General features: G+C 41.7%; 1 long non-coding RNA gene across 1 annotated transcript; it reads right to left on the bottom strand.

The window, feature by feature from the left end:
* Positions 1-23,906: 23,906 nt before the first annotated feature.
* LOC120322945 lies at positions 23,907-56,733 on the bottom strand. Its single transcript, XR_005562936.1, has 3 exons — positions 56,530-56,733; positions 26,659-26,736; positions 23,907-23,989 (listed from the first exon to the last, which is right to left on the bottom strand). It is a non-coding gene; the product is annotated as an uncharacterized LOC120322945 (long non-coding RNA).
* Between the last annotated feature and the right edge of the window lie 15,356 nt (positions 56,734-72,089).

Here is a 72,089-nt window from a genome sequence, read left to right as displayed (position 1 = left end):
GGATCTTGCCTCCAAATACAAGGTAGAGCACCACTGCAAGCACAGTATAAACCAATCTTTTTCTTAGGTTGAAACATAACTACTATATAAATATATATAGTATAGATTATTTATTTTTTTTAAAAGAAAATTTTGTCTTAGCGTTTTCCAAATTATTAGGTGGTATTTCCCACAGGGCAAGATGCTGTGGTGTTATCTCTAAGCAGCTGCTGTTTCTTTCTTGTATGAAGCTTTGGAGAAGCACACTAAATAGGAGTTCTTAAGAGAAACACTGTGTCATAAGTGGGCACGGGCAAGCCTTGCCCACCACAGTGGCACAGAAGGAGTGCCTTTTGGAGGGCAGAGAGCAGACAGTGTACAGTGCAATCTGCCTCCGAGCTCTGAATAAAAATGCAGTACATTTATTTTAGTCATCTTTTTTGGAGGGACAGTTAGCTCCCTGACTTTAATAAAGTTTAGAGGATGAAGGCCTTCTCTCATGCTTGACCCTGTTCTTGTCACCAAATAACTATGGTGCATTTCAGGACCTCTGCACAGCCTGGCAAAACAGAGTTTTTCAGCTGACCAAAAGAAGAGACATTTCTATGAATGCCACATAGACATGAGGTGGTGTCACCTCCCTGCATCCCTGCATTTTTAGGATTTCACTTTTTTTTTTTTTTTTACTGTGGATTCCCCACAGGGTTTCTAGGATAGGAGAAATTCTTAGAAGTAAACTGCTAATGAAGCTTTCCTTGACTAGGCACACAAGTACAAGGGGGTTTGGTATTCATGGTAGTGGGGTGCTCCTATCCCCCCCTCTCATACATGATAGCTCTGGGGTCAACGTTTCCCCCTGGAATTACAGGCTGCAGAGGGTCCTGCACCTCTCCCACCTCCCACCACCCCAGTGCTGGGCCATTGGCCCAAGCCCAGCAGTCCTACATAGGTCGTGTCTCAGCAACACAGTCCCCTCTGAGGATTTCTGATCTGTTTCTCCCTCTCCTCAGCAGTCTAGAGAAGAGTATTAAGTCAAAGCTGAGGCATTCAAAGGCATGGAGTCACTGCTGGGTTGCAGGTGGCTTCAGGAGGGGCTTGGGAATGCACATACAGAATGGCAGGTGTCAGTACTACAGAAATGAAGAGTTTTCTTGGCATCTCACAGAAAAGAGAACTTTCTTCAGAGGCAGACTGCACCAAATTCCTCCAGAGCCCAGGGCATGTTTCCATTAGGGATGAAATGCACCTGTGTTAACTAAAGCACCAGCTCCTACCAGGCAGCTGTAGACGAAGAGCAGGACACCCAGCCCTGGTAACACTGGCTTGTGCTGCCTGGGGTGGGGCTGTGCTGTTGAGGGCTCTGTCCTGGTCTGCACAGTAGAATGGCAGAATCCACCAAAATCAGTGGAAATACTCTCACTGCAACATGCAAAGTGCATCCCTTGTTCTTTCAGGTATGAGAATCCATGGTTATTCCATTGCTTTCTTGATGTCAACCTTATTTTACATCAATTATTTAAAATGCATCATTCCTCCAGCAGTAATACACAAAGTCCTTTCTCTTCTGCGTGCCATTTCTCATAGTTTCAGATCAAAAAAGCTTCTGCAACAAGCATTTATTTGTTACACGTATGTTACACGCTGATGTGAAGCCTGATTTCCCCGCAGCGCAGAGAAGAGGTGGAATAGTTAATATCCCCTCGCTCCAAGAAAGGCTGCAGAATAATAACACGGGGAAGCTGAAATAATCACTCTGCCATCAGTTGTTCTCCCCAGGGCCTGCCCACAAGAAATCATATGGAGAACTGTTAGAGGCAGGCATTGCCAAAGATTGCCTGCTAATTTTACTCCCTGTAACATAATCTGTTTATTCAGGAGATGTGCTCTATCTTCTGTGCTGTGATTCAGAAGAATCTTAATCTGATGTGATTGCTTTCGTTCTCTCCCCTCAGTAATTAATATTGCTGCACGAAATCGGAGGCTCACTCTTTATTGCGAGCAATATATTATGAACTGATGCTTTGTGCTCAAGAAAACAATCTATATTATTAACTCTCTAAATCTGCTTTTTTATATAAAATAGCATTGTCTTGGGAGCTGGTTGTTAAATGTTTAGATTTTTGCTTTTATCGCAAAAGAAAACTTAGTTAAAATGGAGGCAGGAATAGTCAAGAAAAGTATAGTTTATATTTAAACACAGCCTGTATTTGAACACAGCCTTTGTTTGAGTTTCAAACAGCTTCCCAAAGGTGTCTGTTGATAATCCTATTTATGAAATACCCAAGGGACAGTGGTTCTAGCTGACTTTGCAGAATGGCCAATTTTCCTTTTCTTATTTTTCTATTTTGTTTTTTCATGTTCCATTTGAGTTTGGCCTGAGTTTCTGAAACCCGAGTGCCTGAAGCTGTGAGCCAGAACAAATCTGAGTCCCAGTGCCTCAGTTTGAATTAAGCAGTGCCCGGAGCTCCCTGTGCTCACAGGGTTCAGAAGCAGCTGCCCAGCGATCAGTGTTTATCAACCTATTTACAGGACACACTCTCAAACCAGTAACCAGAGGTTTTCTTCTCACTGTCCTGCTTTTCTCTTTTCTGCTTTCCCCCAGGCTCCTGGATCAAATCAGATAATTCTCCCTCCTCCAGCAGTGTTTCTCATTCCCAAACATCCCACATCCACAGCAGCAGTAAATGCAATATGAAAACGTGCCCCAAATGCCAGTTTAGTTATGCGACAGGGGACGCTCTCAAGCAGGCAAAACGGAAAGCAATTGCCTGATTACACATTAAAATCAGTTGATGATAAATCTTTCTTTCCTGTGGTCCCTTTCTTTCTATTAATGTCTCCTTCCCTCATTATTTTACGCTCAATATTCTCTCCAAATATGTGACTGTTAATGGACAGTTGAACGAATAGGACACTCACCTGGGACGTGCTTTGCTTTTGCTTGTAACTCTGCTGCAGCTATGATTTTCAACAACTAATCTTTGCCATGCTTCAGTTCCCTGTCTGTGAGGCAGAGAAGGCATTTCTCCAGAACACAGGAGCACTGTAAAACAGAACCACTTAAAGTCATCAGGTGGCTCAGGTATGGTTGTGGGGAGGCCCTTAAATAGCCTGAATAGATTAATGGAGTGGTGTGCCCCTGTCTGCTAGTGAAAGAGCTCTGAGGAGACTTCCACTCACATCATCTGTACTTACATTACCTGTAACACCAGGGAAAAGGGGCTAAGGAGGTGAGTGTGTGTGTGTGTGTGCGCGTGTGTGTGTGTGTGTGCGTGTATATAAAAAATTGCTTTTGACCAAAAAAAAATAACTGTGAGTTCCCCAAACTTGGCTTATGGATGGTGGAGAGGTTTTTGCAGAGGAAATAGTGTTCCCTAGCAACAACTGAACAACACTTTGCAAGACCCCTTAATGCTCTCTCGAAGCCATGTCTCAATTCAAGACACTTTTTCTAGGATGGGCATTTCTCACCCAAAGGTGTGTTAGGAGGCCAAGAGGGCCTGGATCTATAAAGGCTTGCCTACCCTGCCCATGCACAGTAGAATGAAAAATGTGAATATCGGTGTTGGAAGAAATAACTGAGATTCCCCAGTGAAAAGCTGAGTTGAGCTCATAGCCTAAGGAAGCACATCACCAGCAAGGCTGATTCATGGGTCAGCTCCCTGGGCCAGGTGAGTCCCTGTCACAGTGAGTTGTCCCCTGCTTCACTCAAGATCGATACACTCGTGTGCCTCCTCATAAAACCCTTCTCCCCTTCTCAGCACTTCTGACACTTGTAACTGCACACACAAGCAGTTGTTCCTCTGCATTTGCAGTATGTTCTGCGTAAGCATCACAGTGGCAACACCAGGGACTTAATATTTCAGCCAATCCAGGAATAAATTACTGTTCAGGACTATAAAAAGGGCAAAGATAGGTGGTTTAAACAAAAGATGGTACAGCTCTGTGAGCCTTTCAGGAGAATCACTTGGAGGGTAACCAGAGATATCCTTGTTTTGCTTGACCTTAAGAGTCCTGCTTGTGCTAATTTTTTCCTCCTTTCTTTAGTTCTGCAGCATTATTTTTTTTTTCTCTAGTTTTCTTTCAGAACCACAGCATTCTGCAAAACTGATGGGCAGAGCAAATAATAATAAAACTGTATTTTGTGGCACATATGCCCTTGTGATTGGGGATTGCTCTGTAATTGTGTATTAACACTGTAAAATGGTTTGTCACATGGCTGTGTTGGCTTAAATCACCAAAGAGTCTGAGGACACAGGCAGAAAGGGGGCAAAAAGGCCTTTAGATTCTTGTTCAGCCTCAAGAACATGCAGGAACTCATTTCTTCATGGTCCAGAGAACAGAAGCTGGAAGACTATGAGGACTCTGACAGATGCTAAAAATTCATCTTCCCTCAAGGAAGGTGATCAGTTAAGGTCTGGACCAGATTGGTGCCTCACCTGGTGATGAGCTTCTAAGTGTAAGAGACTGATTCATGCGGTTGATTTGTTCTCAAGCCCTTTCTCCATATATCAAAACGGGTTGATCCTGCTTTTCAAAACAGTTCGTTGAGTTATACATCACACTGGGATTATTGTAGGGATTATTGTAGGGACGACCTGAACTCATGCAGATCTGTTGGATCAGCACAGTGGATGCACCCCACGCTCATGTCAAGAGCCACAAGTGTGAGGATGTTCCAGGAGCAGATCTCAGCAGCTTGGTGGAAAGGAGGGGTCAGAGTGAGGTGATGCTGGGGAGGTGGTGTTACACCCACAGGCACGGCACGTGGGTCACTTGGCTATGCAGCTTGGCCTAACTCCTGTGGGAGCTCATTTCCAAGAAGAGTGTTCTCGACAAGAAATCTGAAATCCGTGAAAGGTGGGCAGAACTGGTGTAACCATCTGAAGTCTTAGAAAATATGAATGAATATTCATGCAAAAATGTTTTCATTGTTCGGCTCAGCCAAAAACCTCACTCTGACTCTGTTGTTCTCCTTGTTGAGTAAAATGGGTTGCAGTAAGCACAGCTTTTCAGACCACAGTTTCCTATATTTGTGTCATTCTTTGGACTTGTAATTAAATATTGAAGAGACAAAGGAGACTTGGCAGGCAGTCATACAGCAGTCTAATGTCATACGGTTTCTCTGAAAGAAAAATGTTCTGAAACAGATGAGACAATGTACTTAAATCTGAAAAAAAAGCCACTAAGCACTCACTGGGCAAATACTCTCATAACATTTTATCATCAGTACAAGAAAATCAATGTTTCTAAAACATCTGACTGTGACAATGGCAGCTGAAGGTCCATGTTAATGTTAAACCAGATTTTTGCACTGCAATCTTGAGTTTTCAAGGACCACTATTTTTCTGCTTCTCTCCAAGCAAATTAGGCTCCAAGAGGTGGGAGGCCAGCTTGCAGACATCTCTTGAACAGTGTATTCCTTTTTATGCAGTGATGAGTAAGAGGTTTTTTTCAGGTTCTCCTAGCTTTTGGTGAAAGGCCATCTTTTCTTCTCCTTCCTATTGAGATTTTCAAAAGAATCTCCAATAAAACTGTACAAACACAACTGCAATAATTATATTTGGCCTGGTGAAAATAAAGGGTTGTTGTCTGCCTTTCCCAGAAGAAGGGCTAAACTTGATGCTTTCCTGGAAGCATGTGAACATGACGCACCCATGTATCCCTGACCTCCTGTTGCCCTCAACTAAAGATTGCTGAGACTGAAAGAATAAACAAATACAAATTTTTTACAAGTTTACAGCTACCTGACATGCTCCTGCCACAAGCAGCCCCCAGAAAAAAGACTGCAATAGGAAAGTTCTGTCTTACAGTCTATTCCATTTAATTGGCATAATTCTTCACACAGTTTAAGCACGGAGCGAATAACTCCAGAAGCTTAATTCTAAGTAAAACATGGCTTATATTTGCATAATACTTTCTTCTGTAGGATTCCACAAGCTTGTGTTCCTGCTAGTTTTATACCTTTTCTTCAAAAGAAGAAAAATGGGCTTTCTTGTCCCTGACAGCAGGATCCAGAGCCTGACCTGCGCAGCTCAGCTGACATCCCTACAGCTAAATCCCTTCTCAGCACAGGCCTGCCCTGTCCTTTCCATGCTAAAGGCTCTCTTCCCCATAAAACTAGGGAAGAAGCCAATGTCTTCCTCCTCTTTTAGATCCTCACTAACCTAAACATCACTTAATGGCTTAGTCGTGTGTTTATGCTGTGTGAAAGTTAAACCACTAAAAACTCAGCTGAATAGGAAATTGCTTGCACTAAAGCTGCTTTTGCAACTTTGTAATGACTATAAGTTGAATTTCTTGTTTTGGCAATATTGATTAATACCACTGCTTACCGTGTTCCTCCTGGGTTTTTTTCTGATTATGAGTCCTAAAGGTCTTTTATTTTTCTTTATATGACAGAAATTTCATGTCTGGACTCCCTGAAATTTAATCAAGCTGAACCCCGCACTATAATTTGTCAGTCCTTTTGTGAAGAGAAGGTTGCTTCTTTGGGGAAACAGGGACACCCAGACTCTTGACATCTCTACAGAAAGGCAGGCAGACAACAAGATCCTGGTTCATACTAAGCTGGAGACAAAAGCCAGGTCTCAGGTTTATCTCTGTGGATGCAGAGGATGGGACCTGGTTAGAACAACTCAGCAACTCGACTCTGACAGCCTTCAGTCTCTCTCTGTACAATGCCAACCAGGTAGAGCTGGTGTACTATGTGAATTATTTTCCCATAAACCAGATCTAAATTTGAGCTTATTACACCCTATCACTTAAACTGTCGTCTGAACAGAAGACAGTTGTTTGTGTGACTTCTGTTCTGTGCCATAAATTAAAACAAGACAAAACTCAGATTCTTGTAGCCAAAATGACACACAGGATTTGTAGTATGCAGCACTAAAGAAAACTCTATTTCCTCATTTTCTCCCGTCTTCTCTGATTCAGTAAATTCCATTTCAGAAGCTAATCATATTAAGTAGCTTAACTTATTATAGGCCTGATGGTGGGCAAGCACACGAAAGTCTAATACCCAAATTATTCTTAGGGAGACAATCCATTCTGTCAGCTAATGATCAAAGCTTCCATTTATATTCACAGTGCTATATACAAAATGATTTAATTTCAGCATCTAATTTTTTAATTATTTTTTTTTATCCAGAAATGATTATGTGATAAACAAATCATTTGGAACATAAAAGAGTGAGATCATTGTAAATAGCTCTCTGTATCTCAACTTACTTAATAAGGGATGTTGAAAATCTAGAAAGCTATGACCCAAAATGGTTCCTTTGGCTGCTCAAGAATGAGAGAGGATACGGGATATCTTTACAAGAGATTTTCTTACTACATTTCTGAAGGCACATGTAAAGAGGGAACATTATTAGAAGTGATCCTGCTGTTCTCTGTCCTCCCTGAAGTTGTACTCCAAACACAGGTATTTTTATGTTTTTGCTTTATACTGTAAGCCTTGTTTTAAATAAGGAACAGAGAGCTCTTTTGGCCAGCCTTTCCTTTGTATTGTCCATTAAAATAAATAACTGGTCCTCTTTTCTGAATAAGATATCACATTTATAGCAGAAGGCGACATCCTCTTCATGGAACACTGCAGAATTGATTGATCTCTTGGAAGTAAAGACAAAGTTTCTGTGAATTCTGGGATAAAGTATTCTAAAATAACACCAGCTCTTTCTTAGCTGTTTCATGATTAAATAAAACATCATCTCCACTAAACACTTACAGCACTTCTTTAGTCCAATAGTCAGCATTTGCCCCCACATCACTGTCTCAGTGGGAAAAAGATCAGTCAGTACAGCTGCCAGTCATGAAAATCTTTTGTGGGCTTTGGTTTGTATTCCCATGTTTACATGTAGATAGAGTTGAACATCCTTGGGATTATTAACCTTAAACAGGAGAAGCAGCTATAGAAAGAATCATGGAAAGTCTTAAAAACAACCCAAAGTGCTCTTGAGATATGAGCACTTCTAGAAAATATTGAAGAGAAACACATGGGTCTTTTTTCAACCCAGTCACAGATGTCATTCAAAAATTCATTTTCTTTTCATCATCTCTGAGCACAGGCAGTATCTGTGATGGTTTTTTGCTGGCTCCCCTTTAGTTGTGTCCAATGCTGAATGTCCGACTACTGATGCAGATTTTGGGTGGCAGCAGTCTGAGTCTCAGGGTGTGAGGAACCTCCTGTTTCCTCAGCTCTCTACCATTTGCACAACTGGATCCTCATCTTCCTCAGGAAAAAAATGTCACTGTTCTATTTCCAGAAGCTCCTGCTGCAGGTGCCGCGCTGTCGTGGGGCACAGCCCTGCCAGCACCAGGGCTCAGCGCCGAGGTTTGGGTCCTCTTCACCTCCGCAGCCTGTCCGTCAGTGTGGTGGCCAGAGGGGCTCCGAGCCTCACACCAGCCCAGTGAACAGTTCCTGGGTGTGACTGTGTGAGTCAGTGTGGACCAAGAAGCCCATGGACAACCAGGATACACAGGGGAGCCGGGGCTCAGGGTGCTCCGTGGGCTCAGGCTGCTTGGTGGCTACTGCTCCCAAGCCCAGGGGACAGTCATAAACAGGTTTGATTTACTAGTACACATCCAGCCTATGCATATTGGCTTTGCTTTTGAAAATTACCATAGATTTCGGGTCTGTGGCAAGTCCTTTCTCTGCTATGTGTATGTATAAGTATATATATATGTGTACTGAGCAAATAGAGATTTTCTGTTTCATTTCTTTGTTTGAAATTCTCCGCAAAATTTGAGGTTTATGTACCCAGGGATGCATGATAACAAAAATATAATCTGATATTTGGTAGCAGAATAATTATTTCCTGCCTTTTGTTCAGGCCACTGTCAATTTGCCAACTTGGCAAACAAACTTTCAGTTTGTTTTTTTTTAAGGCCTGAAATGGCCTTCATGCAGGCAGAAAGTCACCCTGATGCCATGAAAAGAAAACAAGAAAACAAATAAAAGCTACATCTGTCATGTTGCTTAAACTATATTGACAAGAAGGGAAACCAGGCCATAGAAGTGATTATGTGTATCAGATGTCTGACAGCCTATGCTGTCAGTGTGCTATGACTTAAATACTTAGCTAGAAAGAGAACAATAGTGCCTATAAAAAAAGATTATCTGAAGAGGAAGTATGCCCTGATTTTCTAGAGTTTGGGATGTTTTTTTACTTAGGCTTTTTTATTCTGCTTTTTTTAATTGTTTTTTTTTCCCCAGTTACCTTTAAGGTAGGTGAATGTGAAATTTACTGAGCTTCATAGCAATAGAAGGTATTGGCACATCTCTTTTAAAATGTGCTTTTTTTAGGCTATCTGAGACTCAGCTCTTGAAGAAAGAAAAAAACCCCACCCATTACAGCCTAGCTTTTAGATAGCTGATAAGTCAGATGAATCACCTGCTGAAGGCATCTTGTTCTCTTCATTGCCTGCAGATGGATCCTAGATAAAATGTGTACTCTGAACACCTGGGGTGGGTTTCAGTTGCTTAAATATCAGTCCTCATACTACCCTAGCTTTCAGCTCCTTGGAAGGGTAGGGTGGGGCTGGTGGAGATGACCTGGGACTGGTGGAGCCACACATCTTCTGAAGTAGCAGGTAGGTTAGGGAGAGGGTGCCCGAATGACAGTGGATGTTTGTGGGTTTGTTATGGATTTGTGCCTGTAACGCTGCAGTGAGCAGAGGGGAGTATTCCTGTGGTCTCTCCCTCTCTGTTACTGCGGAATGTGCCTTGTTAAGAGATCTGCAGCTCTTGAAATTTGAAGTGAGACAAGAAAAGCAACATAAATCTCTTGGCTGTTTCAGTGTGAAGAAAAAGCTTTCATTAAGTATGTGATAAAAAATAAGCTTTAGGCCACAAGGAATTACTGCAACCGCAGGAATTGTTCTTAGCATTCCCTGTAGCTCTGGGTAACACCCACTGTGATCTGCTGTTGTGACAGCGATGAAATCAGTTGTAGGTGTGTGGGTGTTCATGTGTGTATCTATAAATTGTGGTGGGTCTCTGACACCTCTGTAACTACAAGAACTCCAGACCGGTGAATCTGTTGAGTTTCCAGTTCCTTTTTTGAGGCAGCAAGAAATGTTTTTCAACTGTGACCCTTTGCTGGGGCAGTGACATTAGTAGTGCCCAGTGCTTCTGCTTCTGGGGCTCCTCAGCCACGCACACTTTGGCTGTGGTACCTACTAAGGCTCTTATTTACACATTGGCATGGTGAGTTGTTCATTGAACTTTAGTCCCATAACTGTTTGCTGGGTTTTGTGTTCTGATACAGAAGGTAAACTTTTTGCTTTAGTGCCACAGGGACAAGGCCAGTTCTGTGTATAAACGTGTTTTTACACATATATATGTGCCTTTGGGTAAGATTGTATAAAAATCCTGGAGGAGGGAGGGGAAGGCACAGAAGTAAATCGTTCCCTATCACAGCAACACAATAATTCAAATGGACAGGAAAATCCCTCTGGCTGGGAGGTGATTTGCTCGCCAGGACACTACAGTCTGTAAGACCCAGAAGGTAGTGTGAATTCTGGTTCTTCCCCAGCAGGCATGGGGAAGAAGAAGTTCAATGATTAGAAAAATTAAAATTTTTCTGTTGTTTTTTTTTTACTTCTTTTTTATGCTACTGCATTTCTGATGTAAACAGTGCTAGTGACAAAAATGAGAAAAAAACCACCAAAATCAGAGGGAAGGGAGGGATAACTCTGGAACAAAGCCGGTGGTATCTCATAAAATGCTTGGCGGGAAAATTTCTTAATTCTTCAAGTACTTAGCATTGCCCTTGAATATCCTTAAAACACTCACACCTCACTTTTTGTAAGTAAGTATCTACCAGGTGGCAGAACTCTGCCGAGCTCTGCAGGGCCTCAGGGCTCTGCCCCCTTGCAGAAGCTTCCTGGGCTGTGGCAGGGAGCTGTGCACCTCGGTAGAGGTGAGTGAGTCCTCAGCCCCTGCAGCTTTTGCCTTCTGAGTCTCTGAAGAGCTGTGTAGTTCAGCTCCCTGTCTGGTAATCCCAGTTAGTTGGATATAGCCTCTTAATTATGCCATGAATTTGAGAGGAAACTGCTCATATCTTTACGGTGAGGAGATTAAAATTAAAACTGTTGGTTTCCTCTGCTGTTGTCAGTTCAACAAACTAACACGGAACAGAGAACTATCCATGGAGATGTCACAAATGCAGTCATAGCAGCAGCTGGAAAGGCTGCTATTGACTTTATTGCTGAAGGAAATGTTTGCTTAGACTGCGTCTGCAGGTAACAATGAATCTATTAAAATAAACCCTGCATTCATTTCCTGGCACTTCACATTTCCTGAATGCCTAATCTCTGCATAGAAAATAGCATTGTTGCTGTTTGGGGTTTCAAGGATGAAACATAACAGGTCTCCAAAGATATATATGTTTAAATATTATGTTTATTAACAGTAGCAGGGAGGGACCTCTTGCCTCTTCTATTTATTATTCTTGTGATGAGCCAGGAGCTGCGGTGTAAAGATTTCAAATTTCATGTTTTTCAGGAAGCCAGTTGTTGTGTGAGGAGTTCCCTTCTTCTGTTTCTGGTGTGTACCAGATCAAAAGAAACAACCATTTCTTGGGTTTAATCCATCAGCCTTATCATTCTGGAGGCAATAGCATATTAATTAAAGTAGAAATTGAGTGCATAATCATTTTATTCACCTGCTTTGTGGAGGGAAAAACTGCTGTTCCACAGTGAGATTTACCCATGAATGTGAAAGAAAGGGGCAGCACAAGAACCATAAGTGTATTTGGGGGCATCACCTGGAAGGCAAATAGGACATACCCTCATGTCAACTGGCATTCAGCAGAATTTACTTCTTTTATGCTTAATAGTTAGTGTTTTGAATTTTATTTCATGTAAGAATGAGATCTAATTAGAATAAATACTAAATATTGCATTACAGATGCCAGATGTTCTCAGTATAAATTACCTTATGAGTAGCAAAAGCTCTTGCTGCTATAATACCTCAGAAGTACCAGACAGTGCTTGCTGCAGAGTACTCTAAAACTGTATCTTTCCTCTCATTCTTGACAAGCAGCTCTTTGTCCAAAGAGAAGCTCTGAATGACTACAGGAATATGTAAGTTTGGGATGCAGCTTGTATTAATAGAAGGCAAATCTTTCAGAGCTGTGAAATCCCCCTATATTTACCATTTCACTGTTTCACTGGATTAGTCCAATTGTATTTCTTCCTAATCAGAAATCATCTTGAAGTGGTGGTGTGGTTTAATCCCTGCTGGCAACTAAGTACCACATGGCTGCTTGCTCATTTCCCCACCCAGGGTGGGATGGGGAGGACTGGAGAGGGTAAACCTCATGGGTTGAGATATGAACAGTTTAATAATTGAAACAAAATACAACAATAATATGCTATTAATAATAATAATTGTAATGAAAAAGAGAGAGAGTAACAGAACCCAAGTGATGCACCCCACAGTTTCTCACCACCCACTGACCAATGCCTTGCCTGTCCCCCAGCAATACTTGGCCCCTCCCAGCTAACTACCCCAGTTTATATACTGGGCATGATGGTGTACAGTGTGGAATATCCCTTTGGCCAGCTCAGGTCAGGTGTCCCAGCTGTTTGTGCACCTGCTCACTGGCTGAGCATGGGACTCTGAAAAGTCCTTGACTTGGGGCAAACACTAGCATGTTATCAGCATTATTGTCACACTAAATCCAAAACACGGCTCTGTACCAGCTACTAGGAAGAAAATGAACTCTATCCCAGCCAAAACCAGGACAAATGGGATCTGGGATACAGACTTTGTCAAATGAGACCCAGTCCAGCCCCTTACTGGCTGTGGGATGTCCCTTCTACATGTTGTGGTTTAGCCCCAGCGGGCAGCTAAGAGCAATGGAGCTGCTTGCTCCCCCTTCCCCAGAGGGATGGAGAAGAGAATGAGAAGAATAAAACTCAGGGGTTGAAGTAAAGACAGTTTAATAGGGAATGCAAAACAAGGAATTAATTCATTGCTTCCCATGGGCAGGCAGGAGTTCAGCCATCCCTGTGAGAGCAGGGCCTCATCACATGTAATACAGACACCAGCACTTTTAATGTCCCCCTCCTTTCCCCAGCTCTACATGCTGAGCATGATGCCATGGGGTGTGGGATATCCCCTTGGTCTTTAGGGTCAGCTATCATGGTGGTGCCCCCTCACAACTTTTTGCCCACCCTCAGCCTACTCACTTTTGGGGTGAGGGGCAGAAAAGGCATTGACTCTGTGCAAGCACTGTTCAGCAATAATGAAAACATCCCTGTGTTATCGACCTTGTTTTCAGCACAAGTCCAAAACACAGCCCCAAACAGCTGCTATGAAGAAAATTACCTGTACCCCAGCCAAAACCAGCACAGTGCATAAGGTTAAAATGCATAAGTACAGAGATTTCACTTTTAATAATTATGCATCAAAATATTATGTGACTTCATGGAAGAGACAAAGAAATTACTGTAATGCAAATAACCATTAGATCGCTCTAATAAATGGGAATAAACTCTTTAAATAGTGCCTATACATGATGCTGATAATCATGGCTAGTTTTGAAAAGACGTGTATTGTAAGTCTCAGTTCTATCCTAGAATAAAAACTAAGGATTCTTCTATATAGCTGGAGGAAAAAATCTGTTCTCTAAAAATAAATTTCCAACTCTACATCTTTGTGCTGAGTAAGTGTATAGCATCACGAGTTTGTGGTTCGGTTTTGTGAGTGGCTTTTTTTCCAGCCACTGGTGAAGGAATTGTTGCATGGCTTTAGTTCTCATGGCGATGCAAAGGGTGGTTTCAAGAAGACTTTCTAATGCAAAGCTGGTACTTTGATGGAATGTACTTTCTGATGTGCTGTCTGGCAGTGGAAGAAAAGCAGCCAGTAATGCTGAGGGATTGAGGTATATAACTAGGAAATGGTCTGAGCCTTTCTCTTTATGGAGAGAAACAGACCTTAATGAGACTTAAGCATTTACTCAAAGTATATGCTGGGATGTTGACCTGGCACTGTGGACGATTTCCCGAATTTTTTTTCTTTTCCAACCATCAAGACATTGAATCTGAGCTTCAAGTTCACCTGCCAGTGCAAGTGCATCTTTGGAAAAAAGGGGAAATATTGGATTAAGCTGAAAGCATTGTTCTATATTGAAGAAAACTTGGAATTGCCAGTGCCTAGAAGAAAGACCAACCCTTTAGTGGAATAGCTGTTAAAGAAAATGACGCATTATATTCAAGATAAGAAATTACTCAAAATAATCTTAGAGGCTGAATCTTCTAGAAGCAGATTAAAAGCAGGAGTTTAATTTAGATGCAGTCAGTCGATCTTGCAGGACAGATGTATTTCTAGAGATAAAAGTTTGCCTTTGAATAATCCCAAAATCAGGCTTTGGCAACATTGTGATCGTATCCCTTAACCTTGGTATGACTCTTCAACTCAGGAATGAACGCTACTGTTTTGTTTGCTGCCAAGCTTTCAGTTGCTGGAAAGGAGATGGTGAGGTTTGCTATGGTAACATCTGCATTCTGAGGCGAAGTATTCAGCAAACAGGGCAGAAGCTGAGTGTGGTTTATGTGATGTTTAGTTTGATAAACTATTGAGCTGTTACCCCAGGCTTTGACTGATTGTAGATGCTGTCTGCAGGAATGATGGAATATGGCTAGTTAATGGCTGATTTGCCTTATCTTTCATTATGTGTAGCACAGTGCTACATTAAATGTACTTATAGTTCATCTTAAACCAGTTGGCATATCCTTATTGTCTGCAAAAATCTGCTTCTGCCTCTCCAGAATTATGACCTTTTCTTGTTTTATTTTGATCAACATTTTTGTGGGAGGTGACAGTAGGAGGAGATTCTGTGACTCTGCATTAATATATTTTTAACTAGAGGCAAGTTAGAACTATGTCAATACATGGTACAGTGGTTCTGTGCTCTGCAATTTTACTCAAGCAAAATAGGGGGCTGGGGGCAGGGAGCACAGAGGAGTTGTTCTTTTTGCCTTCATGAACACACTAGACTGTTCTCAGGGATCCACACTGAAGTCTAATTCACACGAGGAACACGGGATGCAAGTGGGGTGTGCATCCAACCCTAGAACTCAGCAGGTGCTACATATCCCTCCAATTACCTGGAGTTCCAGTTGGTAGCACCTGTAGATTGATGGGTTCAGGGTATGCAGGTAAGTGTATTTAACACTGTTTTGAGACATGCTTCTCTTTAGATGCAGAATTATCTCCTCCTCTCCGTTGGGTTGGTGTTACGTGGTGTCCTACATGGTTTGTGTGAGTGACATTAAAAGCCGCAAAATACAGAAAACACACTTGGTGTTGTGTGAAAATCAAACGCCAAATAGCCAAATGTGGCCTGGAAAGGGACTGAATGATAATTTCAAGTGAGAATACTTCTTCATAATCATCAGTTTGACTTTATAAAGTGGCTTGGCCAGTCTTTGCTTCTTACCATGGGTATTTTTTGGCTTCTCTACAAGCTCAGTGGAATCATTGCATCTGTTTGTACTATACCATTTTAAGTTTACTTTGTGCCACGTACACAAGAAATATAGCCTAAAAGCCTGCTTATATCATAGAGCGTATTCCTTTGGTAAGAGGCAAAATGGATTTTGTGGTAAATTTTATAAGCATTTGAATTCTTATGACAAAATAAACTGAGTATAGTGTCACCCCAAACTGGCAACAGTGTCTTGTTGGAGAATGAAAAGGATATGACAGGTAAAACTCAGTTATATCTTCTTTGTTTATGGTTTTGTTTTATAAGCAGGGGAAGGGACAGAGCTGCTGGTTTTAATTCATCCCTTAAAGTGTAGTAAATGTAAAATGGGAGTGGCTAAACAACAGTAAGGAGAATAATTTGTAAGTGTTGAAATACAGTAAGTATTTGGGGAATACAGACTGAATCTTAGGGATAAATTATTTTCATGTTCTTCCTGGGAATCCTAAGCCAGTCCGGCTCTCAGTAATTTTTGCCCCACATTCAAATGAATTCCTCTCTGGGTGTCCAAGTCCCGCCAAGTGGAAATGCAGGATTGCTGGTAACAGCCTGTAAAGCGCCCCATTGCCTCCCTTTCATGGGCCACTGGAAATGCTGTGCTACATGTTTGCTGCTGTCCCTTTGGCTCATCCTGTGAGGAGCAGCTCTAGTGAAATAAACAACTACAAATTGACTTTCAAGTGGCCGTCAGACACACAGAAACCCACAGCGTCTGTTTAATGGCAGCACAGGGCCAGCACTGTGAAATCCTAAAGTCAGCCAGAGTTACAAATGTGGACTGTATCCCATTGAGATACAAAACCACCGCATTCGGAGCCAGGCTTGCCATCAAACTCACAGCAGAGCTCAGTGTTTGAGTTATAATTCAGAGGATTTAATCCTTCTAAAGCAATATTTGTAGGAGCACAGAGAAAGGAACCTCTTGCCTTCATTATAAGATGTTATAAATAACTCCGCAGAAAAACAAACCCTTGCTACATCCCTGAAATCTAATAAATGTAATATTTTAGTCTTCCACACAGCATGGCTTCAGCCACTGATTAGATCTGTCTCTGCATATGCATGCACAAAACACAGCTGTAGCAATGGATATGCCTTCTCAGTTGAAACTGTAGCAAGTTTTCTGAACTCTGAATTCTTTGTTTTAAGCATATGGTGAAATAAGCCTTTATTTGGTTTATCCTAATCGATAAACCAAACAGATACAAAATGTGTGCCAATATCTTGCCTTGTTCCTTTTTTTAAAGAGTCTATAGGAACATTAATCTTCACACTGACCATGTCTGCAGCTTTCCTCCTGAGCTCAGCAGGAAGGAGAGATGCCTGAGGAAGGCTTTGCAGGAGCCAAAGCTGCATGTTTTCAGCGTTAGCTTTGCTGAGGGCTTTCTCTCATGGATTCTGATTGCAAATAAAATGATCCTGGGGGAAAGGGAAAACACTCAGGGGCTGGAAAATAACAAAATCATAATCCAGCTTTTCCAGCAGTGCTCATAAAACTGCAGAGAGAAGGAAGCCTGTAAAACAACACCTAAAAGAATATTTAATTACTATGTTAACCCTCCTTACACTGGATTTTTTCCCTAATACCATAATATAAAAAAAAAAAGGCTCAGAATCCCAAACAGTCTTTCACAACCTCATATGATTTTATATACTACTTTACAACCAATGTGTTGCACAGGAAACCTTTATAAATTCAAGGAAATGTTTTGCATTTAGCGTTTCTGATTTTTTGGTACTTCCTTGTTAAGGAGCAAGGACTTTTCAACCTATTACATTGCTAAAAAAAAATCCACTTTAATTCAGAGTGGGAGTGATTATATAGCCTTTTCACTAGTCTAGCTGGATTGGTTTTAGCTTTAACTTGATCCAAGGCAACTTGCTCTCATTGCCTCAGATATCAGCTATTTCTAGATGTGAACAAGAATGTTTTCTTTGGGAAGGCATTGTACTTAATGATCTGAAAAATATTCTTTCAAATATGTATACTCAGCCTCCTAAAAGAGTGTGTTAAAGGAGGTAATGTACTCATAATAGCGTTATTCTTTCTTGGCTTAACCATTAACTCTCTGCAAGCTGCAATAAAGAAAAACCTAACCTGTGTGGAATTGGGGCTGACACAGGCTGAGTACAGCTGCTGGGTACTTTTGAGGGAGGAAAAAGTCAAGCTGCCCATCTTCAGCTCACATGGACTAATTCACCAGGCACACGTCCCTTCCATTCTGTGGCCAGCACATACCTGAAAAACCTGTTCAGTTTGTCAGTGTGCTTGGGGGGTGGGAGTTCTTGACAGCTTGTAGTGAGGAAAACTGAAGAATTGAGAGGATACGTGACTTCACATTTCTGGAAATCTGTACTAGACAACCATCAAAAGAGGCTCTCCAGGCTCATAATCCTGCACCTGAAGAGAAAACCAACTGAAATTTTATGAGTGCTACTTCAGGGACTTTGTGGCACTTCAGTATGACATTTTTTCTTTCTGGCCAGTTCTCCAGGATGTTCCTGTTTGTGTGACACCTTCATAGGACAGCTCTATATTAATGAATGAGCATGGAGTTAGGCTGGCTCTGTTGATGTCCTAGTCTATACTAATGGAAGTACAAAGTGAGGTGAAACATTGGCTGTCCAAAAAAATGCTCCATTCCAGAACTTTCAGTAACTTTGCTGGAGTTTTATGCACAATACTTCAGTTCTTTGCACAATATACTGATACTCTATCTTTAGGGGAGCATAAAGCTTCCAAAATCCATAGGTGTTCTAAGTAGCAATGAAGATTAGATGACCTTGATTTATTGTACAAAATTCACAATATTCTGTGATATATACATGCTCAGGCTATGCAGTCTTTCTGTCACCAGGATAGACAAGGAAATATTGCTCATGTATCTCTCTAATTCCGTAATTTCTCCCATGCCTAAGTTGTCATTAAAGATCTTAACTAAAAATCATGCTATAATTTTGCTTGATGATGTAGCAGACCTCACTCAAACTTTGAGAGAGAAGTCTCTTGTAAGAGTGAGCTCTTTGGAGCTGTTGGAAGGTCTACCTAAATGAAATCCAAAGTAAAATGGATTGTTGAGAAATGCTGCTTTCCGCTGGTAAACAAAGCTGCTTCAACATGTGGGCTGATAGAAGAAAGAAATAAGGAGGGATTCATGAAAGCTTCAGTGAAGGATCTCAATTTGTGCTTTGGAGGGGGGGGCTGTGGAGGGGAGCTCAAAACACACCATGTAGCTGACCTGGAACAGAAGTGTGTTATAGGGGTGTACAATCTCTACTCTGCTAATACACTGCATTCTTTTACTTATAATTCACTTGTCCTGAAAGACAGAGATGTGAACAGTGTCCCTGAAGTGCAGTCAGGGATATCTAGAAGAAGCTCAGGCCTTTCCCTTGTCCTTGCATAGCCTGGACCTCCTCTGACACCCAGAGGTTTGCAGATTGAAGGAAATAACTGTTGGTCAGTCTCCACCAGGAACACCAAGATCCTTCACAGCTTTCACCTGCTGCTCAGATGAGCCTGCTGCCTGGCCCAGCAGTGTGTTCATAAGAGATTTTATGGCATTCTGTGCACCATTTATTTCCTCACTAGATATGCTCAGAGCTTCACTGTAACTCCCTAAGATGCTGCCACACAGCCAAATATAATTCAGTGCCTGAAGAATGTTGATGGCTTGTCAAAAACAAGGGAAGGTGGACTCTGTGAATTGCCAGAGGGAGAGCTCCTGGCTGCTGAGATACGTCTTGCTGAGGGGAACTTTGTCACAAACTTCATCCATTTTTCCTGAGAAATGCTCAGGTTGCACTTTCTGTGGGATATCACTCTGGGATGTTGCTGGCTGTTGATGCCTGGTCCATCACCACCCTGCAGCAACCATGGTTCATCCATCGCTCGAAGCTGAGGATGAAAAGTCGCTGGAGACCACAAATACAGACAACCTGCATGATCAGCCTCTCTGTGTCAGCTTTGGGAGCCTGTTTTTAATCTGCAGGGATAGCACTTGATCTTTGACAGATGTATACTGGAAATAGAAGTATGATTAAGGAGACAGAATGTAGCCAGAGCTCATAAAGGGCTTTATTTACTTTTCATCAGGTCTTATTTCAAGAAGATTCTAATCTTCTCTTAAAATAGATGTATAAAAAGGGAGAAAACCATCCTTCCTTGTCATGAATGAGTGACCTTAAAAGCACCCATTCACAAGTACTATAATTATTAACATTACATTAGCATGGCTATAAGGACTAACAGGGCTACAATATTACTGGCATCACAGGGATGTGGTGGGAAGACTCCTGTGACTGAAGTGCTGGAATGGAAGGATACAAGCTCTTTAGGAAGGACAGACAAGAGAGACCTTAGAGCAGTCTTCCAGTGTCTAAAGGGGTTCCAAAAGAAAAGCATAAAGGGACTTTTTACAAGGCTGTATAGTGACAGGAAAGGGGGGAATGGCTTTGAACTGAAATATATCTAATGTAAATATCAGGAAGAAATTCTTTACTGTGCAGGTGATGAGACAACTGTACAGGTTTCCTAGAGAAGCTCTGGCTGCCCCATCCCTGGAAGTGTTCAAGGGCAGGTTGGATGGGATTTTGAGCGTCCTGATACAATGGAAGGTGTCCCTGCCCATGGCAGGGGGGTGGAACTGGGTGATCCTTAAGGTCCCTTCTAACCTAAACCATTCTGTGATTCCATTGCTACCTTTCACCTTCTGGTGCACTGCTCACCTCTCTCCTGCTGAAATCTAGAGCAAAATTTCTAGGCAAAGCTGATGATCGTGTTTCCTTAAGTGCCCTCTGCTAATCAAAAGTAATTGCCAGGTTAGAAGGGTTTCACTGATCTCCTTTCGCAGTCAGTTGGGGTTCTGTAGGTTCATTCTCATGGGGCTGAAGAAAGCTCACTAAAAATGGAAATATGAGACTTTCTGCAAGGCTTATTTGGATTTGGGGTTTTTTTCCTAAAAACAACTTGTTCTAATTCCAGAGCAAAGAACCTAACTGTTATGCAGAAGGAAGGTAATTTATGTTGGACCTTTGATGTTCAGTGATCAAATCACTGAGATTTGATGATGGGATTATGTACCAAGGGTAATTTCCAAGTTAGAGCAAGAACATGTCAAGTGACGAATTTCCCTTTCTTCCTTCAGCTAACACTTTTGTCATAGAAATTACTTCCAGTATATCTGACTTCACATAGGAACTAGGACTGTTCCACAATTATTTTAGCCAATTACTTAAACCATGTAAGAAGCTTTTAATCATAGTTTACTGAAAAAAACCAAAGAATTGCAAGGTTATTGTATTTGTACATATCTTTGTCTTAACATATGTAGCTTTGAGAAATTTGTTTGTAATTTGCCAATTTTTCTTGAAACCACTGTTGTAGTCATTTTCAAATTTTAAAAAATGGTAGCACTAGGAAAAATAATGGAAGATTAAAAGGGTGTGTTTTCTTACTGCATGTATACCTAGCATTTATTAGCATTATTTTTAGAAGATAATTCGGAATAAAAAGTAATCAAGGCAACTTGCCTTAAAAATACTGAGCTGCGCAGGTTCTTGCTGGGATTAATGTTTCTGGGGCAGCAGAACAAGGCCACTTGCCGAAGACAGTATTTGACATCAGAGTACACCTATGGAGACAATACACTTGGTTTCACAATGTGAAAATCACCCATATTTCACAAGTGAGGCTTATTATATTGTGTTTTTTCTCTTTTTTCATGAAACATAGCATTACTCATTTTTTTAAGAAACTGCTTGCTCAAATGAATTCAAGGGAATTGTTTTTCATTTTTTAAATTTTATTCAGTGCTTGCGGGCCCCAGGCTGCAGGGAATTGTTATTTGGTGCTTTAAACTTGAGCTGTGGAGTTTAGCTGGAATTGATCAAAACTTTCTCCTTGTTTCCTGACTGACCCACACAATGCCATTTTGTTTCCGTTGCCAGCTGCTGGAGCAGCAATTCCTGTAATCAAGATGAGGGTGCTGCTGCTGTGTTTCTGTTGGGGACAGTATCAGATGATTGGGAATTCTCTAAAAACTGAAAATCACTTCCTTTGAACTCCCCAGGTCTTGTGTCTGTGCAGGTTAGGCTGCTTTAAGACTTCTTGATTCAGATGCAAGTTTAAAATGTAAGCGGGGGTCACATCACGTTCCAGTAAAGGTCTGTGTATGTGTGCATGGGTGCCTGGAGAAATCCCTAGCTGTTTCATGGAGCTGCTGTGCAGTTCTGGCAGAAGGCCTGGGCTGAGTGGTCCCCCACTGCCGTGGTCCTCTCCTGCTGAGAAATGCCTGCTGCTCCAGTCTGGCTTTGATTTTTATTTTTTTTCCCCAAAACATAATAGGCAATTTGTTCCCAGCAAAACTGACCCCTTTTCACTGTTTAGAGGTAGTAACTCAGGGGATAGAAACAGCAGAAAGTCAACCATACACAAATTCTCAGACTTCCCTAATTCCTCAGGAGTTCTAGTCCACGAGGAAATGTTGGCAAACCTTTTCTCACATACCTGAGCAAAAATACTCTTGAGCAAAGGTAAGTGCCCATCATCTGTCCAATCATCTATTCTTACATAACACCGTGAGAAGACAGAGTATCAAGCACAGGGATTTACTCTCAGAGCACGGTCACGAGTCTGCAACTGCAGAAACTCCAGAGGTGAATGTGATCCTCTGTCTCAGGAACAGAGGGATACTAAGGACTGAAGTCACAGTAGTGTAACAAGGACTTTCAGTGCCAGGTTTGTTCTCTGAAACTTAGTAACTCGTTTCTGTCTTCTAAAATGGCTTTTGTCCTTCAAAAACTCTGGTTTAAATGACACTATGCTCTTTAACAGGGTAAAACACCTTGTATCTGTCAGAAAGCTTTGAATATTTCTATTTTACCATGGAAAAATCATCTTGACTTCAGTTGATCGTGGTGATCTCTGGATCCCTTTCCCCCCATGGCGTGGGGCGGCCCAGTTCTAGTTCCATTTCCATCTGAGGAACCATTCCGACATCTTGAAGGATAGGGAACGGGAACTCCAGAGCCAGAGGTTTCTTCAGGCCCTGAGCCTGGAGGGGAGAGGTGCCCTCCCCTCCTTCCACCCACATGGTTCCATGGCCGGCACAGAGACAGCACACCGGCGTGGAGCGGAGGCAAGAGGGAGTTTATTGTTGGGGGGGTTACATTTATAGGGTTAGGAGGATTCACAGAGTAACCCATTACAGGTTGCAGGAAGGGGTTAACAACCAATAGGAAGGGGTTAAAGTGGGCCAATGAGAACACCTCAGGATATCTTCTCAGGACATTCTTGCATGGGATAACACTTGTCGTGGGGGGTGTTGGGAAGAAGAAGCATGTGTTTGCAAGGAGACCACAAAAAGCCATTTTGAAACATGTTTAAACAACAGTTTTCTCATATAATGCAGGTTTTGTGCCACAGTGATCTGTGCTAGTGTTTCCGCACGTTTATATGTTTGGGAAACCGTTTTGTGAGGCATAATATAGTTTAACACTATCAAGATTTTCTGCAAGTATGTTTCTTATTGACATGGGGTTTAAGCCTTTACTGTGAAGTTGTTTCGTGTTTACTGTCATGGGCTGCTTTGATAGCCCTGTGTTCTTTAAGAGCACGCACTCAATAGAATTGAAGAACAAATAAAAGTAAGTGTCACGCATCAGGTATTCTCATAAACCCACCCAAAACTTGTTCTGCCTGCTAACCAAACAAAAGAGTGTTCCAATTGCTTCCTCTTCATGCACTAGATTTTTCTGTGGGCTTACTGTCTTATTCTACCCTCTCACAGACATAGATTAGCAAAGTTTATTCCAAGTGATATGGATCAGCAAAGTAGAGAAGTGGCTTGTCCACATTTGAACCCCTTGAAAAAGTGCTGTATGTGGTAGAATGGTGTCAGTGTTATGCAGTGGTGTGGAATTAAAGAGGAAGGAAACAGCCATGGGAACAGGGCCTTACAAACTTGTTGTATATAGTCACAGCCTCCAGTCTCATTAATGTTGTTAGACATTGCTGGCCTCCTCTCTAGAGACCAGCTGAGGAAGCTGGGTGTGCACAACAGCAGAACTGAGCTCAAATTGTAGGCTGGCATTGATGCAGCCTCTCTGACTTAACTGGCTATGACTGAGAGCAGCATGAGGTGATTCAGGAGATAGGCTGGGGCCATGCTTTCCATATATAATTGTAGATCTCTCCCTTCAGAAGCTGCTTGTGGGTTATAAACAGAAGAGAGGGAGAAACCTCTCTGTAGGCACAGTTGAGGGATGTGAAAACCAGAGGGGAATGGGATGCAGGCACACAAAGGTTTTCTTTTCTAATCTTTAGACCATCCCTGAAGGCTCTAAATTGCAAACAGGGCCACTTATTGGGTTGGCAGATGATGCATCTACCCTCACTTCCTGGAGGCGGTGCACACCTAAAGCAGTCTCTGTGAAGGTTTTGTCTGAACACATCGTGTTGCCATCTGCAGTAGAGAAAGCTCAGTGGTTCATGGGTGACTCGTTCTTCCCTGTAGGAAGAGAAAATGGAAACCCGTGAGAGAAGGGTGCTGTGGGAAGTGGGAGACACCCACATCACCCACTATGGCAACATGAGATATAGTCCCTACTTGCAAGGCAGGGCTGCCTTGTACTGTTGGTAGATTTGGAACTGAGCTCTGGAACTTAAGTCCCTAAAATCTGTGAGTATGGACATAGGTGTTGGGTTTAATCAGTGATAGATGATTTAAAAAAAAAAAGAAGGCAGTATAGCCCAGTAGTCTGTCAGAGTTGTCTGACCCTATAGCTGGGATAGTGGAATGGCTTGTGAAATAATTCAGTTATGACCTCATATTACAGTGCAGTGGAACTAGTGTTGGGTTAGAGAAAAAACCCAAGAATGCTGAAAAGCAGATCTTTTTATTTAGAAGTGTACAAGTACAGAAGAGAATGTACAAAGGCTGTATGTGAAAATTTGCACCTGCCTGGGTTCTCAGTTTAAGCTTTCCAAGTTAAAGATGCCACGGTGATGGTAAAAGACATGCTGTGTTTTGTATTATCATTTATGGTTGTGGATTTCCTTCCATCTCTAAACTGCAATTAAATGTTCCTATCATCCTGTAAATTAGCCTTTCTCTTTTAAGCATCCCATTTGCAACTCTATGTTCATATAATCCTGTAATTATGTAACTATTTTCATTTCAGCACTGATTCAGCAATGTACTTAAGCATATGAATAATCTCTTTGAACCCAATGGGACTCCTCACATGTTTAAAATTAGGCAGGGTTTAATTACTTCACTAAATCAGCATCTATGCTGGTGTACAGAAATGGGGATAAAGGAGGTGGATTGAATCTACTGTAAACATCGTTATTGAACTGGACATTTCTAAACTCTAATTTTATCTTGCTACTTTTAATGTTTTCAGCTGAATCATATTACTAGAGACACCATACATGAAGTATTTGGATTGAATCACATCTTTTAAAACCATTTTCTCTAGAGGCAAAGCAGTTTTAAGAGGCTTGAGCCCTCCCTTGCCCTGTGTTCTCTCTTGAAGTTGGCTGCCCTTTCAGGCGTGCCATTGCAACTGGTTGGAGATCAGTGCCAGAGAAAGCCTTTTTTTCCATTAGAAGTGGAATGCCGTGCAACATGTTGCAGAGGTATATTTTACATGGTGATAAACTGATAATGGAGATGGAAAGGCTTAGGGCCACCTCAGACCACTAACACTACTGAAGAAAATGTACATCCTGAGAAAGCTCTACTGTGGTCTTCAATCCTAAAATTGCACATTGCCCAGGGCCTGTAACATTAACATTTTTAACCAAAGCTTATCCATGAAGTCTCTAGCATTTACCTTATGATATATGAAATAGGAAACTTGAATCATAGCCACTGAGTTGGAATTACAACTCTTCTATATTCAAACAAAACTGAACTTCAAGAAGTACCCTCGAAGAAAGAGGGAATGTAAAAGAACGAAATGAAACATTGCAGACTGCCTTTTGTAACAGAATATGCAAGTCTGTACCAAGTATCTCCAATTTTTACCATAGGAAATGGAGGCAAACAGGCAAAGTTCTTTGGAATTAAGTACAAATTAATGATTTCTAGAAGGCACAGTGTTATGATAATTTTAAAGGCTTTTTCTCCAGTGTCATAATGTCTCATGCAAGCATAGAAGAGTTTTCAGGAAGCAACGGCCTTGCCCTGAGTCAAAACAGTCTGATATCTTTGGTACTTACACAGGGATTATTTTACAAAACTATCAAGACAATCAAAATTCTCTACAACAGGACAGACATGGACAGAATTCTGTCCCAAAGTCAGCATTTAATCTTAGAACACAAAGCAAACAAAAAGTGCCAAAATATGATTAAGGACTATTTTAGAGACAGAATCCATACAATGGTGTTTAAGGTTCCTGTATGTGGCTTAATAAGCACTAATGGAGATGGAATTACCCAAAGCTGTGAACAATGAGAGGCTGCCCAGACAAATGTTTATAGAACAAGGTGGCAGCCTGCAGGCAGTCTGGATCTCAATTAAACAGCCAGAACACAGTCCTACTAAAAAAAAAAAAAAAAAAAAAAAAAAAAAAAAAGACAAAAGAAGCAGAGGAGGGATATTTGTACTTCTCGACTAGGAGAGCTATTTGGGGATATTCACAGAGAAAATGGGAATGGACCCCTTATGAGGAAAAGAGGATTTAGAAAGGATCAAACAAGAGGGGATTTGATCTATTTATTTCACAGATTAGGTTCTGAAAAAGAGACCAGTCTGTGAAGAAAAGGCCTGATTATTACTTTCTGGTTGAAATTCCGTTTCATACAGGTTTTAGTGGTAGTGAACTGGTGGTGGTAACACTGCTGAGAGCAAAATGACTAATGCCCTGGAAGCCATTACTGGAATAATTTACCATCTTGCACAGCTCCAACCATAACTTTACCAAATGGTTCTTTGCATCAAATCTTTACCTTCTGCCTGAACATACCTTCTAAGCATGTAATATTGATTCACAGATTTGCTTGGATAGAGAATAAATACCCTTCATCCAGTGAAATGTGTGTTTTTGCCTGAATTTCTCTAGCTTCAGCTATCAGACATCATGTGAGTCAGTTAAATAGGTCTTTTTATATCTCATTCCACCAAAAAGCTCACTGAGTTACTACATATTATACAAAAACCTGCTTTACCTTCTGATGTTCTCACAGGAGTCACCTCTGACTCCAGAGCTGGGCTGCTGTGGTCCAGGGAATCCAATTAAGCAGCCCCTGTATAAGAAAAACATAACAATGTTTAGCACTCCAGAATGCAATTTAGTTACCTAAAACCTATTTTATGCGACCTAAAATTGGGTTTGTAAGGCTCCTGTTCCTATTCACCTATGCAGACTAGACATAAATGGTGTTTTACATAAAAAACTGAGTTTTGCAAGTGAGAAGAAAGACCACAGGGTTATTTACTTAATTAATTGTTTATTTGATGTTTGTTTTGATGTCAAGCACTGGGACCACAGTGTCCTCACAAACTGGATGATGCCCCAGTGAATTTCTAGGCTCTTGGCCTCAGTGGAGCAGTGGTATTTACTGGCTTCTCACATGCTGCAGTAGGAAGAGCTGGGTACCATGGAAGGGACCCGAAAATGATACAGCTCCTCAGTCTGTATTTTGTCTGAATATAATCTTAAAGAAAATTAGGATAAGGGTATGACACAAGTTCTGCTTCTTTAGGGCTCTGGAATTTACTTGTCGCTCCACGTCTTCCTCCAGCTAGAATCTTTATTTCCTTGCAAGAATAGATCAAGGATTGTTTTCTCTTTAAAAACATCCCTCAGGAAAAGTTTTTCTGCATTCTGTTGCAAGTTTTGACTGCTGTGTGGAAAGTCCTTGGTGATGTACTCTGGAACATGGGTCCCTCCTCATTTTCTGCGAGATGACTGTATGGGACATACAGGTACTCATATTGTTTACTTTCTCAGATTTGTCACTGCTATGTAAAGGGGTAAGAGTTATGGCTCCTTGTTCCTATGACTCCTTGTTCCTGTCTCCTTTCTCATGGAATTCTTTGGGTTAGAAGGGCCCCCAGGAGGTCTCTGGTCCAACCCTGTGCTCAAAGCAGGACCAGCTCTGGGATCGGGCCAGGTTTCTCAGGGCTTTCTGCTGGCAGGTCTTGAAAATCCCCATGAATGAAGGTTTCTTTTCCTTTATTCCCCCATGAATGACAGCCATTACCCTGGGAATCAGACCATTCTCTTGAAGTAAGTAGACTGAACAGGCCCTGGCAGAATGAGAGCTTTGATATTTTATAGAACAAAGGGTATTAGCAGCATCCGCCTTTCCTACCAGGCCTGCAGCCACTACACATCCAGGTCTGCCAGTGGTTGTCCAGTGCCTTCTGTGAGTGTTTACTGAAGTGTGGGTTTCAGGAGGTGCATTTATTGTTGATTTAATGACAGTAAATAAAACAACTTCTATTGGTATTTACCTGTGTTTTTATTTACGAACACAGGGACATGTCTTCTCTGTAACGTGCTATTCCCTTGTCAGTGGTAGTCTCCAGTTTCAGCTCCTTGACGCTCTCAAAACATCCTTCAAAAATTGTACTGGAGTTACATTGTGAGCAAAAATCTTTATCAAAATTAAAGGACAATAAGTTCATTAATATTGATGAATAATGAATCATAGGATGTTGCCCTTTGATAAACCAGCTATAAACATTAATACAAGTGACCATTTAATGTAAACAGAAGTATGATGTTCTAATTTATTTTCTGTTTCCCTCTGTTTGCTAATTCATCAATGTATTAAATTGCGTAGCTGAAAAAAGGCTTTGCAAATAACAATTTCATTTGTTACACACTTATAAATGTTTAATATTAATAGTTTAGGAATTGAAGAGGGGAGGTCTGGAATGATGCAACCACCTGTGCAACATGATTTTCCCAGCTTGCCCTTATCATCCCATTGCTCAAGATTTGGATCACAGGGTTCATAATAATCTGACTTCTGTGTGCAGGACAGGGATGAAACAGCTGAGAGGAGCCTCCTGCTTGCCATGTGTCCTACCATCTATGTGAGTAACCAGTGTGCTGAAGGAAGAAGACAAATATCTCAGGCCCCCATGTAAGGTAGCAGATGGGTTGAGACATAACAGATTTAAGGACTGTGTGCATCAGAATCTGTTTGTTCTGCTGAATTGCATGCCACGCAAGGTACAGAAATTTTATGCTTGGTGCATATGTCAGATTCTTGCTAGTATTGCTTTGCTTTCTCACTGCTTATTAAGAAATTGTTCACACTTGTGATGAGCATCACACAATGATGAGTCATACAACAGCTTTTTTATGCTACTTCTTTCCAGCATTCACAAAGCTGTTTAGGGTTGCTTTAGGAAAGGGAAGTGAGTCCGAGTAGCTGCTTAGCTCCTATCTCTTCCACTTTTTCTACTTAATTTTCTCATGACTTAAGTTTTCTGATGTTGTGCATAGAATTGTTATGATGCAACTCATGATCAGTAACTCATTATCATATTACTGAAGTGATTCATTATGGGTTATAATTTTTTACGATAGGAGGGTGGTTTCTAGCTGAGTAGCTTCAGTGCAGTTAGACTGCAAGCAACTACCTCTGTTTCTCTGCTCATGGAGTTCATTGGAGTGGAGAAGCTGCCTAATGAGAGCTCATTAAGGATCCTGTGGGTTTGTGAAGCATAAACAAGCAGGTTGTATCATGACCAACTTCCACAAATAATGTTTCCCTATTCATTCAATAAAAATGAATTAATAAGCTTTCTGTACTCCTAAACTCTTTATTCTGTTCATTGTTTCCTTAGGATAGCCTGCTTTTTCCTTTTTTTTAAAAAAAAGAGATCTAATTTTCCCTCATAATTTCTGTTCAATTAACCACTCCATTCATATGACTCAATTGATCTTAATAAAGCTATATCATTAGTGCATGTGATCCAGTGAGTTTTAAAGCAATAGACTCTTTACTTATTTTATCCTACATGCACTTGTTTCTTTAATTTTTTTTCCTTACAAGTCATCTGATGGCAACATTCTTATTTTGTATTATAAATACACGGGTATTTGTCTTCATGGGCTTGAGCTTGGTTTGTTTAGCACGTCCTAATAAACACCCTGATTACCGTGAGGCTCTGATTATAACCAATACTCAGTACATTATCTTCAACCTTCTGAAGTAAGAATTTCCTTAAATTTCACAATGCTATTCAGAAAAAAAGTAAATGTTACTTTTGTGTTTTGTCTTGTTAGCAATCATTGTCTCTGCTCTGTGGCTGGTATAGTTTGCCTCAGAGGATTTATATAGTGGTTAAAAGAATTTTTGAGAAGACAAATTCTTTACTGTGAGGGTGATGAGGCCCTGGCACAGGTTGCCCAGAGAAGCTGTGGCTGCCCCATCCCTGGAAGTGTTCAAGGCTAGTTGGAAGGAGCTCTGGGCAACCTGGTCTAGCATAAGGAATCCCTGTCCCTGCCCATGGAAGTGGATTGGAATGAAATAATCTTTAAGATCCCTTCCAACCCAAATCATTCTATGATTCTGTGATAAATCTGTTTAATCATTAGAGCCTAAAACTGCCTTAACATCTTTTGTAAAAACATACATAGTCCCCATGTTGAGATTCTCTGTGAAAGCTGACAGGTGCTTGCAGCAGGAACACATTTTGTGCTGAAATGCACCATGTGTTTGTCATGACTGCTATAAAAATAACATTGTTATTTTTCTAGAAGTAATTGGTAAAGATTTAATATCCCCACTTTTGTTTTTATAACACTTAGAAATCTACTTAAAAAGTGACAATGGAGTTTTCTGGAAGAAGCTTGAAAGCAAAAGAAAAACAGCCCTGAAACTTCTCTTGTTCTTATTTTGCTGTCACGCTTTTTCAGCACTGTGAGAGATGATAAAGGGAAGTATGGTCTTGGACTGTTGTCACATAAGGAGGAGCTGAAAAAAGCTGCATAAAGAAGCATGACCAGCAGGTCAAGAGAGGTAATTCTCCCCATCTACTACACCTTGTAAGCCCCTGTTTACAGTATTGCAGTTCTGAGGTCCCCAGCACAAGAGAGACATGGACCTGTTTGGAGCAACTCCAGAGGAGGGCCATGAAGAGGATCAGGGGGCTTGAGCACCTCTCCTAGTAAGAAAGGCTGACAGGGTTGGGGTTGTTTAGCCTGGAGAAGGGAAGGCTCTGTGGAGACCTTATAGCACCTTACAGTACCTAAAGGGGGCTTATCAAAATGACAGAGAGATACTTTTTACCAGGCCCCAGCATAAGAGTTTCAAACTGAAAGAGGGTTGCTTCAGATCAGATGGAAGGAATGGATTTTTTACAATGAAGGTGGTAAGAAACTGGAACAGTTGCCCAGAAATGCTGTGGATGCCCCATCACTGAAAGTGTTCAAGGACAGTTTGGATGGGGCTTTGAGAAACCTGATACAGTGGAAGGTGTCTCTGCCCACAGCAGGGGTTTGGAACTAAATGATCTTTAAGGTCCCTTCCAATCAAAACCATTCTATGATTATATGAAGAGTGTAAATGAATGAATTTCACAGTGCCTACAAAAGAAAGGAATGACTCAGTCATTTATATAATGCACTGGTATATGAAATTAGGAAAAATGTGACTTGACTTTTGTTCTTATGTACTTTTTAATTCTCACTAGGAAAAACCTTTGAAAAATTCGATGCTGGCTAACACCTGCAAAATTTACTTTTCTGCTTAACAATTTGTTTTAATGAATTGAAGCCTGCCTTTACAAGTTTGTAGCTGCTGCTTGGGCCTTATACATAACTTTCTATTTACTGTCAGTGCTCCATGGAAGTTCAAAGCTGCTGCTTTGTAGCATAGCCCCAGGGGTTTGGGTTTTCAGACTAGGTATACCATACGTTTTCCATGAAAAGTAATGGAAGATTAGTGTGTCTTGTGTAGAAAACCGTAGCCAGGACATTTATTTCATAGACTTAACTTGGTAAAGCAGTCTAGGCATGTAATCACTTGAGATGTCTCATAGACTAGAGATAAGTGCTGTTACACAGAGATGTGTTGCTAATATTGATGGGCAGATACTAATCGCTTCGTGATTCCTGGTGATGTATCCCTACATATGCACCCAGAGTGCAGGAAGCAGGGAATGATGAATTTTAAAAGATACTTTTGATAATGTCTTTGCTGTTCTATTGAATTATTAAGGGCTACCTTGGCTTGAGTGCTCTGGGTATCTATCATGCAGCCTCCAGGAAGCACTCCAAGTGCGCCCGAGTGAAACACCCCCAGGTCACCACCCCTGTCCTAAAGCCCCCCAGTTACCTCCAGCTGCTCTTGGATTCTTGCCCAGGTGCCGGCTCACGGGCCACTTAAAGCCTCCTATCCCACCAGGACAGGTGTCAGAAAGGACACCAGGAAAGCCTTGCCTGAGGTTGCCCCTCTGGAGAGCATGGTTCCCCCTCCAGCATAGCACTGCTCTGGGGTCCAAGGGCCCATATCTCATCCAAGCAGGACAGCCCCCTCTGCCAGTGCCACACTGTGGGGTGGAGGGGAGAGCCAGGGAGAAGCCAAGCTGCCACATCTCTTATCTGCTGAGACTGGATGGCAGGGAGGAGCCAGTTAGGACAGGCAAGAATGCCCTGGAAAGGGATGTTCACAAATGGTGACAGTGTAGCTGCCCAAGAGCCCAAAGTCCTGTCTGAATCAGAGTCCCTGAACCTCCTTAAAGGTGTACAGTTCACGTGAAAGAGGATGAGTTGTGCTGCACAAGCCCTTGTGCCTGCCCTGGGCAGAGGATTGCTATTTATTTCCCCAAGAAAGAGACAGCCTGGTTTTTTTGTTTGTTTATTTGTTTTGTTCTGTGGTTTGGGGAGTTGTTTAGCCAGTATTTGGAACACAAACTGAGGCACAAGCTGCATCTGTTATCTCCTGATCCTTGAGCTGATCTGTACTCATAAAATCAGGGCATTTACTATTTTTACTTCTGCATCTGAGTACACTGTGCTGATTCCAACAAGGAGGCCCCTCTTGGCACACTGCTCTCCAGGAGATGCTGAATGTTTCCCAGTGAAGAATAAATTTGGTGAAATGCCTGGGTTTTGTTATTTCAAATGAGCAGTTCCTTACGGCCAAATCAAAATAGTTTGCTCAGGGTGGGTAAGAGGAGGGAGGTGTAGAAATGAAAAAGTGAGGAACTAAATTCACAGACCTGAGGGGAATATTAGTGTTGCCTTTCCCTCCAGTGCCTCAAGTTTCCTTCTGAATGCTCTAACCCTGTGCTTCTGGGTAAGACAGAGTCAGTGGTACCAACACTGGCTGTCTAGGGATTCCAACAGAATCAACTGGCATGTTTTGAATAAACTTAAATGTACTGTGGAAGATTTTCATTCCTATAAAGGAAATATTTGAAGGTACCTGAATTATACGTGCATGCACCTTTTTGCTTCTCTCACGGTCCGATTGAAAATAAACCTAGTTTTTGCACCACTCTGTTAAGGGATCAAACAGAAGAAAGAGTTGTTGCTAGAAAGGCCCTATATTCTTGAACAATTTTTAGTATATGTTTTGCAATACCTGACTTATGGTCTGCTTCTTCATGCTAATGTTTATGAAATGCCTATCTTATGTGTAAAAAGGATAGAAGAGAGAGGTAAGGTTCTTTGACTGTGACTTCATTAGGGCTTCTATAAATATTGGACTTGTAGTAAATCTTGTTGGAAATGATTGCCCTTTTGTATATAAGAGAAAGGAGGAAGATGAAAACAGGAAAAAGCCAAAAAAAAATTCTAGTGCAAATGCAAAGCTGTTGAGATCAGGATGAAAGCACCAAAAAGGAATTTTTATGCTGTATTTTGTGGAACTTTATGGTAGAGCTTTCAGAGAATACCGTCCCTCTCAGTTCTGTCCAAAAGGAAACAGGATCTGGTCTGTTCTTTGCAAAATAGATAAAAGTGTCATCCAGGTGTTGCACCTGTAAGGATGGACACAGGCTGTGTACACCAAGCACCACAGAGGTGAGAGGACACTTGCTGCTGTTTTAGAAATGTGAAGATTTGGAGAAGACTTCAGTGTTAGTCCTTCTCTCTCCCATGAAGAAAAGCATGTGTCCCATTTTCAAACTGCAGTTATAAAAACCTAAACTACTAAACTGTGTTAAAACTGAATAACTTTAGAATGTTATTGACATTCAAACAAAAGCCTAAGCCAAATGTAGGAGTGAAAATTCTGCCATTCCCTTTAAACACAGTATAAAATGCTTGTTTTCACTTAAATAAATGGTTATGATCATTGTAGGTGCTGCCTGTCCCCAGGTATTGTGCCTTAATATCTCTTGAACCTAAACCTGAAGGTCTAGAGGGTAGGGGGCCTCTAGGATATAAGTTTATTTCTAAATATGCACACACAGACACACTCAGACTGAACTGGCTGGAAGTACTGTTTGTCCATGGGAAACACCGAGGGAGAAAAGATTGCTCTTCATATGGATTTCTTTTCTCCTTCAGGATCATTCTAACACATAGTGTTCTGTTTGGGTGGAAAAATCTATCTGCCCTTCATTCCAGTCAGTTTTAATTCCCCCATCACCTAGGAAAGTGGTGGATAGGGAGGGCCTGGTGAGGAATGGGAGCAGAGGGCAAGGAAAACATTGATTTTATCCAATACTACAATAGTTTCCCTAACCCTGTGCATGGGTGTGGATGGTTGGTTTGTAGGCACACCAGAGGGAAGATAAGTCAATAAAAGCTGTTCTCACAAGTTTGAAATTAAACGCTTATCAAGCACTTATAGAAAGCAGGTTTTGTCTTTAAATTTTTCCACTAACCAGAATGCAGTGGAAATTTTCATGAGCCTTTTTTTTTTTTTTGGCTTACAACAAAAGTTGGGGTTTTTAAATTTATTTATGGTGCTAGACATGACTTTAAAAATTATCCAGTTATTTTGACTGAGAAAAGATGTTGATGTGCCTTCAGGGTAACAGTCAAGAAATGATGAATTCTTATGTTGTAAAGATACAGATTTTTATTGCTGTTACTTTGTTGTCAGATAATTTCATGACTGGTCCTTCTACAGGATAGAAAAATTATAGCCTTGGAATAGGCTATAATTATAGCCTTTAACATCTGTCAAATGCCAATTAAAATGTTTTCATTAATGAAGTAATCTCTCTTGTATCAGGTAAACAATATTTTCTAATTCTGATAAACTTAATTTAATATGTTCATTACCTGGAAGTCTGAGGGGCTGATGATGAGAAAAATATTATTTGATGAGCTGTCCTTTGAGTCAATCAATATTATTCCATTGGCAAAAAACCCACCCTCCAATATTATTTATTGAAGTTTAACTATTGCTCTTACTTCTGAGGAGAAATGGCTGAAGAATGGGGAGGAGGATGTTCTAAGACTACCTTAGCCAAGAAAATTAATATCTTGGAGAAAAGAGGTCTGTGGTTCCTGTTTTCAGGAAAAGTACTTTCAGTGTATGGTAAAGGGTAATAGTACAGGTACTTGGAATAATACTCCAAGCTCAATTCATTCAATATTCCAGCTCAATTCATTTAGTTCACAACAACTGTAGCATTTTCATTTTTTTCTGTTTATCCCAGCTGAAGATCAAGTCTCTTGACTTTGCTAAATGGATATGAATATTTGTGTGCACAACAGCAATGCTTTAGATTTTCTTTTGAGAACAGAAGTTATAACTCATATCAGCATCAGGGTGAAAAGCACCCAGCTCAGGCTTGTTGATTAAAAAATAAAATCACTGGATTCCAAGGTAAAAGATGAATCCTTGAGGCATATGGTTACACATAGGAAAATAATGTCCTGATTATAATGTTAAGGAAAACAATGTTCCTTTGAGTTTCAAATATGCGCTTAGTTAAAAAACAGACCCAAATTTACTTCCATTGGCTCCACTGCTCTTGGTGCTCTGGCTGTAACACTTTATATCCATTCTTCTAAATATTGCACGTCCCCTATTTAAAATCCAACCTTGGGTTTGGATGCATACAGGTTGAAATTCACTTCCATTTATTAAAATGGAAAACAGAAAACAGCTGTGGTAATAGATCTGTTATAGAGTCTAAAGATAAACTGTATAAACAAGTGAGGAAGAGCATAGAAGATGCAGGGTTAAGTGATGATGTGAGCAGAAACTGAGCTCAAAATTGGAGCTGTTATAAACTGAGAAAACAACATAGCTCCAAGGTGTATTATGGTTTGAAAAGCTATTAATTCTTTACCTAACGTTACTATTAGTTACTTAGGTAGGTTGTATTAAAATAAAGCTGAGAGTTAACTGAACCATACATTTTATAGGTGCACGTTTAATTAAATTGTATGTTTTATCTGTAGTAATAAAATATGAGACTCATCTGAGTTAACACAGAGTTTTACAGTTTGAAGGTCTGAAACATCTTCAGTGTCTCCGTTCAGGGCTGTTTGGTATATGAGCCATAACACCCACTGGGGGAAAGTGCTAATCTCTGTACCTTTCCATTTGCGGCTAGAAAGCTGTCCTGCTCATCATGCTGGTGCTGTACTGAGCAAGTAAATAAAACAGCTTCCTCTTCTGGAATAAAGTGAACCTACGAACTCAAAGGAAATTCTCCGAATCATCAGAGACCACTTAGCTTTGCATGTGATTTAAATTAAAAAGCATCAACACAGGACAGTACTATGAAAATGTATTCAAGTCAGGCTGAAGGACGCACAATGATTTCCTGTTGATGTTGGAGGACAGAGGAGGACACTTTCACATAAGGCAGCAGTACACTAGAAACCCTTATTTAGCCATCTGCACTGTTTTTGCAGTGGTTTGCTGTGGTTTGTTGACAGTGAATAGGCTTTTGTATTTCTCCCTACTACAACAGGCTTGATTTCAGGTATGACCTCAGAAAAGACCTGATTCAGTATGTCCTGCTGCTTCAGTTTTGTCTGCAGAGGGACTGAACTTGCTTGATGTGTACTTTTAGACTATGATTTTACAAACTGGATGCCCAGAAGTTTAGATGGAAAACTGATGACCTGATCTGTCACTGCTCCCTTATTACAGTGCAGTCACCTGAACCTTCCTGGTTTTGAAAACTAATAAGTCTTCAATCCAGTTCCCACTCAAATCAGTGCAGAACCCCCTCAAGGGGGTTGGCTAATGAGGTTGTCTACATTTGGCAAAGAGATTTTTTAAAAAAATCTGGATTCATCTCTGCAAGCATTCCAGTGGCATCACTGTGTTTGAAAGGAAGAGGCTGGGAAGTTGTGTTTGTCCTGCACATTGGAGGACATCTGCCAGGCCATGGTTGCCATTCCCCTGGCTGCAGCTCAGAAACAGAGGCTGGTCCTATCTCCAAGAAAGGTTTAAAACCAGAGCATTCTTGGGTTGTTGATTTTATTATGTGGAGCCCAGAGCTGTGCCTGTCCAGGCTGCATGGCAGAGAGCTGGGGTACACCAAGACATCCCAGTGTTAGGAACAGGCTGGAATTGGCCTCATTTTTCTTGTGCATAAATGAATCAGCACTTAGGAGCAGATTCAGATCACTGTCAGTCCATCCTGGCAGATGACTCTCATGCATCTCCCCAGCTCTGACAACAGAAACTGTATGAAACTTTTAAAGTAGAATCAGACATGGTGGAAAGTCATTTACCTTTGTCTTAGCCAAACCTATGAGAATAAGGAATGATCTGGACAAAACAGATAAGAAAGATTTCTGCTGAAATTTGGCACAAAATTTATTTGCAGAACTTTATTGTCCATGAAAACTCAGAAAGATTTTCATGTCCAGTTCTGTTGAGGTCCAAGATGATTTATTGGGACAAGTCATCTGAAACTAATTCATCTAATTTTCTCTATGGTGTTTGCTGTATTTTGACTATTCTTTGATGAGCTTTGGAGAGAAGAAGAAAATAACCTTTCTTTTTGTTTGTGTCACTGTCTTTCAATGAATTTTCCAACTACAATGGATTTGCAGCACTCATGTAGCTGCAGTGTTCCCTAGATGCCAATGGACCCAACAAAAACTACTGCAGAAAGAAATCACTACCTCCTGGAGATGATCATTGATTAGTAATGGTATTGATTTGTGTTCATCAGAGGGCAGAACACATCTATCATCCAGATAAACAATCTGTTTGTTCTTTAAAACACTGCTTGTAGGTGTAAACACTGCTTCAGAGATTTCTGAAGATTCTGTTTTGGAAAGGTTGGGCGTATTTAGCTGAAACATAAGTCTTAAGTCCCTGAAATACAAGTTTGTGTTGCCTAACAATGTCTGCTGCATAGGTATGTAAAAATGTATGACACTATAACCTTGATTGTTACATCGAGTGGAAATGTAGCTTTTGATAATGCTTTCTAAGGTTATTAGCCTTTTGAATTCTTGGATAAACAAATCCAAAAACTGGCTTTTAAACTACCTTTTATTAGAACCCTATACCTTGCATAATCTTTCCCAAGACAAATAGCATTATGCTGGTGAAAGGAAGTAATGAGTCATGCATGTTAAGGTTTGGTCCTCGACTATAAATAAAGCAATGATAGTATTCATTCATCTCTCTGTAATAGCACCCTGGGTTTGATGTTGAAACTTGGGCTGTTACAGTATTGTATGCCTGTAACGTTGCAGTGCATACACATTTACTGGGCAAATCTGGGATTTACATGTTTCTCTGTTTAGTTTGCACCCCAGAAGAAGAGAGGAAGGAAAGATTATTTGAAGAAATATTTTATTATCGTGCCTGACCAGCCTCTCTGCTCTCTCTGGCAGGATGACTGGGTGTGTGATGAAAGGGAAAGCAGAGGGTGCTGTATACCTTGACTTCATCAAGTCCTTTGACACCACTTCCTACAGTACTCTGGCTGCCAAATTGGTGAGATCTGGATTGAATAAGGAGACAATAAGGTGGGTGTGGAAATTTGGCTGGACTACTGGGCTCAAAGGGTGGTGATCAGCCATACAAAATCCAACTGGCAGAGGATTCCTGGTGCCATGTCCCAGGGATCAGTAGTGTGGCCAGGACTGATAATGGCTTTATTTACAATGTGGACAATCCCACTAATTGTGGAGGGTGATTTTCATGCAGGGAGTCACAAAATAGGTAGGGTTGAAAACAAGCAGATGTACAACACTGTGAATAGGGCAGCTCTCCTTGTTTGTAAGGAGCACTTATTGCAGAACAGTGCATGACAGAGTGTAAATGCGGATTCAAAACACGCTGACTTCATCTGTTCCATAGCAGGAAGGAAGTGGCGTAGGACTGGGCTGGAAAATTCTGTCCTAAGTTGGTAATGCTCCTGTCAGCTGAGTTACTACTCCTAGGACTGCCTCTTACAAGTAAAACACATCAGTAAATATAATGGTATTTTCTCTTTATGCTGAAGAGGTAAGACCAGAGAAGGTGGATAGCCTTTATGTCACTTCAGATGATTCATGTTTCTCTAGCACACGCCCCAAAACCTAGATCTGTGATTCTTTCTCAGGACAAAAGTGGTATAAACACTGCTGTGGAGGTCATTTATATGAGAAAAAAAATATTGCCCTGTAGTAGACAATCAGTTTAGTATATGTCTAGAAAAGAAAAACTTTCCAAGAAGAGAGGTGGCAGCCAGCTTGATTTAATGGTTTGAGGTTTGGAACTTTTTTATTGGTGTTTTTTGTGGACCTCTGTACCAAAATAGCTGTATTTTACCCTTGAAGCAATATATGATTTTGGGAAAATAATATAAAAAATCCTTTGGCATTTTATCCATTGGCTAGTTATTTCTAGACACCTATTTCCACCTGCTGTTTTGTAAACTACAGATTTAAAGCACTTCAAGTAGTCCACAAGACATTGGTCTTCCTATTTTGCTGTTCTGTCTTCTGTTTTCACTGTGCCTGATGTACAAGATATGAGTCATCCCTGTCACTTGTACACTTCCTGACTACCTGCAGTTTGGGATGAGACTTGGTGGTTTTTTCCTCTTAGCTGACATTTTCTTTGGGAGTAAAGGGCAGGGAAATGTTTTGAAGTAAATTTAGTGTTGCAAAAATAGTGCAAGAGCTTCTCTCCTCATTGAAATCTAAAAAGGCATAAATTTCATTCATTTCCTGCTGGGATTCTTTTATCCTGACCTGAAAGGAAAGCCTTAAGGATTAAGAGGTCATTTCACTTTACATACCATCTGTGTTTCTCCACCCCACCTTTTCCTTGTCTTTTTCCTTCCAATTTTTATTCCTGCTCATACTATTTTTTTGTTTCTTACTCATTTCTTCCTCCTACCTCCCTCACGTACTTTTCCTACAGCTGCATTTCAGGCTCCACCTCAATTTTTCAATTTTATTCTTATTTCAACCTTCTATTCACTTCTAATTATTTTCTGTCTTGCTTGGGTACCAAAGATCTAAGTTATATGCAAAGAGAAAGCAAACATCTCATCATATTGCAGAACTACATTGTCCTGATGGCTACTGGCAAAAACCCCACCAGTACTTCAGGGAATCATCACAGAATCATAGAATGGGTTGGGTTGGAAGGGACCTTAAAGCTCATCTCATTCTAATCCCCCTGCAGAGGGGCAGTGACACCTTCCACTAGACAAAGTTGCTCAGAGCCCAGCCCAACCTGGCCTTGAACACTTCCAGGAATGGGGCATCCACAACTTCTCTGGGTAACCTATGCCTTTGCCTCACCCCCCTCACAGTAAAGAATATCTACTGAAGTAGGAACTTAGGCTCTTCTTTTTCAGTTGGAATATTTTTCCTCCTAGACATCATCTATATTTTTGGCTACATTTTTAAGTGGAGGTAAGAAAAACCAAACAAATATAATCTACAATATTAAAAAATGTTACCAGTAACATACAAATGCACAGGGTCAGAACCTTGACTTCTTCCATGTTTCGTTCTCATTTTCGATTACAGCTGTGCCTGAGATGAGACTGGGTCACAAAAACCACAGCAAAGAACAGATACAATTCATCTTGAAACACTGCAAGGCTGCCATATTTGTAAATCCTTATGACAGACAGTAAAACATCAGTTTTATACTTGCACACTTAGTCACCATTTTGTTTCATTTCCAAAGTCACAGTCCACAGCAAAGATGATTGTGTGATATCAGAGACAGCACATAAAGCACACTTGGCATCCATCTAAAGAAAATTATATCATAAAAAGCTTTGGTTTGCCACATTTAGTAATGTCCAAGTCTTCTACAAGCCAGTTAAATAATGCACAGTGCTATTTCAGAGCAACTCTTCTTTCTGTAAAAACTACTTGCATTGGTATTTCTTTCCCCCTTCCTATTTTAACATATATACCTTTTTTAAAGGAGCAAGATTGAGGGTCTTTTTTTTTTCCTTTAAGCCATGATTTATATTCTCAGGTTGGATTTGTGTTATTTGAGTCATTTCTTGTGGAAGCAGAAAATCAATAATCACCTTCAAAAAGAAAGCATGTCAGAACCTGACAGAGTAAAATGTATCCCCACCATGCATACACCTCCAATAGGTTCCACAACTCTACTGCTGTCTCTTGTAACCTCAAAAAGGAAAAAAAAAAAAAAAGAGACAGAGAAAAAAGAAAGATTGAAATCCAGAGATCCTCACTCTGAATATTGGACTTCTGGTGTACTTTGAAATCAGCAATGCATTAAGTGTCCCATTCTGGTACTGAGACAACCAAGTTGTTTCTAGACATTCTCTAGAAGCATTTATCATGCACTGACAGGAACAATGAAAGATGCCCATTTTTGGAATGTCCTGAAAGATCAGTTTCCACCTCAACACTCAACCACAGAAAAGTTTTATGGTACAGGTGGTGCTGCCTCAGATAAGGATTTGCCAAATAGGCAAGATCTATGACCAGACTGGATAAAGGACCTTCCACCCACAACTTCCATTTGCCAGGATAGGAACTTAAGAGTTTTCAGTTGGACTTTTGAATTGATGCTGCACACTCTGCAGGATCATTCCACTCATGCTGTTGATCTGAATACATCCAATAACTTGATAAGCTATGCAATTGAAAACATTTTTATCAGGAGATAATTTCTTCTAAAAACTTTAAACACATTATGTCTGTTTTATTAGCTGTAGGAGCTTAGGGGAAATTTATTAAAACAGTTGTATTTTTACAAGCTCAGAAAGAGGAAGGGGTATTTAACTGCCTCTCCTCAACACTCAGTCTTACTGAGCCCAGCAAAGGTCACTGTTTCATTGCTCAGGGATAGGTACCTACTAGTGAGCAGATGCTGTTTTTTCAGCATGTTTATTCGAGTGCATGGAGTTGTGCACGTCCTTAAATGCTTTCCTGAGTCAAACTCTGAGATTATATTTTTTTGATTGACTTGGCCATCTCCTATTTGTCTGCAGTCTTCCTCACCAAAATGATTGGTTTTGTTCTGCAGTGTCTCAGCAAGCAGTCAGAAATGTCTCCACAAATCTTTGGATGCCAAAAGTGGCAAAACAAAGGTACTCCATAGCACTTTAGATTATAATTTTCACTTTTATTGACAAAACCTCATTCTTTTCAGCAACTGCATTTGTCTGTTTTGATTTATTTTTATGTGCATAGATTTTAGCATCACAGCAAAATGTTGTTTACAAAATGAAAACCAACTGACGGTAGGTGGGAATATCTAGAAAGCAGGAGCACTGTTCAAAGCACTGATTTCAAAAGATTCATTAGTTGTGAATATTCATTCCTCTTGACTTGTTTCTGTTGCTCTGTTCACTTCTGTTATTTAGCTCAGCACAGTACTTGCTTCAGTGTGAACTCAGTCTGCCCTAAAGGAAAAAAATAGAATCATGCTAAATCATAATATCTCAGTAACAGTAAGAGATAATATCTTCAGTTTGTTTTGCCTGTAAAAACGTCTAGGCCAACAGGACTGCCAAAGCTCATAAAACTCTTGCGTCACTACCAATTTATTGGCATGAATCTATCATATCTTCCTTTGATGTTTGCTGGCTCATGCCAACATTAGCTTCCCTTGATTTTAACCCTCTGCGTGTGCTTGGGCATCTTCTGGTAGTGGATATTTTTGGTTTGTTATGTTTATGTCTTTTTTTTTTTTTTTAAGAGAGTGTATGTTTTCTTCTTGAATACTGAGGTTAATGTGGACTTGAGCCTAAAATGATATGCCCTAGTATTTTCTTACTTGAAAAATTATATTTAAATGTCAATACTTCAGACAGTCTTTTTTTTTTTCCTTAAAAGACATTGAATATCCTGCTATGATGAGACCCAGCTCTTTATAGTAGAAAATGTAATCAGCCACTTTCCATTATTATATTGTATGACAGTATGACTTCATTCCTAACACAATTTACTTAAATTAAACATTTTGGCAGATGTGCGCGTGAGACTGGATGAGCGGAGCTTCTACTAAATCCCATCCTGAAACAATAACAGACTGTGTTGTAGATCTGGCTATGCAGTAGTTCCCAGCTCTGCTCATAACTTACCGCCCGTTATAGGAGACATTAGGAAAGTACACTCAGTAAAACACTGAAGAACACTCCACGATATGGCCAGAAATGACAGGCATCGATAACAATTTGATTTGTGATGTAGAGGTTTACACAGCACTGCTGCCTAGACAACAGAGGTCAGTAAACACGTCCACTTGTGATTCGTGACACTTATGAGAGGAAACAAACAAGTCTTCAGTGAAAGATGCCTTTTTCTTCTCCTCTGCTGTGCTTTTATACTGTTTTCCTTAGAATAAGTGACAAACACAAAATGTGACTCTTTCTGCCGGCTGCAAACTGTGCAAGCACTGTGGGGGTTTTAGGAATGGTTTGTGTGTGTGAATGAGTTACTGGTTATACTATACAGTAATGAAGGCAGGTAGAAGAAATTCTCTTTGCACTTGGAATAAAGCCTTATCACTTTCTGACAAACCTCCATCAACAAATTCAGAGCAACCTCTGAGATCTGTATCTCCTGCTCAAACACAGGGGTGCTCACAGCAGGATGCTGCTTGAGAATGAAGCAGAATTGTTGACCAGAGTCTTTGACCCTGAGGAGCACTGAGGTAATTTCTAAGATATGTTGAGCTGAGGGACAAGTTCTAGAACTTGAGAAAATATTAAGTGGAAAGTCAGACTGCATCAATATTCACACTTCACCCTAGTGCTTCCTTCTTACTGGAGGGAAGTCGTCTGTTCTAGAGCTTTGACTAGGATAGTTTCAACTTGACTTAAGTACATTTTAGACCGATCACAGGGCAGAAATATTCCACGTGAAGGATTAGATATGAGGCTTTCTGTACTTTGGTCTGAGATATGAATTATTAGCATTACTCTGAAAGTATTATTGGTTCTCTACAGCATCTAAAAAACCAAATTATAAAACCCCACCCATGACGAAACTAACTCCATTCTGAAGATCATGAGTTTTGAATACGCTTTACTGATTTTCTGAGATCATAAGTACAGCCCAACATGCTCAACAAGCGGGATCATCAAACTTGAGTGCCATGGGAAAATAAGCTTATCTCATCTTTAATACTATTTCCTCTTTTCTTGACTTCCTGACTTGTTTTAAAAGACCTATTAGAGAAAAGAAGAAGAAAAAAGTAACACTGGAGGTGCCACTTGAGCTGGTAAATCATTAAAGAACTTAAATCTGAATTGGGTAATAAAACAAAGTACATCAAAGATTTCAAACCTCTGACCAGAAAAAATTCTTAGAACTTGCCAGAGTTTAATGACTTTTAATAAGCTTCTTCTTCCTGCTTACCAAGAGCAGTGTCACGTAGGTACCTCTTCCTGCACCAAACCACTGTTCAGAACTGAGCCTTCACATTTCAAAAGATAAATTTGCAGCTGATAAGGCTCCTGCCTATATATATCACCTTGTCTTCCAGCCCACTGGATCTTTTGTCCATAGTGGTACACAATGGAGCAAGAATGCAAGATGAGCCTTCAATCAGTGAAGCCCTCTGAAAGTGCTGTGAGATTAGAAAGACCTAAAAGGGACCAAAACTTAGTGGGCCTAAAATACCAAAAGGCAGTACTCCCACATCTTGACATGAACTTTGCTACATCCTGCAGTAGCCAGGCCTTGAGCCAACAAAGTGCTCGTATGGCTGTTTAACTTCAACTGCACCAGCAGCCTCCCTGCAGTCAGTAGGATTATTTGTATGATAAATATTGACAACTGTAAATGTGCTGGCTTGGAGCCAACAGGCATTTCCTTGTCTCAAAAGGCTGTTCCTTCAAAGAAAGGAACCACCTTTAGTGGCAAAAGGAAAGGTCTGCTTAGGGAAAATGGGAAGTAGAAATCTACCTGAGTGTAGAAAAGGGTGGGTTTAGCTGTGTTGTCTGGTACTATAACTTCTTTTAGACTGCCTGGGACTAACTCATGGATGGCTCTGTTAAGAGTCCTCATCTGCCCACTGGAAGTGTGAAATGTCATTACTAAAGAGTCAGTGGTGTCTAGTGACCTCAGAAAGCCTGGAGCTGTGTCACCTGAGGCAATGGAGTTGTTTTCCATCCATTCCTGCCATAAATGAAAGCAAAAAGTGTTAAAGTTTGTCTGGGTATTTCTTTTTAGTTTTCTAGAGTAGTAACCTATATTTAACTTCAACTTTTAAAATTAAAAGCCTGATCTTTTCAGTTCCTATTTCTACTAACAGTCCCTATTCATTTACATAAATATACAGATGGAAAGCTATTTTCAGAAGTGTTCAGCATTGGCTTATATTCTGTAGAACTCAGCAGTAAAACTCCTACTGATTTTTACTTGGGAGTAGAACTATGTCAACTCTGAACAGTTTTGAAAAGCACAATTTAAGCATCATTTTGACTAAATGCTGCCCAGGTATAATCCTGAAGAAATGAAGTCAAAACATCTAATTAAAAATGTCACCATATTTCCAGTCCGCATTTTCTCCTTAATGTGGGTGCCTTGCCTGTACAGGCAGAGACAGAACAGAAAATAAGTCTCATATTTCCTATGGATGCTGCTTAATTCAAGCTGCTGTTATGACATGTTTACCTGAAATGCATTGGAAACATAACAGCCATTTTGTATCCTTGCTGCAATACAAAACTCCTTTCCTTTTTTCTTTCCTTTTTTTTTCTTTTTTTTTTTTTTGAATGCAGGGATCTGAGAGAATTTAGATAATTTATGAGGTTGAGAAGTGTACTATTAACATCTGACTAAAGACAGTATATGATACAGATCGTTAAGAACAGAAAAAAGCATCCTTAATCACAGTAATTCCTATCTATTTACATTCATAGATATGTACATGGACATTTATTTTGATAATTTAGGCCCACTGGTTTTTAACATCTTTCCCATCAGATTCAGGTGCGAAGAACGAGGCTGTGGTTTCAGGATAATTTAAGCATACATGGGTTGAGATAACTACACAAACAAAGCTCATCAAAATAGACACTGCTTGGTTTAAGTAGCTGTGGAATTCCACCAGAATATCTTGAGTACTTCCTGACATGAACTGGAGATTGTAGGATTGTTCCCTTCAAATCCTGTCTGGTATCTGCTTTTGTTGATCACAATGAGACCGGGATCAGCCTGTTAGCATGCAATAAGAGCAATAAATGTGCTGCTTTCTTAAACATTTTTCATAAGATTAAGTGATCAGTGATGGTTCAGTCAGTTTCGAATGTCTCCAGTGCTGCTGCAATGCTAATGTGTTGCTTCCACCAGCTCACATGATTAATGGAAGTCGAGGCTGTTTTTCTCATCTAGACAGATAGTGACATCAATAACTATCTTAACAGATATATAGCTATAAAATTCACCACAGTGAGTGTATCTGGTTATATATATCTATATAAGTGTATATCATATATATATATTTAATATAGTTATGTATAGAAATAACTTCTGGGTATAGATATAATGTTTAAGTGACAGGAGGAGGGAGATGGAATAGTTACTTTCACAGTGTGTCAGTAAGAGCTGTACTGCATTTGGTATAAAAAGCATGAGAAGTCAAATAGAACAACTTTGATATTGCACCCACTAACGTTGGATTTATCCTCTTAATTTCCTGCAAAATTTTTTTTCATTTGAGACTTTAGAGTCTGAACACCAGTATTTATATCTGTTTATTATTTTCAATATATTTAGGTTTATAGCCATGGTTTAGTAGATATATCATACAGCTATTATGATATAAATATTTGTACATTATACTTGGAGATGCTGCTAACTTTTCATTCATTTTCTCGCCATAAGAATTTCTCTGTCTCTGAAGACTGAATTTATGTTCAAAATTTTGAGCCAATGACAGATATATTTGTCACCTCAGCTGTGCTGTACAACCTCTTGCCACCTTTTTAAAAACGTGGGTTTGTTTTTTTAATTTGAAAAACAATTGAGACTCAATTTGGGGCAATGAATGCGTAAGTAAAATATGTCAGGTGATTGATTTGAAATAACCTCGGTGATTTCAGAGTCAGTTGACTTCAAGTGAGATGAAGTCAACCTCGAACAAATTGCTTTTCAAAATAGAACTTTATGAGCTTTAACTGGCTGTTGGCTTTTACAGCTGGATCTGACTCCCTCTGTGATTCTGTAGTTCAGTAGCTCATAGTAAACTAAACTGAGAGCTAATTCTCAGGCAGGTCTTTCTGTTATGTACAACGATAGGCTTTTCATAAGCAGGTGTCAGAATCTGTTCCCTCTATGCTCTGTGTTGATATTATGAAAAAAGTGGATGGTTCTTCAAATGTCTAATATGACACTGATCCTCTTTAACTCCTCGTGTTTCCATGCTAATATAAAAGCAGCTGCATCACTTTCAACGCTTCACTAGTAGCTCGTTAAAAAAATGCAAAGGATAGTGTCAGCGTCTCTGTTACAATGGATATTTAGACATCCACACCCCCGGGTGCCTGAAGGCACACACCTCGTTGATCTGCAGAGATGCTGGACGCCCAGGGGCAGGGCAGGGGCAGCCCACATTCCTCTGGCCCCACCAGCCACTGAGGCGGAAGGTACAGTGTGTACCAGCCCTCTGCACCCCGTGAGAGCAGGTTATGACACTGGATCTCATGGCAGGAGCTTGGCTTTAGCTTACCCGTATGCAGAGTCTAGTTTTAGAGCCTTTTCCAATAGAACCAGCCTTGTCTGTACCATTTGTCTCAAAAATCCTGCCAAGGGGGAAGGAAATTTCACCTATTCTACTCTCAGTGTGTTTTTGTGTCTCTGCTAGAAGTCAGAGAACGATATTTTTTGTGTGTGTGTAAAGGAATAAGGCAGATGTATGCCAAATCAACTTGAACAAATATTTTAAAATCCTTTTGCTGAGAGAAATTGCAGGGTGATTACAAAACACAGAGGATCTAAGGATGGCATTGTTCTTGTATACAAAATAGGCTGCAGTTCTTCATTGCAACCTCCCTCCTCCCCTTTCTTCCACGCTAAACCATCCATTACAAAGCTCCTGCAGTCACTGATTTATGTGCTTGTGATCAAACTTTCCTGCTTCTAATACTGTGAGCATATTATAGAAGATGGTTGCGATTTCTAGACAGACTGAGCGTGCCTGTTCCTGTGCTGTTGTGCAGCTGCTTTGTTATGCTCCTGGCCTCTCATCAGTGATTTCAGTCTTACTATGAGACTCTACAGAAATTAATCTCTTAGAAGAGTTCATTTCTATTTTGATGATCGCCTAATCTGCATTGCTGCACTGTGCAATATGCTTTGTGATAACTCTCCATGATACCAAAATCCTGATAGCTTCCCTACAGCCAATTTGCAAGGCCACATGAGATGATACGAGTCCTTGTCCCAGAACAGTATCAACTGTCTCACCAAGTAATCTGATCTGTACTTTCTCGTGTGTGCATATTAGCCTGGGCACATTATTTTGAGCACCAGCTAACAGATGAGGAGATGCCTCATGTTCCACAATTACATGTGAATTTCTGAGGACACTGAGTCAGCTCACCTGGCAAATGTGAATTACAGCTGCAGGGAGGGTCCACACCAGGACTCAGCAAGCAATGTAATATTCTGAAGTTTCCTCCTCCTCCCTTCTTACATTTTATTTTGCAAAATAAATTTACTTCTGGATGATAACTATAGGAGGCATTAGCAATCTCTGCAGTGCGTTAAAATATAGAAAGCCAAAAGGAGCAATACTTTTAATTTAAAACAAGTATGTTTCCTTTATTTTCAGGTCTAACACTTGGCTTGAACTGTGGATCTCGAGAAAAAAAAACTACCAGCTTCTGGTAATTGGGATGAAGGGGGAATTATTTTCCACTTTGTTACTCTTTAATAACAGCCTCACACATATAGGCACTGCACCATGACACTCTTTCAGAGCCTCCTAAATATGAATTTACAAACCGTGAGCTAAGGGAGTTACAAATGCACACTTTAGCCTCTGCCTCCCACTCCTCCCAGCATAGCACTGGGGATGCAAATGGACCTTCACTGTGGAGGATGATGGCAATTGTCAGAGTGAAAGCCCCAGTCACTTACAGAGAGAGCGTCTGGGGCCACGGAAGCATCACCCTTGTTTACAGCTCCCATACAGCTCCACTGGAGCCACAGTCTTTCAGGTAATGCTTTTAGCCTTTCAAATGGCTGTATAGGGAACAAAGAGACAGACAACTGTAGCACCTACAAACCCCACTGCTGCTGAAATAATCGAACCTGAGTAACAGTTTCTTGCGTTGGGTGCTTTTTGCCCACATTGGAAGTGAAGGCTTATGGCTCAAGAGACTCCCTTGTCAGCTGCTGAATATCAGTGGAGTTGTGTTCCAGCTGAATTTGTCATTTATAACAAAAAGGTCTCAGACTTCACTTCGTCTTAACAGTCTCTGTTAGCTGTTTCAGATTTTAACAGCCTTCAGAAAACTACTACATTTTTTCTGCACAGAGATTTGAGGAAAGGCTAAATTATGTGGTGAGTTCAGCCTGCTATAGCTAAGTTGAAGAATGGGAATGCTTTTCTTAAAGTTTGTTGACAGTTTCTCTGTATTAAACGGGGTCTGATAATGTTCTTGCATTTATTGGATTTAAGTTTGCAATTGCAATCTTGATGGGTCTTTCAAAATTGAGTCAAGCATTGTATTTCTAGCAACAGGTGGTAGGATGGGTCTTTGAGCATCCCAACCTGCTGTTTTAGCAATTAAGCAGGTATTTTAGGATCTGAGACACTGTGCTGAAAGAATCAAAATAACAATGTATTTTCTCCTTCTGTACAAATGTCTTCAGTTAACTGAACTCAGAATCTAAGATATATTTTTTGTGTATATATACATACATACATAACCATCTGCTAAACTTCCTGTCTTTTTATTTCAGTTCCAAAACACTGTTGAAACAAAGCATCATGTCTGACTTTGTACAGACAGCTTCTTTTGCCCAGTCAGAGGCCTCTTTTTTTATCTTGAGGTCCATTCAGGCATCCGTGGAAGGCTTGCGTGGGCTGGAAAAAGTGGAAGCTGATTCAAAAGTACCAAGATTTTTGTTTAACAACTTCACTACCTTCAAGTAGAGTTGGTTGATTTATCAGCAGTACTCTTCTCTCATGTACAAAGTCTGCAAGAGAAATAAGGTGTGTATTAATATGTTCAATCTCATACCCTGAAAGAGGAGGTAACAAGAGTCCAAAAGCTGGGAGGAGCGTTCATGGATTCCTGGTCTTTGGGGCTGGGCAGAAAAAATGACAGACAGCAGGACAGCTCTGGGCAAAGCTACAAAAGAGGGGACCCCGGTGTGGAGAAGGCTTGAGTCTGTGTCTGTGGAGAGATGGGTAAAATACTGGGGAAACACAGGAAGAAAAACACAGGAGGGGATGAAGTAAATTTTCGAAAGCAAAAAATAATTACTTAATGACTTCTGAATAGTGCTAAAAAAGCTTACTAGTACACTCAGATATTGAGAGAAATCAAAGACATCCTGTTGGTAGCCTCTATTTTTGTTAAGTATTAATGATTTGGGATATTCACACCACAAACTGTAATGTTGATTTATCTAGGAAGACAAATCACAGCAGAACAAGCTGCTGAAAGGATGCCAAGAGGACCATAACCATCTCATCTGGTGGCCTTCATGACATGCAAAGAGCACGTCATAACTTTCAGTTAAATGAGTGCAAACAGCCAAGTGTGATTTGCTCTGGAGTTCCTGTGGAATTAGATGTTCTCAAGGGTTTACTTTAATCATTCAGAAATGCTGATTATTTTCTGAGGAATGCCGAACATGACTTGTCTGAAAAGAAATTGTTGGGAGAAGCATGTTAGTATTGAGTGGTTTGCATATAGGACAGTAAGGAAAAACACCACCAGAAAGCCTGCACCTGCAATACTTGCCTAGTAAACTGATCACACAAGGCACGAGGCCAAAAATATCTAGGAAGATTCAGTGCATGAAGTGGGGAAAAAAAAAAGGAATAGATGTTAAACTCTGATTCTGCTAGGAATATTTGCATTATGTAGTAATTGGGTAAACAGAATCAAATGAAGAAGCAGATATCCTAAAGATCTGCCCTTTACTGACACCATCAGCAAGAATGACAGCTTCTGCCAACAAAGGGAGAAGCCATAATACCACCATATTTGTTTGGCATGGAGTGGTGTCCATGTATGTTCACATCCTAATCGCTGGAGCAATTACCGTTGTTCGCATCTCCATTTCATTTCCTTGGCTGAGCACTCCGGGGATTTTGGACTGTGATTTCATTATTCACTTGGCTCTGCCGTTTGTATTGTGTACCTGCTCCAGCAGATATCATCAACTCTTAATACTCCTGTGCTATGCAGAACAAATCATTTGCATTTGAGAAGGTCGCTATGGCTACTGGCTACCTAACTGTGTACTGCATCTGTAAAAGCCAAAACTGAAGGTGCTTTGCAGAATTCAGACAAGGATCAACTGTTCACTCCTTGAAATCATATCCGCACCCATTGTTGTGGATAACAGCACGTACTTGTGTAGGGTTGATTAGGTACAATCTCTTTCTTCCTCTTTTGGATTAATATTTAGACAGCCTCTTTCTCAGGGCTGCAGGCTGACTCCAAAGGAAAAAAAAAATGTCTCTAGAGGACACTTGCATGACGGTCAGCAGATTAGTTATACCTGCAGTGGTTCAAAGTGTAGCATAAAGCCTAAAGGTTTTCCATTAAAATTAATGTTGTGCTATTTGAAAATACAAATTCCTCCTGGAGTTGTCTGAAATAAATCTGGTCATTTATGCTGTAGTGCTTTTCAGAGTACAGAAAAACTCCTTAACTGGAACTAATACAGAAGGTGCCAGCTCAGCAGGACCCGAGTCTTTAACTAGCAGAGGTTCATTCAGAAATACTAACTCTAGTACTTTGTTCTGTTTCACACATGAATCACAAAGGCAGGGAAACAGTATTATCCCCTATAAAGAAAATAGTGAGCTCTGAAGTGAAGCGACTCCAGAAGGAGACAGTGAGTCAGCATCAAAGTCTGGACCAAAAATCAAGTTTGCCAACTTGGAACCCTCTCCTCTGAGATGAGAACAAATGGAGAAATCATCTCTGTGAAAGCACTGGCTGCAGCATTGTTCAGAAAGAATCTGTCTGAGGAAGTATCCCTAATACAAATAAAATACAGCTGACAATTGCACTAATTACACTAATTTTGTTGGTGTGAAGGAAATAGGCCACTATCATCAGAAATCCAGTGAACATTGGTAAGTGGCAGGGTTCCTGTAAAACCACTTGCACATATTTGGAGATATTTGGCAATGCTGTCATTGTGTCCATGTCATGGGCTGCCTGTCCCCCTTCAGAAGCCACGTACAAGTTCTGTTCTCTAATTCATTAGGTTATGAAGCAGGTTGAAGTGGTTTATTGCCTATTGTAGAGTAATATCAGCATTTGTGGATAAGGTCCACTTGCTTCATGAGTATTCAGTGAAAAACTGAATGGCTGAACAATGTTTGCACATACATAATATATTAAAATGAAAAGGCTGTAAAATAATATTAGACATCATTTGCACAAAAAGATACACAGACAGAGCACAGAAGTGGCCAAAACTGAAACTTGACATACATGCTTGCTCATCACTTGGAAAGTTATCACATTAAGACTGAATAACAAAGCTCAACAATTAAAGGCAAAATCACGTTCAGACACAGTTTGGGATTATTTGCTGGAAGCACTGCATTAGATTTGAATGTAAGCCCTATCTTTTCTGTGCTTCTTCTTTGGGAAGCAGATTTCCATTGTTTGCCCTCTTGTGAAGTAGTAGTGGGCTTCACTGTTCTCCAGCTATGACAGCTTCCAAGGTCTGATAAGGCTGGATTTCTAGTCTGAGATGAAAAGTACAAAAAGCAAGGGAAAAAGTGTATTGGACTTTCCGTACAGATCCTGAAAGAAGATAGAGAGTGGAAAATAGGACACAATCTCTGTTCTTTTCCCTGTTAGCAGGTCATGTCTAAATTTTGTAGACCTTACAAACAGCTTTCAACTGTTTTACTTCTGACCTTCCAGTGGGTAACTTCATGAAATCCTAAGCAAATATAGTCACTGGTGTTTAGTGGCTGTAAATGGAAACACCTGTTTCATAGACGTCTCCCAGTACCTTTGACTTTTCCCCATCTTTTAACTTGAGCCTTTCCTGCCCTCCCCAAAGGTGTGAAATCTCACTCATAGCCACAGGCAAAAGGGAACTGCAGCCTTCCTGCACGCCCACCTTGACAAAGGAAGCAGGCTTGGCTGATCCAGAGAAGCAGCAGTTGAAATGCTTTTTGATTTTAGCACTAGGAAGAAGTGATTACAAAAAGCTACCAAGCCAACTTAAAATAAAAGGGCTACATGAATCTATTTTGGTTTTCCATCCATCCCATCCAGAAGCAATTTTTTTTTTCCCCCCCAGAACTAGGAAAGAGCTTCCTTCTGATTGCCTCCATTGTTTCAGGGAAGAATTGTTTTTGAATGATCTCCATCAGCTTTAGCAGGATGTTGCTTATTTGCAGCCATGGTGCTGCCTTCCCAATGGCTGAGTTTAGAAGCCAACTGGTTAAAACAAATTGCACAGCAAATCCTTCCCTAACCCTTCAAAGCCATATGATCATTATCCTAACAAGCAGATAACAGTGTTGAATTATTGCAACTAAGCCTGCCATTGTTGCTGTTTAACTAATTTTAATTTACAGGTTGTGTTGTGTCACTGGCGTGTGTTTCTTAAAAGCATCTACTATCTGTACTTGTATATACTTTGCACCTGTACATTCAGGGGGGAGGCTCATCTGTTATGTGCCTGTCAGAGATCTCTCAAATTCAGCCAGTGTGACTCAAGCAATTCCCCAAAAGCCTTTGTACATTGCCAGTTCATGAGCTTGTATGAGAAGATTCATGTCTGCATGAGAATGGTCTTCTAACTCTAGGGCCTGGCTATGGGGCTGAAACGCTGCGGCACTATGGTCTCTCCCTGCACGTTACAACCACCTGACACAGCAGCCCAGGTTGCTCTCACCATCTCATCTCATCTCATCCATCTGCATCTGGACACAGCTTTGGCCAAGATGGATTGCAGTTCTGACTTCAATGAAAGATGAGTGTGAGAGCAGCAGTGAGGACAAGGCTGTACAGAGCCATACGCTGGGGGGATGTCATAGAATCAGGCCCTAGAATCACAGAATCATTTAGGCTGGAAAAGAAATGTAAAATCAAGTCCAACCATTAACCCAGCACAACCAAGTCCCCAAGAGCCACATCCGTACATCTTTTAAATACCTCCAGAGTTCATGATGCAATTAGTTCCCTGGGCAGCCTGCTCCTTGACAACCCTTTCTGTGAAGAAATTTTTCCCAATATCCAACCTAAATCTCCCCTGGTGCAACTTGAGGCCATTTCCTCTTGTCCTATCACTTGTTACCTGGGGGAAAAGGCTGACTCCCACCTCGATATACCTTCCTTTCAGGTAGTCACGGAAAGTGAGAAAGTCCCCCCTGAGCCTCCTTTTCTCCAGGCTGAGCCCCCCCCATTTCTCTCATAAGACTTGTGCTCCAGATGTCCACCACCTGCCCTTTACGAGACTGCAGGTCCGTGTTGCAGGGAGGGGCTATTTGCTGCTGTCTTGGTAGCCTTGGTGGGAGCAGAGATGCTGCCACCGAGTCTGCAGGTCAGAGGCAGAATGGGTCAGGCTGTGTCACACTGAATTTTAGCTATAACAGCAGCTGTTTCAACGTGAAACTCCTAATACTGACTCTTAAGCTCTCGTTACAGGTTTAATATACCAATTATAACAAATGCTGTTGAGAAGGCAAGACAGTAAGTTTGCATTGGGCTCTTGATTACATGGTATTTGACAAAGTCCTGCATTTTAATTTGATTTCTTCCTTGTTCACCTGCCATAAGCCCCAGCTCTGCCGATGCTCTCGCATATCTTTGTTATCGATGGTGTGTGTCAGGTGTGAAGGGGCTGTGCTGACTCATCACCTCCGCCCGGCCAAGAACGGGAGATCCCAGCAGGGTGTGCAGCCTTGCCAGGAAAGGCAGAACGTGTTAAATAGGCACTAAATCACACAATGCGTTTGGATTTTGGTGTTTTTGTGCGCACCTTGCAACGATGTTGCTGTACACAGCCCTTCGGGGGAGGGTGCGGTGCGCGTGTTCAGCGCACCAAGGCATCGCGGCCCCCGCAGGTGCGGTGCCTTTGGGGCCGGGTGCCGGCGGTGCCCGAACGGGCGCGGAGGGGCCGGGATCTGCCCCGGGAACACGGCGGGCAGGGCAGGGTCGGTGCGGAGCCCCCGCGCCGCTCCCGCCGCCGCCGCCAGGGGTCCCCGCGGGCCGGGCCGGGCCGGGCGGTCGCACCGCCCGCTCGGGGGCGGGCCGGGCCATCAGCTGACCGGCCCCGCCGCCGCTCCCGGAGCCGCCGCACATCAGTCGCCTTCCTCGGCAGCGCCGCGGCCCCGCGGATTTACAGCCGGACCCCGCCGCGTCTCGCCGGCCGGCATCCCTCCTTCCCTTCCTTCCTCCCTCCCTCCCCGCTCCCGGCCGCCGCGATGCTGCCCCACTTAGCCCTCCTGCTGCTGGCCGCCGGCGCCGCCCGGGCTCTCGAGGTAAGCGGGGCAGGGGGCGGCCGGGCCGGGCGGGGGCTTCCCCGCCGCCCTCCGCCGCTTCTCCGCGGCTTTGTCTGCCCGCAGCTGCCCCCGCGGCGGGGGCTCGGCCGCGGCGGGGCGGGCAGGGGGTGCCTTCCCCAGGGGGTTCCATCCCCGGCTGCCGCCGCTCCCCCGCCGCCGAACAATAGAGGCGGCGAGCCGGGGGCAGGCGGGGGCGGCGGGGCGGCAGCGGGCTGGGAGCCGCCGGGGAAGGCACCGCCGCCCCCGCCGCGCGTGTCCGGCTCCTGCGCGGGTCCCGCGGCCCCGGCGCTGCCCCCGTAACTTCGGCTGCGTGGGGGTCCGCGGGCAGGGCAGGGCGGGGGCGTCTCCGCCGGGGACCGGAGAAGGGAAACTTTCCCTGCGAACGGGCGCTCCGCGGGCGACGGACCCGGTGGCATCCGCCGAAGGGGCAGGGGCCGGGGACGCGGAGCTGGACTGCGGACTGGGGACCACATGGCATCCCCCCGCTGGGGACGGCGGCGCAGGTGTGCGGGCGGGAGGGACGGAGGGAGCTCTCAGCCGGCTGGCGCAGCGGCCCCGCGGGAAGGCGGCGCCCGGGGGGCGGTGGCCGGGGCCGGCCCGGCCCCCCCGCGGGCCGTCGGCGCGCGAAAATGGCGCCTCTGCAGTGCAGCAGAGAGGAGGCGCCGCCGCCGTCGTGCGCGCTGCGGCCGCCCGGCTGCCCGCGCCCCTCCGCGGCCGCCCCTGCCCTCCCTCCTCCCCTCACTGCTTGCCTGCCTCCCCCTCCCTCCCTACCCGGGGGCAGCTCCGCCCGCCCCGACCGGGCGGCACCTTGGCCGGGTCCCCCTCGGTGTGGGGTGGGGGCCGGGGGTCCCTCCGCCGCCCCTCCGGCCGGGGCTGTGCGCGCATCGCGGTCCCTGGGGCGGCGTCGGGGCAGCGCAAGCCCGGAGCTCGAAGGAGGAGCCGACACGGCGGGGTGTCCGTTCTCTCCCCCCCCCCCCCCCCTTCCACCCCCCAAAAAAAGGTGTGGGAGGGGTGAGTCACCTCCTGGTCTCCTTCGCTCCCTGCTTGCCAACCTTCTGCCTTGAGACATCGGCTTCTGTCCTCCTCTAGTGCTAATTCCCCCTTCTGCCGAGGGAGGCTCGGGGGCTGGGTGGGAGTGAGGTGGATGACAGCATTTGCGCTGAAAGCAGAGGCTGAAGCTCGGGCTCCCCCCGGGCATGGGATGCCGGCCCGCGGCTCAGGTGCCCTTCCCGGGAGAGACCCTTGTACGCGGTGGATGAGAGGGGACGGCTTCATACCAGCTCTCCATCCCCGCCGCCAAGGCTCTTGCTTTGAGGCGTGATCTTGCCAACATAGAGCAGGGTGTATCAAGCCGAGCAGTTGTACAGACATTTAAAGCTTCCAGTTATAAGGCTCACTTGGGTTTTAGCAGCTTCTTGCAACCATTTGTTGTCTGAATGGAATAGAAAGAAATCTCTGCCTTGGATGCGCAGCTGAAGTAAAAAATGGGGGTTTATAATTAAGACCGTGCTTTGGTATAGACCTCAGAGGGATGGGCGTTTTTGCTGGGTCCCTGTCCCTAGCCTTACAGAGACGTGTGCAGGTATTTCTACTGTAAAGGTGCTTGGAAGAAAGAGGTTTGGATTTTGCACCAAAACCGTTCAGGGGAGAGTCCGTGTTCAGAGACCTCTGCAATGGTGTCTGCCTTAGTGATAGTCAGAATTTTCCGTGACATACTTTGCCTGGAAACGTTTACTGAAATAGGCATTGATGTTTCTGCAGAAGCTTTCAGTCTTGTTCTGTCATTCCATATGAATGGTTGAGGCTTGGTATTTATCCCTTTTCTTTATGTTTGATGGCGGAGTAGGTTTTAGCATATGGTGGTCTTGTGATCGGGCATTTGTCAGTCTTGATGCTCCAAGGTTGATATTTTGAACAAGCCAGTTGTTTTTATGACACTAAAATATTTCATTATCGAAATTGCATGTGTGCTTGTTCTGCACTTGGACTGTCTTTGTATGCTAAAGGGTGAAATTCTGATGTTTAAATTAGATTTTCTGTAGATCTCCTTTCTGAAATGAAACACTTTTCCTGCCATTTTAACAAATGCTTTCTGGAAAGCAGCAAAGAACCTGCGCTTTGCTTTCCACAGGGAATGGTATAAGGAAGAGGAAAAGCAGGAACAAAACAAATTCTTTCTATATTACACATGAAGAATTCCTTTCTAAAATTACGAGTAGATTAATATTAATTTATGCAGCCCTAAAGGAAATATTTCTTAGTGATGTTGTGGTGATGCCGTGGTTGCTTAGCATGTTGCTTCTGACACTTATGTGAATCATTCTCACTGGGATTAGAAAATCCATTGGTCAAGAGCTGTCATCATATTTTGCAGTAGCTATTTTTGCATTAAATCTCTTTTCAATAATTTTCTGATTTCAGTAGATAAATGCAACAGACAGTAACTACTATCCTTGTGAATTTGTGTGAATGATCCTGGTTTATAAATCAAGATTTCTTGTCATTAGCACACTGAGGTTATCAGGATTTCTACCATGCCTGTTCTGCTCCAGTTTTATGTTTCTAAGCAAGACTCCTTTACCAGCTGACTGAAATGAAGTTGTTAAGACATTGGTATCATACAAGCAGGCCATCAGAAGGTTAGTTGACAAAAAGGATGTTGCTTGACAGATTTATTTGTTTTTTAACTGGGTAACGTACTGCTTTGTAGGTTCTTATTTTTGTTTGGGGTTTGTTTGTTTGTTTGTTTCTAGTGGAAGGCTCCAAATATTTGTTTCTTCATTGCTTAGTTTCATAGTAGATCTTTCGAGAAATGAGTTGTGTGGGAAGAGGAGTGAAGCCTTTCCTTTGTTTCCATTATAGACTTACAGTTCCTCTTTCTGTTGATTTTGTTCCCAGATTCCCCTGATGGAGGCTTGCATTTGTTGCAGGGTCCCTTTTGCACTTCTTTTTAAGATGCTGACGTGTTGGGGTAGGTGGCTGTGTGGGGTTGTGGGCTCTGCTGCTCCACCAGGATCCTTGGCAATCAAATGGACAAATGAGAGAGTAAAGAAAGAAGCTCCTCCCTTGCTCCCTCATTTGTCTTTTGTTTGATTGATGATCAACAGGCAATTTTGAGACTTGAATGATCTTCAAATGCCTTTTCTGTGAAAAAAAACCCCACATGATCAGCTACCGTGCTTATTCACGAAACATGCATGAAAACCTGAGGAAGCTTACAAGGTCTTCATGTTGTTGAATTTAATTTTTTTTCCCCATGAGCTGTTTGTGTGACAGACACAAGCCATCTCCCCTATCCAGTTTTAATTGATCAGTGCTGAATTATATGGCAAACCCACAAGAAGCATAGCTCTCCTTTGGCTTTTCATGACTTGCTCTTTGCATGTGTTTAATAAACTGTGAGGAATAATAAACAGTTTGGTTTATAAGTTGTATGAAGAAAAGGTATGACAATTTCTTTTAATTGGTAGTCCTTTTCCAATACAAAGCTTAGCAAAATAGCTGAAGAACATAGTAACTTCTTGCTAATTGCTTGACAAACTGACAGCTATTTGTCTGAGCAGAATAATTATTTTTAGTGACTCAGTAAAATAATTAACACAAGCTGTTGGGTGTGGAGGCTTGGTCAAGAAATTAGTAGATAGGGTCACAGGATCTGTCAAGGAGGTCTGGTCTGACCCTGTGCCCAACTCAGCAGTTGAGTCTTGAAAATGGAGCTCTAAGGACGGAGCTTGCACCACCTCGCTGGGCAGCCTCCTCCATCCATGGTTTGGTCGGTTCATCTCTGCGTTGAAACATCTCCAAGTTGTTATTTGTCTGTTTTTAATGCAGTGCTTCTAGGCTTAATTGACATCTTTAATCCTGAATACTCTTGTCGTTTTTGACATGTGTCAATGTATGCAGTAACTAGAAGTTGAAAAGTTTGTATTTGGGTTTAATAAATAAAAATCATATTTTTCAGATGTCCATATGTACGTGTATGCATACACATAATGCATTAAACCCATCTGAGGTATCATATAATATATATAAATATACCTAAACCCCTAATATATTTGCATATTTAAGGTACAACATTAAAATCACTATATGAATACATCTGTATGCTATATTAGTACATAGACTCTATTAAACCAGCAGTCATTACATACGTCCTTACATCCAGGCAATGAAGAGATGAAGTTCTAGACTGCCACTGATAAAAATATAATTGGGTTTATGTATGGTAATAGGTTCATAGAAGTTGTTAGGTGAGCTGTCTGGGGTGGTTTTAACACATAAGTCTAGAGCTGTGTGTTATTGGATTTAAATTCTGAGGATTTTGAAAAAAATCCTATGGTGTAAGAAGATTAAAAGTAAAGCAAATTGAAAAAATACTGAATGAAGACTTTCTGTAAGCTTGGCTAACTTAGAGAGTGCTCTTGTGATGAGAGTTTACAGCAGTTGCTGCTAGGCTGAGGATTGCCAGGAGCAGTGTTGATAGCAAGCTTGAGCCTGGAGTAATTTGGACACAAAGGACTCCTCTTAAGAGAAGTTGAACTTTCACTCTGACCTGTTTTTTGGTTAAAACCGAATGCACTCAGTCTGATGAGCCCTCATTCTCACAACCTGATCTGGAATCTGCCCTCCTTACCTGACTCTGCTTCAACCTACAGATGAGGTTTTGAAAACATGTTTTCTGACCTGTTTGGTTACCAGCTGAGATTATCAACCAGTAATGGGTGTGCATAGTTTTGAGTCTTAAGCCCTAAATAAGTCACTTTTCTGCCCTTGATTGTAATGTGGCATTGGTTCTGAAACCTGGATATTTATCTTCGGTTTTTATTCATTTGAAGTAAAAAACGTTTAGAGAGCTACCTCATTATTAAATCTTGTTGTGCTCTGCTGTAGATTCCAGAAGCTCTGGAGATGCCTCCAGTCACCAAAAATATCTATCTTTCCTTGTGAGAATTTAGTCATATAACAAATGAGAAACAAAATAAAAGGGGATAGTGGTCTCTGTTCAAGGAGATCAATTTGAATGACAGCCAGTTAGTATGTGTGTGTATGTATGAATGCCACACCTGAAGCTCCTTGCTCTGTGGAGGATACAGGATTGTTTTGATACATTTCTGCATTTTTTAGCAGAACAATGATCCGAGTAATTACAGATCAGAAATTTCACGTGATGGAAATCAGGGTAAGGTGTACTACACTCCAAAGGGTGTAATCAGTGCCAGAATCTTGCAGTGGCTTGCAAAATGTGCTTTCCAAATGGCAAGCAAATCTTTGGGTATGAAAGTAAAGATATTAAAGTAAGTGATGCTTTTTAGAAGGGTGGAAAACCTCACACCAGCTGACAGTAAGGACAACACTGTTCCACAGTTGTGTACTGTGGGTTTCTAGCCCTACCTCAATGTACAAAAACGGGAGAGAGCTGTAGGCATTGGGTATTGCTGGTTTCTTTACTGTAGCTTCCAGTGTAGGAAGTTTCTGAGTGCTGTGCCTTCTTCAGCTGGGAAGCAGGACTTCTGCGTTGGTGTGTTTTCTTCATGGTCCTCCCAGCAAGTTCAGAACAACTTGAATCTCTCTTGAGGACTGAATACTAGAGGATAAGTATAGATTGCAGTGATTTACAGGCTTTCCAAAAGAAGCAAACCTTCTGGTCGACTGATGATGTTTCCTGGACTGTAGGCTTTAGACAAAGCAGTATGTGAGCCAGAGTGCTTTTGGTTTTGCAGTCCAGCTGCTCTTTTTGCTGCTGCAGGGCTGGCAACAGACCTCCTCCTGCTACTTCCAGTGGCCACCGCTCTCTGAGTGCTCTTTGACCCTCTCTAGGCTGATTTTACAATCCTGAGCTGTGTCGAAAGAAAGGAGGTGTGCATTTTTGCATAAATGTCGTGTTCTGGCGAATGCTTCAGAAACCAGAGTTGGAAAATAGCCACAAGCAGTCAAGCTGGCCCAGCTAAAAGAGCAGGCGGCTTCTTTGGGGAAGAGGGCCAGCTTCTGAAACCACATTTGCTGAGGTTTGTGTAATAGCATTTAATTAAGGTTAGGCTCTTTGCCTTCCTCTGGTGACTTACAGCAGGGCAGGAACAGTCTTTCACATCTCACCCCTCTTGAGTGCCTGATTGTTAAAAGTTCACCTCAAGTCACTGCAAAGGCAGAAATCTCCAAGGAACTGTGTTCAGGGATGGATGACTCCATTCAGTTCCCACTGACCCATTTTGAACTAATCCAGATAGGAATTCCCTTTTCCTTCTTTTCTGGTCTGTATTCCCCCAGAGCAGAGCTTATCTATTCAAGCACAGAAGATAACATATGACAGGAATGGAGCAAAACTGGTTGTACCTGTTGGTAAAAGTATTTAAAAATGGCTCCTTTTCAGAGCAGGCTACAGAAGTGATCCAGTATGACAGTTTGTGCGATTTATGAAATGTGCTCGGACTTGCAATTAGTAAAAGAAAGCATATGTCTAATAGGAGTTCAAGATGGGGGCAGGGTGGGCAAATCCCTATATTTTTGGGGAACTGTGTTAATACTGGACTTTTGGGGTTTTTGAAACTATGAAACAAGAGTTTACACATAGACAACTCACATTTAGGTAATACAGTTACTTGATGCTAATGGAGTTGAAGTATACCATTAGCTTGTTTTCTTGTGGTGAAGGTGAAAATTGCCACCTCATCCACCTCCAAAAGTCAGAAATAGTGTCCAATGAACACAAACATTAAAAAAATAGAGATGAGGAAGGATTCTGGAGTTGTTTCCAATCTCCTTGTTGTGATATCGCACTGTCTTTGTGCCTGCAGCACACCTCCTCTTACCTTATCAGCACAATTTGAAAGGAGAGATTGCTCGTTCTGAAGATTTGACCCTGTAGAATGGATTTTTCTCCAAGTTATGGCCTCTGGAAAGGCTGGTTTTTGTCCCCCACCTGCTTTGTCATTCACCATGACAGAGTTTTGGGACAAACAACTAACCACAAACCTGTTTTTCTTTCTGTGTTTAGTTATGTAAATTAATTTGTAGATTCAGTTTTGGATCTGAAATATGTAGTACTGAACTGGTACAATAGTTTTATTGCATTCTGCTTTCTCTTCATTCAAATAGTAACTACAACTACATTTATTCCCTATGTCTTACCTCAAAACAAAGGGAGATAGATTTTTTTTAAGTATTATTGTTAAAGGTTTGATTCTATTGTAGTTATTTTTCAGAGTTTCTCATAAACTAAGTCATGTCTTCCAGTTGTTTTTTTTTTTCCTTGAAAAAAACTCTCTTTGGTATACATCCCATATAACATGTACATATTTGTTCACGTAAACAGTGAAAAATACAATATTATCTAGTGGAAGGTAAACTGAGAAAGGGAAGAAAACGCGGTGCAACAAAAAGGCAGTGGCTTTAAAAGAGTTTTCATTATTTTATATTTCTTCATAGGTGTTGTAAATCTAAATGTACCAAATGTTGATTGATTGTAGTCTAATTGTTGAGTACTTCCAGTACGGAAAAGGGAGGGGTTTGTGCATCCATAGCATTCGTAAGCATCTAGACCTGTCACATGTGTTAAACTGTTGGGTTGGTTTGAAGCTTGTTTGATTCTTTGCACCTCTGGTATGTGTACCTCGACTGTCCCGTGCCCAGTTCTCTTAACTATGAAGTGGAATAAAATTGTTTTTAATGACACATCTTTCAGCATCGTAATTTCATTGTTGTTTCCTTTTGCCAGTTCTGTCCTCAGTTCTATTTAGTCTTAAAAGGATAATATTAATTTGAAATTGCTTAAAACCAAGCTTTTTAAACTGAGAATTTTGGAACTCCAAATTGTCTTTCTTTTAGTGTTCCTTAGCTCCTAGAACTTCATTGTGAGGAATTTGCAGATGAGAATTTGTCTGTAATCCCAGCATCCAGGAGAATATGATTTATGATGAGCATATCAATTTTACTTCATTTAAAAAAAAAGACAAACCACTACCACCCCCTCAAAAAATTACAATTTATTGTTTAAATTTTGTGTAGGAGGATAAGAAGGGGAGTTGGAAGGCCTAAAAACTCAAAGACCAGAGGCTGAGAAACACAAACATGTGAGTGAGGGAGTTGGGAAGGCTCCTGAGGGGACCTGAACACTGGCAGTTTCTTTCGCTTTTACTTAGATTGATTTCTACTTTGGCATAGCCTTCTTTCATTCTCATAGTGGTAATATAAGTTGTTGGGATTTTTTTCCCTTTTTCCTGCCAGCCTTAGCACCTTAAGAGCCAGTTTCTTCTTTTCCATGTGTTCTTTGTAATTCTCTGAGCTGTGGAGGTGAAGTGCCTCACCCTTCCCTGTGAGTCTCCTGTTGGAATCCAGGCTGAAGCGATATCTGACAAAAATCAGCACTTGCCTGCTTGGGTCACCAACCATTTTATTTGGTGAATGGCCAAGATGAGGTGAGTGGGTGGGAGAGGGGTGAGTCCCAGTCCTGCTGTGCCATCAGGGAGGGAGGATTTACCTTGTCCCCTCACACTGATCCGCTGGCTCGCCCTGGCTGACTGGCTTCATTACATCCCTACTCTGGTTTGAGGGGTGTTCCTTTGGGCGGAGGAGCTGGTGCCTTTCTGAAGGTGTTTGCAAGGAGATCCAGTGGACAGCTGAGCCTTGGACAGAAGGTGTAATTGCTGATAAACTGCAGGATAAAATTACATAGAAGTACTTTGAAATCAGTCTAAACTATATTTCTGAAAACATATTTAAATAAGACTTAGGTTTTGTCAAACACCTGTAGATTAATTCATAGCTATAGTACAAATGCTAAACTACTAAGTTCCTGTTTAACAGAAGTGCTGTGGGCAATGGCAAAAATACTGAAGGTCAATACTCATGCTCTGGAAAGGGAGGCTGACACAGGTTACTTGGCTCATCTGAAGCACCACCTTTCCTTTGAGTTGGGCTGCGCGTTCTTGAATATCAATGCATGCATAAATGTTTGTAATGTGTTTTAAGGAAATTGTATCTCTTAACTGATAAGAGAAAGAAAGCTTTAATTAATCTGTCACTTGAAAGAAAACTTTGAAGTAACAAAAGGCTGTTATGTACTCCTTTTATGAGCTGAGAGAGAAAATGTGACTTGTACAGTGCTGTTGACTTGTGAGGCTCAACAGGAGTGGGTGGAAGCCTTGAGTTTGCTCTTGTTGCTGTAAGACCAATGTTTGTCATTGAGGCTGGTAATCAAGTGGCTGCCTCATGTTTTTAGGAGTGATGTTGGGGCCTGGAGCCCATATTGAGGAGGGGCCATGGGAGGGATTAAGTGTTGGGCAAAACTGGGACATCCACCTTGTGCTCAGCAGGGCTTCCCTCTGTCCCCCCTCACCGCCCTGAGACTGAGCAGTGGGACTTCACATCAGAGCATGGATTTGGGGTTACCTTGTGTGCTAGGTGTGGTTTTGAGGAGCTGAACCTACTCTCTCTGAGAAGGGCAAAGGGAAGAGAGAGCTGGGACAGGAATTAGTGGCTCTGTTGGATAGAGGTTGGGTTTTTTTTTTTTCAAGTTTTTTAATTCCAGCTCTGGAAGTAAAACTAGATGAGAAAAACAACCTAATTTATCAGTTTTCAGTCTGAAAAGTCCTTATTTGCCTCTGCAAAGAGGAAATACCAGGGAAGGGAAGGCATGCAGATAGGGAACTGGGGACATGTTTTGGCAATATGGGCTTGGGGCAAGTGGAGAATGGAAATAGATTTTTTGCCTCTAGATAAGAAGACTGCAGAACTAATTTTTCAAAGAGGCAAATACAGGATGTTGGGCTTAATCACTGTAAACAGGAGAAATGTAGTAACAACCTGTGGTGTGTAAGAGGTTAGATCAGATGTCTCTGTTCAAATCATGGGATTTAAATTCTGTTCCCACAGCGAACTCCTAAGTGCCTGAACCACATACCCTGAGGGAAATACAGTGGTGTCTAGTCATATCGTGTTTTGTAGACAAATACAGCAAAAGTTATTTGCTTGTTGATTTTAGGATATGAGTTTTGGTGTTAACAAATCATAATTAAGCCTTAAACGTGATGTATTTAGTTTTTTAAAGCTGTTGTTAGCAAGCATTTTCTTTGACAAACTGCTTATTATGGTTTGGGGCTTCACAGATAAAAATGCAATACTATTTGAACAACTTTTCAAGGAAAGTTGGAAAGTGTCTATTCTTGGTGTTAAATTGCAATAAAAAGTGAGTGATAACTTTTCTGAACCTTTTGAAAGGTTTATTTCAACAGGACTGATAAACTAAAGGCCCGGGATGCTGCTAGATAGTGCTGAACAAGTTTGTGTTGTATCTGCTTGTGGTTGTCTTTGCTCTATGCCTTCAGCCCTGCTCCGTGGCTCTCCAAAACGGAAATTTTAAAGAAAGAAACAATTTTTAAGAAATTGGCTCAGGTTGAATATGGCATTAATGATAAAGAGTACTTAATGCATTTTCAGATCTTCTCATTTTTTAAATGACTGAGTCTGTAGACAAAAAAAAACCCCTTGTGATGATCACTAAATAATGTATGGTAGAAGCAATAGCTCCCGTGTTTCTGTAACAGCTGAGGCTGGTGTAAAAAACCACGTGAGTCTTTGGGGAATACTGTGTTTAAGCTGGAGTTCAGACTTTGTTTATGTCCATTACTTACTGCTTACAGAGAATAATGTGGGTAAGGCAAATATTTAAAATTTGAGGGAGTGGACACATGAGAAATCTGCACATTAAACTTCAGTACGGTACACTTGCCTTGGCTGACAGCAGCTTTCCCTGGAATTAGGCTCCTGGTAAGGTATGAACCTGTCCAGGGGAATGAAAGAAAACTGAAGTAATTGTGGGTGTTTGCACCACTCCATTAACATATAATTTGTTTTGTTCATATTATGCTTGTCCAGAGTCTTAAGACAAGAATTCAAACAAATCTTTCCTTTGCCCTTTACAGAACTCTGGGGGGGTTCTCCATTCCCTTGCCAAACTCTACTGTTCTGGTGCTGTTCTCCTGCCTGTCTGGGTGATGGGTTGCCAGGAGCCATCCCTCCAGATCCTGAGGGGCTTGTGCGTGTCTTCTACACCACTGAAAAATCCTGTTCTTATTTACTGTGCAGTCAGTAAACCATCTTGTAATTCTTGTGAGGTTTGTCTCCAGATCACTGCTGTCTGTCAGGTCTTTTTTGGTGTTCAGCTTTTGTCTTACTCTAACAGTTTTAATTCTTGTTTCAGGAGAAACAATGCAATGTAAGGTTCATTTAGGGGGAAAAAAATGAACAGAACCCATCAACAAATCCCCAAAGAAACACCACTCCCACCCCCAGCTCTCATTCCAACCATTTTACTTTGAGAAATGTATGATGTCACTGGCTTCCTAGTTCAAAGACTGCTTTTAATAGTGACAGCAGCCCAATTGCTGGTCTATCTAAAGGCAATCTGCAAGGGAAGGAAAATGGGAAGACCTTATTTGCTGCTCTGTGGCATGTCTTATAGGAACCAGACTGAATGGTTCTCCCGAGTTGACGGGAAGAGGCAATAAACAATTTACTGAGTGTTTTTGGAAAACTAATGATTCTCTTGTAAGAATCAACGGGAAGAGTAGAGAGAAAGCCTTAAAATTTATGAATTAATCTTTAGGTGTTTTAGTCTTTCCTAATTAAAAAACCTGTAGATCTTGGCAACGTGTATCTTGCAGATTCATCCTTCTCCTGCTTGGTTTCAATGAACAGTATGTCATAGGATACCAAGTTTTCCTCCTAAACTAGATGGTACAGAAATCCAGAAATGATATGGTCTTTTTTGAGTTCAGAAAAGAAAGGGACAGTATGTTTAACCAACCATTCTCATGACTTCAATTTCATGACATAAAGAGCGCATAAAAATTCCTTTGAGAGGTGTCTCAATGTTTTGGGTCCTATACAGCCAGATCACTGATGTCATCTAAACTGGTACTTTGTCATGAACGTTGAAGGCTTTCAGTTTTGTGTGCCATGTCCCCCATGTCGTTCTACCTGTGCTTTGACAGGAGAAAATGCATCTGGGGCAGGAAGGGCATGTAGGCAGTGGGTGTCCTTCCTGCCCTGTTGGGATGTGGCTCCTTTATCCCATGGGAGTTGCTTTGCTACGTATGAATTTTACCTTTTCCTTTAGGAAGGTCACATCTTTTTGGAGAACTTCCTTTAAAGTAATGTTTGTATGTTACTTTGGAGACTTTATTTACATTGTAGGTGGGGGCATCCCAGCAGGATGTCACTAATTGCATGCTGGGTATCCTGTCTACACCCTTACCTCTGTCACAGAGGGTTTATCTCTAGCTGGTGTGTATGACTATCAAGACCAGAAAATTAAAAGAACATAGAAGTGAAGTAGGAGTTAAACTAAACAGAGTTGAGCTAAAATTTTGTATGTCTTTTTAAATGCAATTGTACAAATCTGTACTAGTTGTTTTAGTCTGCCTAGAAACTTTCTCTCCTCTCTATTTTTTTGTCTCAGATCTCAAATGATACTTAGTTTCCTAATTAAAAAAAGCAACCTAGCGATGAATTTTTGGGTGGGGTTCATTTTGGTTGGTTTGTTTTGGTTTATTTTTTTTTAGTATGTTTTCTTTTTTCTTTGTGTGTGTTTGTGTTCTGCTCTTGTTTTTATTTTTACAGAACCCTTGGTAGCTCCCTCTTTGGCATACTTCAAAAGTATTCTTGCAACTTCCTATACTAGTTCTCCCGTTTTTGTCACATCACATGTATTGTATTAAAAAGTGTTTTTGTTGCCCAGAATAGTGTTTGTGGTTAGTCTTTTTGCTCTTAGTCAGGTTTATGTGCAATATGTGGTGTTACTTATGTGCAGTGCCTAGATTTGGTTTAAGCATGTGAGCTGGATTCCCTTTTAGTAACAGTAATGGGCAAGTGGCTTGTAAAGCAACAGTTGACAAGTTAATTGCATGAGTTCCATATAGCTTTAAAAAAAACCCCAAACAGTCAAGAAATGGAAAGGATATAATGGCTTTGTTTTTAAAAGCAGCACACTGGTTATGAATTTGTGTTTGCAGAACAAAGTCAATAATGCAGTTCTACAGCTTGTGTTGTTTTGATTAGGTGTTCAGAAGTGCTTATCGTAATTGCTGGATTGCTGGCACTCACAACAGGCAGCTGGGACTTTTTGGGAAAGTGCTTGCTTAGAGCATACCATAGGAGTGTTGGGAAAAAATGAGATTTTGTTTAGACATAGCTAAAAATGCAAAGTGTTAATGAAGGAATAAGAGTGCTTCATTTCAGTGTCCCCTCAATCTTCAGTAAATTTTTAGTTCTGTAGTTGTTTCCTTGCTAATGCAAGGCATATTATGACTTGTGTGAAGAAACATTTGTTATGCACGCAGGTTTATTTCTTTTTAATAAAAATATATCCTTTTATGTAACCGTGGTAGTTACTGGGTTTTTTGGTTTCTTTGTTTTTCCCCAGGTGGGTTTTTAGATCCGTGTGCATAAATCCTTAAAACCTTCCCTGCACTGACACATTTAATAACTGGAGTTATCTGCAGAACAAATTCTGAGGTAGAGAATGGATTTGGTTGCCTGAAACTGTTTGAAATACGTAGCCCAGTTGTACTTGAAGGTACACATACAGCAAATATTTTATTAGTGCTGGGTTAGCAGACACACCTATGTCTCAGGGTGGATTTCTTTCTCTTCCTAGTTCTTAATGATGGGAGGAGATGAGAAAGGTGCAATAAAATTACATGCTTTGCTTGCAATAATTATCCCAGTATGTGCCTGTGTTGGCTCTGATGCTGGGAAGTCTTACAGACTTGTGCTGGGTCTTGTGCTTGTTGTGTCCCCCACACCATCACTGCTGTGCTGCCCCCCTCTGCTTCTCGGTCTCTGCTGTCCTCCCTTAGTCCTCATTCTGGAAGCTGCAGTACCAACCATGAGTTTCAGCTACATGCCATGGGTGTCTTCCAGAAGCAGCTCTCCTGAGCCCTCTGCAGGGATGGTGTTTGCCATCCTGCTTTAATGTTTGGTTTGCGATGGCGTGTGGGTGTACTTGACTTGGGTTGTTGTTTTCTCTTCTCCGTGTGCGAGCACATACAGTTCCCACACAGATAATTTTTCTGAGGTGTCAGAAGGAAACAGTTTTCTCTCAATAAAGCTTTGCTCCTAAAGATGTTCTTCTGGAGTGGGAGTGAGCAAGTGTTTGCTGATGCCCTTCTGGGGAAGTCATGCCGTGCCAAAGAGTAGGCTCTGGCAAGACACTGCAGTTCCCCTATCAGCCACATCTTTTTGTCAGCTTTGCCCATACCTTTAGGAAGTGAGGCACTCCCGAGAGCTTTGAACAGTTACTATGGCTTTGAGGGGGATTTCCCCCTCTCCCCATAACAGGTACCAGTTCTGAGTGAGTTCTTACTTCAGGGCATTGGTGGTCATTCTGCCATCAGGTGTGATAGTTCTGTGGACTATTTCTAACAAGTTTGTGGAAATAAGTGAAGAAAAAAGACCAGCTTCCATAAGCCTAGCCTTTTTGGGCTGGGATGTGCGTTGTGTACACCTATTTTTAGAGTCTCTTAGGAGGTGGAAACAATTGTGCTGAGTTTTGTCTGGCTATGTGGCATGTGCTGCAATCAGTTGATAAATCCTGGTGAAAAGACCTGATAAGCCTTGAAGATGGAAATAACACTGTGAACATGGAGGATGGAACAGATTGTTGTGATGGTACAGGATGGGTTCATGGAGCACTTTGGTTCCAAGAAGCTGATGTGACCTCACCTCAAGTTCTGTGTGCAGCTTTGAGCACAACGTAAAAAGGATACTAGAAAGTGCCCAAAGAAGGGCTGCAAAGATGGTGAAGGGTCTAGAGGGGAAGCCATATGAGGAGTGACAGAGGTCACTTGGCTTGTTCAACCTGGAGAAGAGACCTCGTTGCTGTATTCAACATCCTCAGGAGGGGAAGCGCAGGGGCAGGGCACTAGTCTTTTCTCTCTGGTGACCAGCAACAGCACCTGAGAGAGTGACCTGAAGTTGTCAGGGGAGGTTTAGGTTAGATATTAGGAAGAAGTTCTTCACCCAGAGGGTGGTTGGGCACTGGAACAGGCTCCCCAGGGAAGTTGTCACAGCACCAAGCCTGAGAGTTCAAGAAGCGTTTGGACAATGCTCTCAGGCACAGGGTATGACTCTTGGGGATGGTCCTGTGCAGGGCCAGGAGTTGGACTTGAATGATCCTTTTGGGTCCCTTCCAGCTCATGTTGCTCTATGATTCTGTGATTTTGGTGTTCCTTTTTAATTAAAAGTTGGTTTATAGACTTTATGCTATGCCTATATTGGCATTTCTGTTCAAATCACAAGCATGTGTGAGGAGAAGGTGATGATGCACTGGGCTCGATGCTGTGCTGCAGGATGGCCTTGGAGCCTCTTCCATGGCAAAACTCAACCAGATCACATTCTCCAGGAATGCACCTGAAAAATGCTGGCCCCTCACAGGCACCTATGGCACATAACTGGACTAGTTGTGACTGGAGGTGAAGCTCATTGAAGACCAGTGGAAGCATCCATTCTGCTTTGCAGGTCCTCTCCGTGTCTAGTGCAGTTGTAGTTGCAGAGGTGGTGGTCAGTACAATGTTTTATAGCTGTGCCACCTTGTAGAATGCTCTGATTCTCTAAGGTAGTGTAGCTGCCAAACCTGTAATCAGAAATGTAACAATGGATGCTAAAAAGAAAGAATATCAAACTCCTTTGGAAATTTCCTTGTGACTGGTTGGTGTCATGTAAGGAACTGCTGCCTCTCCTGTGTCTCAGCATCACCTGTCTAATAAAGGAATTGGGGCTGCCGTGTCCGTGGCCAGAAGCTGTGGTTGCACACCACTATCCTTCTGTTAGGGCTCCAAATAAAGGGGATAGGGGATATAGGGTCCTGAATAATCTTTGCAAAGAGAAAAGTTCTGCTTGAAGAGAATGTTTTTTTTTTTTGCACCTCTCTCCTTTTTATAGGGGAAAAAAACTGGCATGCAGCCATTGGTGGAAGACTGATTAAAGCAATCAGTATCTCTTACAAGGCACTTGGTGACTCCTTCATGTAATCTGTGAGCACATTCCTCTGAGGGCAGGGTCACATCCTCTGTGAAAATGTGCTGAACGGGCATGTGGCTGGGACCCAGGCTGCCCACGCATCCCTTCGGAGCCTCAAGGGCTTTGATGTTGTGTTTGTCACTTAGAGAAGCAGTGCAAGAGCAAGGGACAGTTTCCTCCTTTGGGGTAGCTGCTGCATTTTTCTTCTGGCTGCAAAGTGGGTGTTCTAAGAACATTTTGATGTGGTTTGTATGATATGGTTGGATGTAGGCTGAAGCAGGCAAAGCTCCATGCCTAACTTGTACCTGTGTATGTAGTTTTGTGTGGGTTTTTTTTAAGTGCTGACTACTTGGAATCTAATGAAATTCAGAGAAATTATCACTCACTTAAAATACAGAGGGTAGCTCAAGTTTTCTGGTGTGGTTTGGTTTTGGTGAAGAAAGTGAACATCTTCGTAGATGTCAAAATAAAATAATCCTTGCTAAAAGAATTGTGACACCTGTTTTAGGTGAAATCCAACAGTCTGAAATGGCACTGCAGGCTGTTGGGGTAGCTGACTGTGCGTG

This window comes from Pipra filicauda, unplaced genomic scaffold (assembly GCF_003945595.2).
Source record: "Pipra filicauda isolate LSUMZ 115617 unplaced genomic scaffold, ASM394559v2 scaffold171_size1565689_pilon, whole genome shotgun sequence".
Taxonomy (NCBI): domain Eukaryota; kingdom Metazoa; phylum Chordata; class Aves; order Passeriformes; family Pipridae; genus Pipra; species Pipra filicauda.
Note: the sequence above shows the minus strand (reverse complement) of the source record. Positions and strands in the feature narration are given on the sequence as shown.